This window comes from Apodemus sylvaticus, chromosome 22, assembly GCF_947179515.1.
Source record: "Apodemus sylvaticus chromosome 22, mApoSyl1.1, whole genome shotgun sequence".
NCBI classification, from domain to species: domain Eukaryota; kingdom Metazoa; phylum Chordata; class Mammalia; order Rodentia; family Muridae; genus Apodemus; species Apodemus sylvaticus.
The window spans coordinates 11,778,078-11,850,166 of NC_067493.1; the positions used below are offsets into that span (position 1 = coordinate 11,778,078).

Below are 72,089 nucleotides of genomic sequence, written 5' to 3' on the forward strand. Positions count from 1 at the left end.
GCTGGGCTCCAGCCTTGCTTTCATGGAACCCAAAGGGTCGACCCAGCTGCCTCCCTCTGTGCAGGCTGCTCCAGCCTTCTTGCCCCTCCCTTTCCTGAGAGAGCATGACACTGTTCCCAGGCTGGTCCTAGCTCTAGGAAAGGGGCTGTTAGATGAAAGGTGATATATAAATGTAAGGTGATGATTATTTATTTGACAGGGACAGCTGCCTGTGGTGAAAAATGTAATCTAGTAATCCTTGTGTGAAAATCGGATCTGTGCCTCAGTGAGCTGCCTGAAGCAGACAAGAAGGACCATTTTCTCTCTCTCTCCCCACTTCCTGACCCCGCCCCATCCCTGCCAGCTCTGCTCACTTCCAAAGTTCCCAAGCTCTTGTAGACTGGTAGCATGTCTGCAGATGCATGTTGTATACCTATGTATACATACATTATGCTTCCTGCTGCATGTGTCTTGCATACATGTGGCATATACTCCATGCATCTTGCTTCTTTTGATTGTAGTTAGTGAGCTATCATGGATTTTTAAGCTTTCCCACTTATAACCTCTTTCCATCAGGGAAGTTTTTACATGGTCCTGAGCATATAGTATATAAATCAACCATTTCCTAACAATGAATGATAAATTTGTTTAAAGATGATTTTTTAATATACATATTTTATCATTTATTAAAGACAGTAGCAAATTTGCATACTAATGGGGAGGAGGAGCTTGTAAGGTTTCACAGAAAGAATTAGGTCTTGGTGGAATATTTGATGCAGCAAGACACAGAGCGTCTTCAGTGTTTCTCAGAGTTGATCGATATTTTGATTTAATGATTGCCAACGCTGAGGCTGCTGCTTCACACAAACACATAACACAAAACCAGCAGAAGTCTGTTGAGGCCTATTCGAGAAACTGTTGGAAATTCTAACCCAAAATCCGCTTCACAATTTTTTATGACACCCAAGGCAGCAAGTCCAAGAATAATTTTTAAAAACCAAACATTCGTAATGTAACACAATCCAAAAGATACGCTGATTTGATTCTTAGGCACTGAGGAGTGACTGAAGGAAAACACACAAAGCTTTTGTTTTCTGTAATCATACCATTCTGTTTCTGTAAGCACACACAGTGCGCTATGCGCTCGAGAACACTGCTGTTCATAGCATGCAGGGTTTTCTGCTCACAGCAGAGATGCTGCAGGCTGCGTTCATTGGCGGTGAGTGGTGTGGAGGGTCACATCCCACGTCCCTCCATCAGAACCAAGGCTGCGGGGAAGTCACATGATGCAGCACAAGTGAGCTCCACCAGGATCAACTTGGGCTCACTACAGATTTCACTTTGAGTCAGTTTTCAGTCCTTGTGAATTTTGATAGAAACTTTTCCAGCCCCCCGTAATGTTCATTTACAGGTGGGATTTGGCCACAGCCTGCTGCTTAAGATGCCTGACTTTCTATGACTTTGAAAGCCAAGGAGTTAATGGTGCAATATTGCTAACCGACCTCAGCCTGATTTGAACAGACATCCTTTCTTGCTCAAGCTTGCGCATTGCACTTAGTTATTGGGTCTTCTTTGGTCCCAGCCTGCATCAGGTTTTCCTTGTCTCCATCACTATGGTAGGCTGAAAGGCCTGGTTAGCCCTCTAGACCCTGTCACTCTGAGTGTTTCCTTATGATGATATTAAAATAATACATTTTGGGCACATCCCCACAACACTGACACTGTCCTCTTTGGAACAGTGTTGGGACCATGGAGCCCGTGTGTGTAATTAACTGGTGATGTCACCCTTGATCACAAGGAGGAGGCAATGCCATTCAGTGCCATGCTGTAGAGCTATAATTTCTTCTCTGAAATTAATAAGTGTTTGGATTAGTGGATGCTTCTGACATTAGACAAATGCCCAGTTGTTCCTTGGACCTTCACCCACTAATTTTAGCTAATCTGTCAGCCATGCTGCCTGCTACAGCAATGTTTGCATAAGTGTGATTTTCTCTTTACCTTATTGTTCTGCCTTTTTTAATTGTAATTCTGGAAGGAACCGCCTTCTCCCACTTATTTCTTTATTCACTTAGTTATTTTTATCATTACAGGCTCATAAATACATAACACAATAAAAAGCACAGACAAATGATACGTAATAAAAATGACATTTATTCTGTGGATTCTGGCTGAATAGATGTTTACTTTGTTCCAGTCGTTCTTGCAAGAGTTATTGAGGCATCGTTCAGTTGGTGCCTATGACCTTTTGAACCAGCATGGCGCTTACCTATTTATTTTTACAGTATTGTTTATATTCAGGCATCACAGAAAACTCTAGATTCATGACCTGTCCCTGGAACCGGTCACTGCTGTAAGGATCCCCGTTTCTGCTAGAGACCAGGTTTTGGAACCCTGACTTAGTTGTTGCTCTAAAGAGCCCTGGCTCCCGTTAGAGAATTTTTAGAAAGCTGGATGCAGGCCCGAGCTTGCTTATTGATGCCAGGGTCGCACGGCATCCAGGGCTTCCCAGAATACAGACCTGGGAGACACATGGCTGCCAACAAGGCCACGCGCCTATCTATATTTATTTCTATTTATATTGTTAAAATTGTGAGTTTGTGCTGATTTTTAATTGCTTTTTATTTGGCAGCATTGCAGCTGGCAAGGACTTGGGAAATCAAATCCAAGCTGTCCCCTCTCAGAGGAGAGTGACTGAGGGGACCTAGGCAGGCGGTCAGAGGTAGGTCTGGGGCTTGGGCTTTGGTTTCTGGATACCTGACGTATTAGGTACATTTCTGTTTTTGTGATAAAACACTACAACCATGGCAACTCATAGAAGGAAGGGTTTATTTGGCTTATTGTTTCACGGGGATGAGAGTCCTTCACCATCGTGCCTCAGCAGGAATGGCCGAGAGCTCACATCTCATTCTAAGCAAAGAGAGAGAAAATTTGTCATGGTGCAAGGTTTTAAACTCTTAAAAACTAATCCCAGTGACATATTTCCTCTAGCAACCCCACATCTATACCTGACCAAGTAGGGCCACTATGTAGGGAGCAAAGTATTCAAATGGCTGAGAATATGGGTGACATGTTATTCATACTAACAGTACCGGACATCTTTTGACAGTAGAGGAATATGGTGTACTGAGCAGTGTCTGTCTGCATTGATATTTGCTTGGAGAGCCTGTGCTCTTCTAGTTTGGAATGAGGATCTTTACTGATATAATCAAGCTAAGGTGAGATCCTCTCGGGTTGGTCATATTGGGCTGGCTGATGAATGGTGTTCATCTAAGAGAGAAATTTGGACACTGAGACAAAGGGAGAATGCCATTTGATGATGGAGGCAGAGAGGACTGATTTGTCTGCTGAGGACTGACAGCTACACCCACATCCGAGAGAACAAGGAAGGAGGCTGTCCCAGCAGCCTCACAGAGGCCTGGCTCTATGGACGGACATCTTGGCTGTCTAGAACTCTGGGGCGTGAATTCTGTTGTTTCAGGTGTTAGGTGATGTTTCTATTGTTGTGATAAAACACCACAACCATGACAACTTATACACAGTGAAGCATCGGATGGGTATTGCTGTCCATCTTTTGCAGATGGGAATATTCACTTTCTGTCAAAAGATGGTGGGTGTGGTGCCCCATATTCTCGGGCAAATGAATTCTTAGATGGCTGCATCCCCAAGTGCTCTCAGTGACTGTCCTATGTGAAGTTTGTCACCCAGGGGTGCCCTGGATTGTGCTCTAAGAACAAGACGTTGTGAGTGTGTGGTTCTATGCCAGGGCACCCCTTCAGTGATATTTGCATTTGCGCAAGATGAGGACACAGAGGGCTTCGACTGTGAACGGTGCCTTCTGATGGTCGTCACGCCCTTCCCTCTTCCCCAGACCTTAGCGCTCTGAGGCTGACCTCCTGTAGCTTGGGTCCTGCCTTGCACAGCTCGAGAGCACCTTGTAGCGCTGCGCCTCACCTCACATATCCACTTCCTTCCTGAGGTTCTCTCTGTGCCCTTTCATGAGCACGGGCAGCCCGGGGCAGCCCGGAGCATCCTGTGCTGTGTGGTGTGTAGTCACTCTGGGCTCAGGGCCTCTGGTCACACTCTCCTCCAGGCTGCGCTTGGCTCCAGGCGCTCCTGTCATGACTACACTAACTCGTCCTTCCTCGATGCCACGATTCTGTCCAGCGTGGGTCACCTGACATTTTGCTTACTTGTCTGTGATTCCATCTTGTACTGAAGACCAGCAGAGACTTCCAGCCTCAGGAACTGAGAACTTCCAGATTCTTGGACTTTCCTTCCTATACAGCTGTTGTGGAATAAGGCAGACTGCATCCTGTAAGTCATTCTAATATGTCCCCTTTCAGGAAAGATAGAGTGATTGAGAGATCATTCTATGTGATCTTTTACTCTTTAAAGTAGGCTCCCTAAGTAGACTTGCTGTGCTGACCCATGAGCATTTTACCCTAGCCTTTCTCACCAATCGCCTATAAAGGTTAAGTCTTGACAATGGCATCCAGAGATATAGGATCTTAATTTAAGAAACTTTGCTCTGTTTTTTTTTTTTCCTGCTTCTTTTGTCTTTTGAGCCTAGGTCAGAGAACTAAATGGTGTTTTTTTAAAGATTTCAGGCAGTCTTAGGAAATCTGGTTCTCATGTGTGCTGGGCCATAAGATAACCACCACATAGGAAGCAACCCTGAGAACTTTGAGAAACCCCTCTGCTGTGTCAACATGGATGGCAGCTGTTCTGAGAGTATAGAGATTCAACACACCCCAGAGATACTTAGAAATGATAGCAAACAGAGAGGACCTGAAAAAATGAAATTGGGTCTGGATCACATTTCTTTTATACTGGCACATGGACAACGGGGGTTTCATTCAGAATTTCCTCCACAACTTCTGAAAATGGGTTTACAAAGGATCTCAGTACAGCCTCCCAGGCAAAGTCTGGTTCCATTTGAAGAGTAAAGCACATAGAAACAAAATCCACTATGTTGTTTGCAATCAAGGACTGATTTAGCCTCAGCCTGCCTGACAGCACAGCATCACGTCTCCTGCACACTCACACTTGGATACCAAGCATTTTGGTCAGTGTGTTGGTGCATGGGGTCCAGATCTTGGGTTTGCACAGAATCCCCCTGCAGCCTGCCTGGCAGGGTCTAATCTCACTGGCAAAACAATAGCAACTAGAATCAAACTCACCTGTGAGGTTTGAAATCATTATGGAATTTGAGCTTGGAGTTGTTGACAGCCTAGTGGAATTTAGCTAGGCTGCAAGTCTCATGTAGAAGTAGTCACTGGCATTCAGCTCACAGCCAAGAAACATTCAACCTTCTGGCCAGACTCATTTCCTGGCCAGGCTCCTTCTCTGTTGAGAAGAATAGAGACCACAGAGTGTATTTCTATGTGTAACCATGGCTGTTCTGAAAATCGCTTTTACTTAATTATATCACAAATTATGCAAAATCCAAAACTTAAGGATACAACTTCAAGGGATTTGTTGTTTAACATGTAGAAGCTAATCAGGTTCTTTGAAGTAGGAACACTCCAATTCAATGCAAGAAAGCCACATAACTGTGTAATTGTGATTGTTATTGTTGCTGTGAGCCAGGGTTTATATGCAATACCACTGACTGTATAGGTACACACTTTTTAGACCAGGCTACACACAGAGATCCACCTTCATGATTCACTCCCTTAGTGCTTGGATTAAAGGCATGAGTCACCACACTGAGCAGAAGACACTCACCTTTAATCCAGAGATTGAATCTGGAACACACACCTTTAATTGGGGCCACACCTTCATCTTGAGGCCTACATAAGAACAGAGGAAGCAAGTTTTCACATTGCCTGCTTTCTCTCTCCTAGCTAGCAAGTCTTATTACTTAGCTGGCATTAGAGCTTGCTTGTCTGTGGTTCCAGCTATTACTGAAGAGTAGCTGGGACATCCAGCCTCAAGGACTGAGAACTTCTGGATTCTTGGAGTTGGCTTCCTATCTAGCTGTTGTGTGATAAGGCTGACTGCATCCTGAAGTCATTCTAATATATCCCATTTCAGGAAAAGGAGCGTGAGTGAGAGGTCATTCTATTTGATCTTTTATTCTGTAAACCAGGCACCCCAGATTGCCTGTCTATTCACTTGCCTCTAATGTTTAATAATTCTAGACAATTGCATCCATAATGAAATTATTTTCACTCCTTTTTTGTTTGCTTGTTTTGTTTCTTGAGCCTAGGTTTTCCTGTGTAGCCCTAGCTGTCCTTAAACATGGTTTGACAACCAGTGTGTCCTTGAGATCAGAGATCCACCTTTCTCTGCCTCTGTTTCCAGATCCGCTCCATTCTCATAGGTTCTGGGACTAATGCTTTATACCACCAACCTGGGCAGAACCTTGCCTCCTTAGTCAAAGCCAATAGCTGCTAGGATAATGGGTTTAAAACCCAGATTCATGCTGTGTAATGGTTGGAAGGGTATAATTAATTTACTGGACTCTTCTCTGTATCGGAGGTCAGGTACTTGCACTCAGTGGTCCAGGGATAGAGCCAAGGCGATGAAGCGATTCTGTCTCAGTTTTCTCAAAAATACATCAGATTCTGAAGAGCGTCGACTACCAAGTACACGTGTCTTGCCAGCCCTGAGTACAGGATCTTGCACATCTGTGCCACTTTATGTCCGTGGAGAGGCAAACCTCTGCTCTGAGGACAGCTGGACTGTTGAATGGGATTCTTCCTCCTTTCCCTGTGTATTTCAGATATTGGACTACCTGAGATACTGCCACATAATGAATCATGACATGAGAAAAGCCACAGAGGTGAGAGTCAGAGGGAGCCACAAGTGTCCCCAGGAGATGTGGTCAATGACAAAGATAGGGAGGAGCCAGACCAACCCTCATCCTAGCCTGCTCAGGAAGAAAGGCCTGGAACTTGAGAACTGAAACAGAAACTCGGAATGGGACTTACGCATTACATTGTGACCAGGTTCTGCTCCTGCAGAAGAATGGTCCCTGCTGCCACATACGCTTGACCATTGGCCGACCTTAAAGCACAGTTCAGTCAACAACACTGCCTGGTCTGTTCCAAGGTGGGAATAGAATGCATCGCAGAACTCATGGCTCCGGCACGATCAGTCAGACGGCTCTCAGTCAAGTGCTGCTCTGCTGAGGCTGTGTTCCAAGGCCGTTGTCAACACCTCCAACACCACACACACACACGTGTTGAGAAGGCCTAGCAGAGCAGAGAGTGGCGGGAGACCAGTCCAAGCTGTCGTCATGGTGTTTCAGACATGGCTGTCACAGTGTACCTGAAAACATACGGATGAAAGAAGACGTTGAAAATGTTGCATGAGCCAGAGGAACAGGACAATATATACCCATTACCAATTCCTTCATGCCTTTTCAGTTTTCAAATAATACCTCTCCTACATTCTTTGTGATAAGATGTGCAAACACACATGCACACACACACACACACACACACACACACACACACAAACACACACACTTACTGATAAAAAGACACACCGTTATATCCAGACTCAAACCTGTCGAATTTCTTCAATCTTTAATTTGAAATGACGCCCCTGCCCCACATTTATCCTCAATTATTGTTAACAAAAACATATACTTGTGGGTTGGAGAAATTTTTATGTGTGCATACAGCCTTCATGTCTGTATCTAAATTGTAATATGAATAGGAGAACAGTGGACTGACAAGCATTATTTATGTTATAACATACATTTTCTCAGTATTTCTGCATTACATAAGGCCTATTTACATAAACATTTATTAGATTGGTTTGTCAGTTTTATTCTAAATGATTATTTTTAACATGCATATTCATTGAATTTCACTGTTAAAATTCTAAGAATGTAGTTTAAATGGCAATAATGAATAAATAATAAATATCCGTTTTTGAAAGTAAAATAACTAAGTTTATATGATAAACTTTTATTTATTTACTCATTTGTTAAATGCACCAAGATTCATGCCATCTTGCATATTATAATTAATGGTAAAACAAAAGGCATTGATAGAAATTTACCTGTGTGGTATGCTCGCTTAAGTTTACTTCCAGAGAAATCCACCAGAATTATTCCTATAAACAATAATCCTCATTTTTAGGTAATTAACACACATCTCTACTGACTGCCTTCATTTTATTATGAAGTGGTGTTGGATAGTTTCAAATAATTTCTTCATCTAATACATCCTTCTGTTGTTTACAATTAATAAACATCAACATCAAAGATAAATATTACCTCAGAATAAAACACTTGAAAAATTTTGACACAAATAGACCTAAGGAGCAAGCTGGTGGAACCATTCCAATTGGTAACAAAATAGACTTGAATAGAAAACAAATCATTAGTTATAAAGAAGAATACTACATATTCATCCAATTGCTTTGATTCTTATATTGCTTGCCACAAACATAAGGATACATGTTTTTGTCAAAGAAACACATATAAAACTTAAATCACACATTGACCTTCACACATTGATAGCAAGAAACCTCAATACTTTATTCTAAGCAATGGAATGGTTATTAAGAAAAAAGTAAGTGGAAAAATACTATAGGTACTGGATACCTTCAAACAAAATGATCAAACAAATATGTTAATAACATTACAAATAATCACAAAAGAATAAAATTTATTCTTGTCATGCATGGGTTATTCTCCCAAATTAACACATGCCCAGTCATAAAACCAATCCCTTTTTCTGCTCAAGCCTCAAAGTTTTCTGGTGGTCTCCAAATAAATAGGTGAGGGAAGACCCTTCTCCCAAAGGCCGGAAACAGGTCTGCAGAACTGGTTCTGCTTGCTCCGCTGGAGGCTGACATCAGGTGGAGGTTAGTGTCTTTCAGGAAGTGGCAGGTTCTTGGCGAACAATGGGCCTCACCTTGGTCTGAGGGCTTCACCCCAGGTGGGGGAGGCTTGTGGCTAACTGAGGTCTGAAAATCCTTGCTCAGAGAGCTGAGGGAGGAGGGCACAGCAGACAATTGATTTTTACAAAGATGCCAAAATAATTCCAAGAGTAAAGCAGTGCATATTCACCACCTGCTGATGGTCAAACTGAATGTCTGCATGTGGAAAAATGCAAATAGACTCACATTTGTCACCCTATGGAAAACTCAAGTCCAAGTGGATCAAAGACCTCAACTTTACATTTGAAATACCTCAGGCCTCATATCCCTAGGGGATAAAAGAACCATGTCATAGGGTTTCTGCTGATGGAGATGAATTAATTCTTGGATATACTCATTCATTCCAATAAGTCAGACAAATGCTTTAACTAAGCATCTCATAGGGACAGGTTAGAGGTGTGGTTGTATCCCTTCACCCCAGTGGCATTAGGTGCTGAGCAAGTCCTGGGAAGGGGATCAGACAAAACTTGTATTTTAACGGCCACAGACCGAGGGACAAGTGTGAGGTTACAAATAGATTCTGCTCTCCTGCAGACTGGGTTTCCAAACATTTATGAGCTGTTGTTCTATAGATGCCCTGATTGAAAGTTTTCCCAGGGGATGACAGTTTGTTTTATTATCAGAAAAACCTGAGTCATGACCCCTAGCACTATAGGACATGCCATCATTACACATTCCTAGAAATATCAGTCCTCTAACACACTCTAAAAACCAGGCTGGCCTTGGGCACATAACCTGCCTCTTTGCCTTCTTAGTCCTGGAATTAATGAAGTGACCATTTCACAGTGGAAAGTGGTTTTGGTATGAATGGCTTTATTTTCTTAATACAATTCTCACTTGGTATCCATTGGTTTTTCATGAAATATAATTGTGTCCTTGGTAGTATTTGAAAACAAAGTCCTAGAACACATGCATATATCAAATTTTGTTGGATATTTATCTTGTTTTGATTTTACGTTACAAGTATACATCAAAACAATTTAGCAATATTTTCTGCTTTGTGGAGGAATTCAAAGCATTTTTGGAAACCTAGGCAAGTCTTTAGAGCTAGAGAAGTCATGGATAATAGAAGAGAATCTGCTACTGCCACTTTACTAAACCAACATGATTCCTAACTGCATTGTAAATGTTTATCCCTATACCCACAATACACTGCATCTCTCGCCCCTCTTAAGAAAAATATGGATTGAAAAAGATAGGTCCCATTATGGGGAACCAAAGAGAACAAAACTCAGAGAATAAGAGATTGTGTGGTGTCTATCCCTATATTATTCATCTACAACACAATTGCATATAAAGCTTACAGATGAAAGTAGAAGTTTAAAATGTTGCATGAACTAGAGGAACAGGACATTTTCTTTGAGAATATTCTCCTATAAATGCTGGAGGGATGGCCTCCATGATGTCTTATAAATTTGGCATCCTAAAGTAAAATGGAAAATGTGTGACATTAATAGACATACTACCATGGATGTGTTGAATTTCATGAGGACTCAACCATATGAAGAAAACTACAGACTACCAATGAATACAGAAATTGGGAGAAACAATCTATGGAAGGGAAGAGATTTCTAGTAGGTAATCCAACACCAAGAATTCAGTTCTGAAATATTTTACACATAAGTTATGCTGTATTCTCTATGCAGGACCTATATCTAATCTAATCTAATCTAATCTAATCTAATCTAATCTAATCTATATCTACCTATCTATCTATCATTCATAAATGGAAACTGTGAATATGCGAGTATTGACGAAAATGATAGTTTTTGAGGAATATACACAGGAAGAATTGAAGGTTTGAATGAAACAGGGACATGATGTAATTATATTTAAATTTTAAAAGTAAAGATACTTCTTTTTTGAATTTTTATTAGATATTTTCTTTATTTACATTGTTACAAATGTTATCCTCTTTCCTGTTATCCAACCCAAAAAATCCCTATCCACTCCACCATCCCCCTGCTTCTATGTGAGTGTTCCCCCAACCTCCCACTCCCATTTCCCCATCCTGGCATTCCCCTATACTGGGTATTGAGGCTTCACAGTTCCCATGGCCTCTCCTCACACTGGTATCAGACAAGGCCATCCTCTACTAAATATATGATTGGAGCCATGGGTCCCTCCATGTGTACTCCTTGGTTGGGGTTTTAGTCCTTCAGAGCTCTGGTTGGCTCATATTGATGTTCTTCCTATGGTGTTGCAAATCCCTTCAGCTCCTAAGTTCTTTCTCGAGCTCCTCCAGTGTGGACCTCATGCTCAGTCTAATGGTTGGCTGTGAGCCTCTGCCTCTGTATTTGTCAGGCACTGGGAGAGCCTCTAATTGGACAGCTATATTAGGCACCTTTACAAAGCACTTCATGGAATCCAAAAGAGTGTGTGGGTTTGAGGATTGTAAATGGGATGGATCCCCAGGTGGGGCAATCAATGGATGGCCTTTCCTTCAGTCTCTGCTCCACACTTTGTCTCTGTATTTGCTCCTATGATTATTTTTCTTCCACTTTCTAAGAAGGACCAAGACACACTTTAGTCTTCCTTCTTCTTGAGTTTCATTGAACTGTGAATTGTATCTTGGACCACATGTATAATGTCATGCCATGTTTCTACATTAGTTTTATATTATATTAAACATATGCAAGCTGAGATATAAAATGCTAAATGCCTAAACACAGTCTCTAAAGCAAGAATCAAATTGTTGCCAGCTCACTTTGACTTTTTGATTCAGAAATAAACATGAGACAGTTGTCAAATACAGTTATACTTTATTCAACTGTAATTTATTGTCATTCTTTAAATTCAAGCAAGTTGGCCTGTATCTGAATGCCGTTTTTGCCTTTTCACGCAGCTAGCCATTTTCCATGGCTAACTATAGTGTGGACAAGATGGCTGAAACTCTCATGTCCATCTGACAAATGAGAAAATATTAAAGATTAAAATAAGATGGGGCAGAAATCAGATTCATTGGCAGAAAGCTCTCCTACCATCCAAATAAAGCAACTTTCTGCATTTTAATGTGTCCCATATTAGCACATTAGCTTATCATCTTTGAAACAACACTTATTACAAAAATCACATACCAACTATAAAATGTTAGAACAAACTTTGTTTTTTTTTTTTTTTCAGCTAGATTCTGTGCTTTTTCTGCCCTTCATTTTCCATGGCTAACTATAGTGTGGGCAAGATGGCTGAAACTCTCATGTCCATCTGACAAATGAGAAAATATTAAAGATTAAAATCAGATGGGGTAGATTAACAGTACCTAAGCTGTAAGTTCATGCTGTTTTTTAATGGATATAGCACTGACTGTGATAGTCGTTTATAAGTGTACTGTCCTTGAATCATTGCTACTCTTTTCCTTCATTTAGGACATACCCAATTTTTAACTGAATCTTTTGCCCTTTAAACATTTATTTCCTTGATTTCTTTTTACATTTTGTATGTTATGCCTATGATTGTTTGGTGTTAGTAAAATTGTTTTCCTCTTTCTTAGGGATTCAAGATATCCATTTTACTGTGTCTTTTGCCTTCTACAGGGTTTTTTGTCTCATGAAGTGTCAATTATTAATGGTTTATCTTAGTGCCAGCACTACTGATGTTCTGTTCAGAATGCTGTTTCTTTTGCTAGAATGTTCAAATCTCTGCCCATCATTCACTTCTGTCAGGTTCAGTGTGTTCCAGTGTTATTTTGAGGTCCCAAAATTTCTGGATATAAAATTAACTCAAAGAAATCAGGAGCCTTATTCTACTCAAAGAATTAACAGGATGAGAAAGAAATTAGGGAAATGACACCCTTCACAATAGTCACACATAATATAAAATACATTGGTGTGATTCTAACCAAGCAAGTAAAAGATCCGTATGATATGGATTTCAAATCAGTGAAGAAAGAAATAGAATAAAACCTCAGAAAATTCAAAGATCTCCCATGCTCATGGATTGGTAGGATTAATATTGTAAAAGTGGTCATTTTGCCGAAAGCAATCTACAGATTCAATGCAATTCCCATCAAAAGTCCAACTCATTTCTTCATAAAGTTAGAAAAAGCAATTTGCTAATTCATTCAGGGTAAAAAACAACCACAAAACAGATAGTGAAAACTATTCTCAAAAATAAAATTCTTGGTGAATCAACATCCCTGACCTCAAGCAGTACTACAGAGCAATAGTGATAAAAAGAAACTGTATGGTATTGTTATAGGTACAGGCTCCACTGTGTTCATAGCAGCAATATTTATAATAGCCAGAAGCTGGAAAGAACACACATCTCAGAAAATTTGTTACATCTGCACAATGTGTTACTACTCAGCTATTAAAAAACAATGACTTCTTGAAATTCTTAGGCAAATGGAAGTAGCTAGAAACTGTCATCCTGAGTGAGTGATCCAATAACAAAAGAACACACATGTTATGCAATTGCTGATAAGTTGGTATTAGCCCAAATGCTCTGAATACCAGAAATACAACTCACAGACCACATGAAGCTCAAGAAGAAGGAAGACCAATGTATGAATAATTTTATCCATTTTGAAAAATGGATCAAAATACTCATGGCTCACAGCCAACCAATAGAGTGGACATAGGGTGCCAGTGGAGCAGCTAAAGCAAGAACACAAGGAGCTGAAGAGATTTGCAGCCCTGCAGGAGGTACAATAATATGTACCAATCAGTACCCCCAGAGCTCCCTGGGGCTGTCACCAGCCAAAGAGTACACATGGAGGGACCTATTGCTCCAGCTACATATGTAGCAGAAGATGACCATTTTAGACATCAGTGAGAGGAGAGGCCATTGGTCCTGTGAAGGCTCATTTCCCCAGAACATAGGAATGCAAGTCAGGAAATTAGGGAGGAGGCGGTTGAGCAGGGGGAAAGGGGTGGGAAAGGGGTTTTCAAAGGAGTAACTTATTCTAAAAGTCGATACTATTCGACTTGTAAATAAAGCAAATATTTTTTTTTAAAGGTGGGAAAAAGAAAAAGAAAAATGTGAGGGCAAGGCTCATGGTGTTTACATAGCAGCCTTTTCTAGCACAGTGCTAGCTTGTGCTAGAAGCTCAGCAGACAAAGTTTTAATAGATGATAATGTCACCAAATTACTACTGGACTCACAAGCTCACAAACCCTCCTCTCACCTGCTGTCTGTGTGCAAAGTGTCTTTAATGTAACATAATTGCAACAGTGCAATTCTACTTAAGTAGCCACATATGCTATGTCAGTTTAATTGCTGTTAAGGAAAGAATTGTTTAAAAATCTGTGTCTGCGGGCACAATGCAATCATACGGCCTCATTCCAATCTTTGTGTTTTCTTCAGCTATATTGATCCACAGACTGCTCAGAGTTTTTATTCCATGTTATAGATATATGGCTTTAAGTTTTTGGATGTTTTTCCTAACATTTCAATGCTAGGAATATAAAGGCCCATATTTTAAATATATGTCATGAATTAATAGTTCAGAACTGCCTTTTATATAGAGAAGGTAGATGACTTCTTATAACTATGACTAGTTTTACCATCAACAACAGCTCTTCTTCCATATTTGTTGTGAAACAGACATGTGGTTTGCTGAACAAGGCTTTGCAAAAACACCCACGCCTTGGATCTTAAATGATGGAAGGCACTGCTGGGAGCTTTGAGATGAACAGGATTAAGTTCTATCTTCCATGTGACTGCATCTGCAGGAGGTGTTTGAGAGATACGGAGGGTAAAATAAAGGAAAAGGGGAAAAAGTCATGCCAAGGAAGAAAATAACCTATAGACCAATCAATGCACACCACTGAACAACGTAAACAACACAGAGGTTGCCAAAAGGATGCAGTGTCTATTTTGGTTCATTATCTGTGATAGTTGATTGGCTCTATTACAGAAATGCCTGAATCCTAGTGGTATCATTTTTTTAATTTGATATTTTATGTATTTACATTTCAAATGTTATCCCCTTTCCTAATTTCCCCTCAGAAACTCTGTATACCAGCACTGCTCCTCTTTAAATGAGGGTGTGTACCCCCACACACCCACTCCTGCCTTCTAGCCCTGGCATTCTCCTACACTGGGACATTGAGCTTTCATGGGACCAAGGGATGGTTCTCCCATTGATGCTTAAGGCCTTCCTCTGCTATATATAATGCCAGAGCCACCCTTAATGTGGTAAAGGTCTTGTGGGGGACATTTCTATTAGTAATGTTACTCATTTAATGAGACACTTTCATTTATTAATGAAATTGTGTCTTTTTTAAAAAAAATTTCAGAGCACAATCTGAAGCCCATTGAACTTTTCTTAAAATATTTCTTTCCTTTTAGGTTAATTGATATCCTTAAGAAATTTCTAGTATATTTTAAAGCTACTCCAAATTCTAGTGCTTCTATGGTATCATATGCAACACTGTCAATATACTTCACATTCTGCTAAAATTCCCTCTTGTTTCTCTTTTCAAATAAGTGCTTTTTATTGCATCAGAAATATCAGATATGCCAAATCCCAAGAGAGGCATTTTAATATTTAGGTGATATCTTTAATTTTGTTGCTCTAAAAAAAAGCACAAAACAAACAAACAAACAAAACCACACAATGATCAAGAGAAACATTTGAGAAAACTGTTTATTTTTTACATACCTTGGTTACAGAATATTGAATGTAGCCAAGGCATGTAATTGGATGTGAGCACTCCACAAAATCATGTGGAATAATGAGGTTTACTGGCTTCATGTCCATGTTGTCTGCAGTCCTCTTATAACTACAAGAATAACTCACCTATAGTGGGTACCATACACCATCACTATCATCACTTTATATTAATCATTTATTGAGTACATGGCTTATACCCAAAACCATAGATAAACATGATGGTAGCCATTCCTCAATTGAGATGCCTTATTCTCAATTTCTTCAGGATTATGTACTTATTTATAAACCCATTTTCCACCAAATTTTGTCCATTTGTATCACAATGAATAGTACTGTTCTATATGTAAGTTCTAATTTGTTTATCCCTTAAAATTTTTCTATGATCAAGTACTACATTTCTTAAGACAAAGAAAAATATGTTGAGTATCATCTAACATTTTTGTAATATGAAAGTTTCAATGAAGCAATTTGTCTTTGCCCTTCTGTACAAAATTTGAATCTGGTCTAACTAAAATAACATAACACTTTGGGACAAAGATACACCCTAGCAACCCTGCACTAGAAGCCAAGATGGAGAAGACCTCCACAGCCACCATGACCTTCCCCCTGGTGCTATGGTAGACAGGGAGGAAGGTGATCCAGACACTGCAGAACACCAGCATACTGAAAGTTAGGAACTCGGCTTCATTGAATCTGTCAGGAAGGTTCCTAGCCAGGAAAGCCACAGTGAAGCTCCCCAGAGCCAAGGAACCCAACAATCCCAGGACAACATGGAAGGCAATGACTGAGCCTTTGTTGCAAATAATGACAATCTTTCCATGTTCAGATTGTATATCTCTGTCAATAAAGGGAGGAGATATTACCAACCAGATGCCACAGAGAATAAGTTGGATTAGGGTACAAATGGGAATGACCAAGTTAGGCACCCCTGATGTCAGCATCCCTCTCATCCTTCTCCCTGGAGTAGTGAGCTTGAAAGCCATGACCACAGTTATTGTTTTGGCCAGCACTGTAGAAACAGACACTGTGAAAAATATTCCAAATGTGGTCTGCTGCAGGATGCAGGTGGCCTGGTTGGGATGTCCAATGAAGAGCAATGAGCAGAGAAAACAGAAGACTAGAGAGATGAGCAGGATGTAGCTGAGAATGCGGTTATTGGCCTTAACAACCGGAGTATCCTTGTACTTCACAAAAGTAATGAATACTAGAATTGTGATGACCGAGAAGGAGAGAGACATGAAGCCTAGAGCTATCCCCAGTGGTTCTTCATAACCCAGAAATGACAAAGCTCTTTGGAGGCAGTGGGTTTGCTCGAAGTTGGCATACTTATCATCTGGACACCTCACACACTGTTCCATATCTGCTGGCAAAAACAATAAAACCATATAAAATATTATAATTATGTAGTTAATAATTATGTATTTGTATTATTCAGAGAATATATCACTAAATATTTTGGTATTGAGCATCTAATCCATTCCTTGTTGTGGTAGGGACAACTGACTTAAGATTGCTCTCTATTTACCTATGTTTTGTAGTGAAACAAAGCACCATGATAAGAAATGGAATGGAAAAATTTATGAATTAAACAAAAAAGAAAGAAAATATGATAAATAATAATATAGATGATCTCAGATTTTTTTTTAAATTCTTCAAACCATAAAATCACTATTCATAGAAAAGGGTAGTGTGCATGCGTAGTTACTGATGTCTGTTGATGAAATGCATTATATACTTTGTTTGCTTTTTGGGTGGTGCCAATTGACAGTATTGCCTATAGAAATCAGAATATACAATTCCTCATGCAAATACTGTTTGCCTAAAGGAATATTTTCATTCTTGACACTCTCTATCTCATAAACATTTGCATATTCCTCTTATTTTGGTACAATTTCTTTATTCCCCACTATTCAGTCCAAGGTGGCATGAAGGTAATTGATATTCATATTCATCTCTCTTGACTTAGGTCGGTGGTGACTGATGATAAGCACTATGCCATCTCTTTTTTCTTGAAATCTTCACTCTTGAAATCTTCACTCTTGTTGTTACTGTTTGACAGGAAATGCTCAATCCTTTAAGCCATCTACCTTTTATTGTTTTGAATTGTTTTGCTTTTTTGAGACAGGGTTTCTCGGTACTGTCCTGGCTTTCCTGGAACTCACTCTGTAGACCAGGCTGGCCTTGTAATCCAGAAAATCCACCTGTCTTTTCGTTCAATGTCCTGGGATTAAAGGCCTGAGCCACCACTGCCTGGCATTCATCTTACATCTTAAAATATATTTCATAAAACAACTCTTACCCTGAGCATCTAGTCTTTGTCAGGAACTAAGATGGGTGATTGAGGGAAAGATTATGGACTGATCAACTAATCAAGTTTCTTTGTACAAAAAAATCAAAGAAAAATAAATATGTTCCTAGATTATGCTGAAAAATTCGTCCTTAACAATTGGTACACATGTTTGTCCTCCTAAATGTTTTCTGCATAATATAAAATCAGAAACGAGCATATTGTGAGAGAAATGTATTGTTTGTAGAAGAGTCTGCACATTATTTGCTGGGTTCAAAAGAAGCTGATATTATTTAACGGAGTAAGTTCTGAAATGGGAAGATTTTAGGATTTCAGTTTCCATTTAGGCCATATAACTTTTCTAGTTTGGAAGGAGAAGGTATTCAAATTCAGCAATTCTTTTCTACATGCATGCATGTACCTGTTTCATTGGAAACCTCATTTTCTGGGCACTGAACACAATCAAAGCAGCAGTCTGCTGTTTCTTTCTGATGAATTTTCCTAAATCCAGGAGTACATGGCACACTACAAAAGGAGGATGGAACCTGAGACAAAATATAAATATTATATAGTATGTGTATAAGAGTGAATGTGTGTATATGTACGTGTGTGTGTACGTGTCTCTGTGTGTGTGTGTGTGTGTGTGTACTTCATGTATATATCATATATATAAAGAACCATATATATATATATATGGGACATTAACAGATATGGCTGTAAATATTCCTCTGTGAACCAGTATTTCTTAACAATTTCAGACACATTATTATTTTGTATTTCCCTACAGTACATCAAATGCCATACAATATTTTCTACAGCATCCAATATTATATATGTAACTTTCAGGTTGTGGCAATTTCAAACTTTACTTCCTAAACTGATATATCCAAAAAGAATGCTTATGTGGCATCAGTTTTTTTCCTCATGATTTATAAATATAAGAATCAGAATACTGAGGTTTGTGGAGACACAATGTAGGGTAAATCAAAAAAAGTTATTTGATTGATATGAACAAAATATGTTTTATAAGACTGCCCTAAAATTAATGAAGTTTAAAACAATAACTTCAATCTCTTTCCCCTCTCCCCTTCCCCTGCTTTTATGAGACTCCTTTCTCATCATTCTAGCCTACCCCTATCCTGGGGCATTGAGCCTGCACAGGAACAAGGAGCTCACTTCCCACTGATGCCAGATAAGGCAATCCCCTACAGAAGAGGGGAGACCGGGAAGTAGAAAAATATGTGAAATATAAGTAAATAAAATAACCAATAACATATACATAAATAAAAAAGTAAACCTTGAATCCGGAAAAAGGTTTCTGTTAAAGAATACATTCTATATTTAATTAGGCTATATATATGTTGTTATAAAACTAAAAAAATTCCATGGTATACATATAGTTTCAAAATTTTCATTATATATATTAATTTCATAAATATATTCCTGTAGTGTGTGGAGAATAGACATTTGGAATACAGAGGCTTTTTATCTCTACGATAAGATTTACATGGAGTTGAGAGGTAACAGATATTGGTGCTTGTAACTGAGCATGGTCTTTTGCAAAAGTAGCAATTGGAATTTACCACAGAGATATTATTTCAATGCCTCATGTTTTAAAATGTAGATATCTTGAAAACAACTAAAATCTGTGGTATACATACTGAAGTTCCTCCTGTGGCCCAGTCCACATCTTCAGTTATGTGAAGTTGTTGCATCTGTGGAAAGCAAGGAAAATAGCTTCCTATTTTCACTTTTATTCCAAATCCTTTTGGAAAATTCCAAATGATGAAAATGTCTTCTGGGTATATGCCCAGGAGTGGTATAGCAGGATCTTCTGGAAGTGAGGTGCCCAGTTTTCGGAGGAACCGCCAGACTGCTTTCCAGAGTGGTTGTACCAATTTGCAACCCCACCAGCAGTGGAGGAGTGTTCCTCTTTCTCCACACCCTCTCCAACACCTGCTGTCTCCTGAATTTTTAATCTTAGCCATTCTGACTGGTGTAAGATGAAATCTTAGGGTTGTTTTGATTTGCATTTCCCTAATGACTAATGAAGTTGAGCATTTTTTAAGATGCTTCTCCGCCATCCGAAGTTCTTCAGGTGAGAATTCTTTGTTTAACTCTGTACCCCATTTTTTAATAGGGTTGTTTGGTTTTCTGGAGTCTAACTTCTTGAGTTCTTTATATATATTGGATATTAGCCCTCTATCTGATGTAGGATTGGTGAAGATCTTTTCCCAATTTGTTGGTTGCCGATTTGTCCTCTTGATGGTGTCCTTTGCCTTACAGAAACTTTGTAATTTTATGAGGTCCCATTTGTCAATTCTTGCTCTTAAAGCATACGCTATTGGTGTTCTGTTCAGAAACTTTCTCCCTGTACCGATGTCCTCAAGGGTCTTCCCCAGTTTCTTTTCTATTAGCTTCAGAGTGTCTGGCTTTATGTGGAGGTCCTTGATCCATTTGGATTTGAGCTTAGTACAAGGAGACAAGGATGGATCAATTCTCATTCTTCTGCATGCTGACCTCCAGTTGAACCAGCACCATTTGTTGAAAAGGCTATCTTTTTTCCATTGGATGTTTTCAGCCTCTTTGTCGAGGATCAAGTGGCCATAGGTGTGTGGGTTCATTTCTGGATCTTCAATCCTGTTCCATTGATCCTCCTGTCTGTCACTGTACCAATACCATGCAGTTTTTAACACTATTGCTCTGTAGTATTGCTTGAGGTCAGGGATACTGATTCCCCCAGATTTTCTTTTGTTGCTGAGAATAGTTTTAGCTATCCTGGGTTTTTTGTTGTTCCAGATGAATTTGATAATTGCTCTTTCTAACTCTGTGAAGAATTGAGTTGGGATTTTGATGGGTATTGCATTGAATCTGTATAGTGCTTTAGGCAGAATGGCCATTTTAACTATATTGATTCTACCGATCCATGAGCATGGATACTAAAGAAGAAATATATGATCATATCAACTTGCACAAAGACACTTGACAAAGCTTCACATCCATAAGTTTTGTTTTTTAAGTCTTAGCAAATTACAGAATGGAATGACCTCAATTTGATAAAGTCAATTTATACCAAAACTAAAATAGCATATACCTAACTATAACACTCTCTCCCTAAGCTTGGGACAGCTGTGGATAGATATGCATATTTGTATGAACATTTCTGGATTTATGGGCATACATGGATTCATAGACATACAAATAATTGTTGTTCTATCATCTGAACAGGTCTAAAATGACTAATACATAAGCAATGGTGAGCACAGAGAGAGCCCTTGTCTAGGATCCTTTAGAAGTAACTGCTTCTAGGAGGGGTCAAGGGATACATAGGGGAGCCAGGAAAACTTTCTAGTACTAAAAGCAAAGAAGGACTTTAAAAAATAATGGAATAGCAGCCAACTAGCATACAGCTTCTTCATGTCTGCTAGGCCCTCCGACGTGGCAGTTGTGAAATTCGTTTCTTATGCAGAGAAACATAACACACACACATTTACAACTAAGTGTCTGTTTTAAGACTATTGCTATCCAGAGATTCACATAATTATGTTTGCAATCCCTTTCCATTCAAACTATGTCATGCTCCCTGGATACTTTGAGAAAAATCTGGCCTCAAGCTTTACATCTAAGGTCTGAAAACTTTTGATCAAAACATTTCTGAAAACATGTTTTGGAGATCACATTCTCCATCCTCAGGTGCCATGATGTCATTCATAGTTCTGAAAACATGTTTTGAAAATCATGTTCTCCATCCTCAGTTTCCATGATTTCATTTGTATGCATGGCATAATTCCCAAGGACAATCTTCTCCTGGGCAGCTTGTCCCAGAATATGTGTCAATGGTCATATGGAAAAACACAATGGATTTCAACAGAAATTCCATAGACAAGAGTTTACAAGGTCATAAAAGTTTCTTATCGTTCATACTTTGAGAATAGTCATGGGACATTGTGTCTTCCACTGTCTAGTGTAGGGAAGCACAGTCTCACATGAAACATTGCACCAGGAGTTGAACATTCTCTCTGTTGTTCATATACGATTGTATGCTAGTCATGTTTACAATATCTTCAAACTTCCTGTGGTTCCTGTCATGTGGAGAACATGTCATTATGCAAAATCCAAAAATACCTGGATTTATGAAGATTCAACACCCATCCTGTCCAATATCAGTACCTGTGCAGACATTCACTGAGTTATTATGCTGATCTTTTCCCTCATAATCAGTCCCTGGCAGTCAGTGCCATTTGAGGAAACATTTCTTTGTTGTTATTTGTTCACACCTCATTAAGAAGTTTGAGAACAATTTCATATGTTTTTCCCAAAGAAATGAAAGAATTGACATGCCATTTCTGAGAGAGAATTGTATTGCTAATTTTTGTGTATACCTTATATTTTTCATCCATGTCTAGTTAGTGTTCGTTTTGAAACAGTCCTGTCTTGCAGCTACACATATGTATGTCTGTCATGCTAACTTATGTAACTTGGTTAGATTACAATGAGTGACACAGATGGAGCATTGAATTTGATTTATATATATTTTTTGAACTACATCATTTTTGGCCCATAATATACACACTGAATTAAATGGAATCTCTAACTCCATTTTTGGGATGGTTGTTATATCACTGGCTTATAATAAAATCTTGCTATGGAGTTTATTGTACCATCTCAGCTACTATAAATAAAAAGTTGTTTCATACTTTGGTTGAATTATGACTTGTCAATTTGAATAATTTTAGTACTTTTGCAGACCTGTAGATTGGGAAAACTGTGAGCCTTGACATTGTGATAGTCCATACTTGTTGCAGAGCGGGTAGTAATACCATGTCAAATAAAGAGGGAATGTGTGTGGAAGCTGACTCTTCACTCTACTCTGACTACTCTGTTTAATGCCATCCCGGGCTGTGGCATACCTTTTGGAAATCATTTGGTGCACATGACCATTGGACTTGGATCCATACCATACTCATTATAGTCAGACTACCGGTCAAACATAAAGGTCTTTCAAAAAATTTGAATTTGATTTTGCCAAGATTGATAGGTGAGACCCGATGTGGTTTTCTACAGAGAAATTCTCCCTGTCCTTGGAACACAAATAGTAGTTCTTGAAATTGCTTTTCTTTCTGCTTTAAGATCATGTTATTGACTTAGGATGTTGGAAAGAAGGCACACCACACACCACTATATCCTTCCTGAGTATCAAGGGAGTCTTTTTTTTGTTTGTTTTGTTTTGCTTTTGTTTTCATTTTCCTTTAAGTTATACGTTTGCATTGCAGTCTTAAGATATCCCCAAGAGTACTTTATGAGTATATAAAATAAAATGTTGTTCTATGTTACACAAATAATATTTCATAGCTCCTTTTCAGTTTGTTGTCCTTTTATTTCTTGTTGAAATCAGATGTCTGATTCATGTTGTGTTATGTGGAACATGAGATAGTCTCTATCTGTTTTCATTTCATACACCGTATTGTATAAAAGTTTATACCTGAAGGATTTATAGTATCTGAACTTATAAATAACAGGGTATGCCTCCAACTCCTAACGGTCTACCTGTCAAACAGGTGGACTCCCATATCTAGAAATATAGGTCAGACCTTTTTTTACCCCCACACCATTTTGTACCCCAACAGAGACCAGCAGATGTGGTATCTAGCTGGCTCTTCCTGAGCCACATTGTCCTTTCAGTCTGCATTTCCACCTCAAACTAGGGCAGAGCAATATGTCTGCCCCAGAACCCAAAGCCAACCTAGATTTCAGGAAGTGTCCCTTAATCAAAGACATGGGGACACATGAAGGTTGCACTAAGCACAGATACGGAAGGCCTGACCTAACCAGAGACAGCGCTGCCTGTCTCCAAAGTCGCCTGCTCCAGTCAGAGGGGCCCAGGGAAGTTAACAAGAGAAATGACCAGGAGGTGAAAGAAAAAGGCAAGAACATAACCAACAGAAGGCAATGTAATTTGGCAATATCAGAACCCAGTTCTTCTACCCTGGATACCCAAACACACAATTGCCAGAAGCCATCCTCACTTAAAACTCAATGCCAAGAACTCTCCATACCAGGAGCCATCCCCACCTGGCTCTCAATGCCAGGAAACCTTGATACCAGGAGTCATTCTCACTTAGATCTCCATGCCAGGAACTATTCCTAGGTAAATCTCAAAAGCCCCTCCTTTTGAAGTTCATCTGTTAATAGGTTACTATAGGAACCCCCTTTCCACTTCACCTCTTCATGACCACCTTTATCATGCAAAAATTCCAGCAGCAATAACTAGCTTTACCAGAAATCATGAGAAACTGTTTCTTAGAAATTATGTCAGCCCCCTGAGATTGTTCCCTCTTTACCCCTCCCAAACCTTCTATGCTTCCCTTTATATTGACTTGTGTAAAAAATAAAGTTTGACAGCTTGATCGGGATTAGAATTGCTTTTGGTCTCTCTTTTGTGCCTCTGACCCGTCACCTTTCTTCTAAGTAGCTCCGGGACCCTGTTGACTGTCCTGTGGGTGGGGGCACACAATAAGAACAAGAGTCTAACCTAAAATGTCACCTCATGAGGATGACAAATGTCTTTAGTGAGGATAAAAATGATCCCTTTAATGAAATACAGAAAGCCACAGACAAACACATAGAAGCCCTTAGAGAGGGAAAAGTAAATCAGTTGAAGAAATGGTAGCAAATACAATTTAAAAGGTGGTGGAATAGAACAAAAGAGACGAAGACTTAAAGTCAGAAGCAACGAAGGAATCACAAAATAATTAAAAGTGAATTATAAGCATTTCTGATAAAATTGAAGAAATATGTAGAAAAACGTTAAAATTGACGATTTTCATGAAATAATAAAGATAAATTGGCTGACTGGAAAAACATTTCTAATTTAACTGAAGGAGGAAGTATAAACATTTTCTAGTAAAACTGAAATGGAAAATATTACACAGATATTATCTCAGATACATTTGTAGAAATATATAAAAAACAGATCAAAACTGACAATTTCATGCAAAATTATAAGTAGAAAATTGTAGGCATAATAAATATTGTTAATAACTCAAAAAATGAAGTAGAACTCTTTTATGAAAAATAGAAGATTTGCATGGAAAGTATTTTTGATGAAATTGAAGAATTATGTAGAAAATAGTGCTAAAATTGACAAATTTAAAAATATTGACATGTTTCATGGATAATAATACAATTGGTTGACATAAAACTATTCTAATTAATGTGATAGTAGATGGCATACATTTTCTGAAAAAAAAATTGAAGATTTAAAGGGAACTATTTCATATAAATTGAAGAAATATATAAAAATGTCAAAATTGAAGATTACAATAGAAAATAATATGGATAAATGTGTTGACTTAAAATATATCTAAATTAATTGAAGAAGAAAGCATAAAAATTTTCTGATAAGATTGAAGATACATGAAAAATATATCTGATAAAATTGATGAAATATATCAACACATGTAACAGAAACACATGTTAAAATTGAAGATTATAATGGAAAATAACACAAATAAAATGGTAGGCTATAAAATATTTTTAAATTGATTTAAAGTTGAATTACATATATTTGCTAACACAGAAAATATTTCTCACAAAATTTAAGACATACATAGAAAGATACATTAAAATTAATTATTTTCATGGAAAATTATACAAATAAAATTCTAGACATAAAAATATTGCTAAAGTAATTGAAAAAGTAAGTAAAATATTTTCTGAAAAAAATTGAAGATACATGGATAATATTTCTAAAATACTGAGGAAATATCTGGAAATTCACATTAAAATTGAAAATTTTCTTTGAAAATTATACAGATAAAATATAGGCATAAAAATTCCTAAATTAATTCAGAAATGAAGTAGAAATATTTTGTGAAAAATAGAAGGTTTACCTGGAAAGTTTGTTTGGTAAAATGTAAGAAATATATAAAAATGTTAAATTTCACTATAGTCATCACTTATAAATGGTTTGACATCAAAAACATTTCAAAATTAATTGAAAGAGGAATTATAAACATTTTCTGATAAATTGAAGATTATAATGGAAAATATTATGGATAAATTGGTTGACTTGAAGAACACTTCTAAATTAATTGAAGGAGGATGTATATACATTATGATGATTTAAGTGGAAAATAAATCTGATAAAACTGAAGAAATATACAGGAAAACATGATAAAATTGACAATTTCCACTGCATATTATTCAGATAAAATAGTAGACATATATACATGGCTAAATTAATTGAAAAAGAAGGTAGAAGTATTTTATGATAAATTCAAAGAGTTACATGGAAATATTTATGAAAAATTGAAGAATTATATAGAAAAACAAGTTAAAATTGAAGATTATCATGGACAATTTTACATATAAAATGATAGACATAAAATATTTCTAAAATAATTGAAGTCAAGTTAAATAAACAAATAAATAAAATAAATAAATAAATAAATAAAATATTCTTACAATGTAAGAAAAAAGAATGGGATGAAATGAAACCAATTTTCCCATATGTTTCTTTGTAAAATGACCTAAAATTTATGAAATTTCAGTTATGTGTATGTTTGTTTTTTGAGTGTGTTTTTATGTGAACTTCTTCTGAGCTTAGGTCAATTCTGATTGCAGAATTGGAATGTCGTTCACCTGATTCTTTGGGAGTATTCTTTTCTTTTTTCTTTTATTTATTTATTTATTTATTTATTTATTTATTTATTTATTTATTTATTTTCTATATTCTTTGTTTACATTCCAAATGATTTTCCCTTTCCTGGTTTCCTCTCCCCCTGAGTCCCATAAGTCCTCTTCCCTATACCAGTTCTCCAATCAATCCCCTCCCCCTCCTCTGTCCTGCCGCAGCAAACCCTGTGGTGAAGAAGTATAAGGGCTGCAGCTCTGTAGGGGAACTAAGGACCTGAAAATGGAGACTTTAGCTTTCTTGCCAGGCCTCATTCCTTGGCTCTGGCTCTTGCATTGCCCTCAACCACCACAACCATCCAGCATGATAGTGGTTTCTTGGAGGGTCCAAGCTAATTCAAATAATATAAAATAATAAAATAACAACCCTACAATGAGTTACATCAGATTGGCTCCTACCTGTTATTTTGTAGATCACTAATATTTCCCTAGCACTACACTTCTCTTCTCACCTCGTTGGAACTCACTTTTTAGACCAGGCTACTCACAGAGATCCACCTGTATGATTCACTCCCATAGTGATTGGATTAAAGGTCTGAGTCGCCACACCCAGCAGAAGACACTCACCTTTAATCGAGAGATTGAATCTGGAACACACACCTCTAATTTGGGCCACACCTTCATCTTGAGGCCTATATAAGGACACAGAGGAAGTAAGTTTTCACATTGCCTGCTTGCTCTCTCCTAGATCGCAAGACTTAGAACTTCCCTGGCATTATTGATTACTTATCTGTGATTCCATCTTCTACTAAAGACCAGCTGAGACATCCAGCTTCGGGGATTGAGACCTTCTGGATTCTTGGACTTTGTTTCCCATCCAGCTGTTGTGGAATAAGGCAGCCTGCAGTCTGTAAGTCATTCTAATATATCCCCTTTCAGGAAAGATAGAGTTAGTGAGAGATCATTCTCTGTGATCTTTTACTCTTTAAAACAGGCACCCCAAGTAGATTTACTGACCCATGAGCATTTCCCCCATTGCCTGTTTCATCAGTCCACTATAATTTTAACTCTAGACAATTGCATCCAGAGTGATAGGATCTTAATTTGAGAAGCTTCACTCTTTTCTTGTTTGCTTGTTTGAATATTTTAGCCTATGTTTTAATCTGTAGCCCTAGCTGTCTTGAAACTAGGTCTGACTACTAGGTTGGCCTTGAGATCAGAGATGCAACTGCTTCTACTTAAATCCCCAATCTGCTTCTTTCCTATAGGTGTTGAGACTCAAGTATTGCATCACCAGACTGGGCAGAATTTTACCTCTATTAGGCAATGCAAATAAATGCTATTATTGTGGGTTTAACACCCAATTTTCCACAGTGTAATTCTTGGCAGGGTATAATTATCTAACTGGAGATTTCTCTGTATCAGAAGGTCAAGGACTTGCCCTCAGTTTTCCATGAATAACCTGAAGGTTCTGAGGGAGTACCGTCTCAGTTTTATCAAAAACACAGCAGATTCCGAAGAGCATGGATTGCCAAGTGCACATGACTTTCCAACCCTGAGTACAATATCTTCCATGTCTGAGCCATGTTGTTTCTGTGGAGAGTCAAGCCACTGCTCTGAGGATGGCTGGTTTAAAGATTGGGATCTATACTCCTTTTGTGTATTTGAGAGTGTGGATTACCTGAGATACTACCAAAGATTGAATTATGCCATGAAGAAGAGCACAGAGGTCTCCCTTATTGAAAGTCAGAGGGAGACATGTGTGGCTTCAGGAGATGTAAACAACAACAACCAAGGCAAAGATATAGAGGAGGTAGACCAACCTTCACCAAGCTTGCTGAGGGACCAAGGGCTAGAACTTGAGATCTATGATGGTGGAGACTGCCCTGACCTGCATCCTGCTTCTGACAGTCCCAGGAACCCAGGATGCTGGGCATGGCTTCAAAAGGCTTTTGGCCAAAAGAAGTGAATAAGGCACCCAAAACTCTCTTTGGAGTCCAGGATCCCTGATGCCTGCTAAGCCTTGCAATTAGGGGATTCTCTGTCAGCTCCTCTATTAAAGCAAATGCACACAGAAGGCAGTTGTGTCTTTGCAGCCATGTGGTGTTTATTTGCTTGTTTCTTTAAATCTGTCTGTTAGGAATATCTTTGCTGTGTAAATCTTCCATCTGCTTAATTGACTGGACTTGCAGTCTCCTGTCCCTATTTAATTTTCTTAAGCATAGCTTTGGGCCTAAATATAAAAGAGCATTTGCCACAGCTAAATTCATGCTGTCAATAAATATATTTTTAAGTAATATTTATTTGCATGTAGAGTGATTTCTCCCTGGAAGGCATATTAATTTTAAGACATCTGTATATTCAGCCTTTTACAAAAAATGTTTCCAAAAATTGTTATGTTGACTCAGTTCACCTTGCTGCCAGTATAATGCTCCTCAGGGAAATGACCTTGCTTTCCTCTTGATTAAACTTCCAAAATTCTTCAGTTAAAAGGCTGTACCACAGCAAAGTTTTAAAATTACCCATTGAAATCAAGTAGTGAACTGTCCATTGCAGCAACAGGAAAAGGATTTTAATGTGAAAGATGGTTTCTGCTTTCAGAGCAGGAAATGAGGAACAGGTTAGTGTGTACACTAAGTGAAACAGGATAGGCAATAGCTTCATCACAGATTTAAATTTAAAGGTGTCAGGTGTAGGTGAAACCATTATGAAGAAAGACCTGGTACAAGCAGGATGAGTGATTTTGTAACTTCCCAGCATGTATTAATTCATGGATGTGAATCAAAACACACTAGATTGTGGGGTTGTACAATTTGGGTAGGTTAGCTTGAGCCAGTGAATACTGAATTACAAATGAGGGGACTCTCCTGTTGAGATATGTTGAATGTTCACTGATATAATTAAGTCAGCCCAGAAATTTGAGAAACAAACCTTGAGCTGTGCTGTGTTTGTCAGCAGTAACATTGCAAATAGGCAAAAGGTCAAAAAGCTGTCTTATTAATGTCATTCCCTGATATCTGTTCTTTTTCAAAGTTAGTATACCTATGTTTTTTTTTAAATATATTTATTTTTTTGAAAAATTCAGTTGTTAGTATTACTTTTGTGTATTTTATTTTCTTTATTTTTCACTGCTCTAATCTCTTATTTGTTTGTATTATCCAAAGATTCTTCATCATTAAGAATTTCATTCCTTTTGCTCAGCGGCTTTGATATTTTAAATCCAGCGTCCCCAATGATGGTGTCACAGTGTCAGGCTGTGTCAGTGGGTCCAATGGTCAGCGCTTAGGCAGGGTGATGGGGTCAGGGGTTGCATGGTCAGAAGTCACAGGGTCAGGGATTTCAGAGGAATCACCTAATGAAATATGCATGTAATGACTAATATACATGAAATGATTCAAAGTCCTAAATAGACTTGTATAAAAGAAGCGACAAAACTATTTGTTTACACAGTGCACGGCTATTAGCCATTCCCTGAGGTGAAACTTTCTAATGACATTGCTCCGTGGGTACCTAGGAGGTAGTGGGGAGGGGGAAATACACAAAAGGTGGTCAGGATCAGGTGTGGGGAGAGATGAGAGACAGACAGAATGTCAGGAAATAATATAAATATGTTACACTGCAGGATGGGGAATGACCCAGTAGAGGGGGTAGCCTCTAGAAAGTTCCACATACCAGGCAAGTGAGTAGTTCCCAGGACACCAGGTTAATGGCCTCAGTCAAAATATCCAACAAAGGGAAGATATAATCCATAGAGACCACTTCCAATAGATAGGCCTAGGCACCATTTGAGAGGCAGTGCCACCCGTCCATATCAACACTTTAACCCAGAATTGTTCCTGTCTGACAAAAGGAAAAACCCCATCAGAAGAGTGAGGGGAAGGATTGAAGGAGCTGAAGGGGGTTGCAACCCCACAGGAAGAGCAATATCTACTAACCAGAACACACAGAGTACCCAGGGTCTGAATCACCAACCAAAGAATAATCATGGCTCCAGCTGCATATGTAGCAGAGGGTAGCCAAATCTGACACCAGTGGGAGGAGAGTCCTCGGTTCTGTGGAGGTTTTGTGATGCCCCAGTGTACGGTGGTGCTAGAGCAGTGAGGTGGGAGTGGGTGAGTGGGTAAATACAAAGAGGAGAGGGGGATGGGATGGGGAGTGTGTGGAGGGGTAACAGGGAAGGGGGTGATCATCTGAAATGTAAACAAATAAAATGATTACTAAAAAAGGAAATGTAATTGTCTCTATTATATAAAATTAATATATTTCTGATGACCACAACAGAACAGGAAGGCCAGGTTATGGTAATTGGGAGAAAATAGCAAAAAACAGTTGGGAATGACAAGGCAACTGTGGTAAATGCAACAGTGATGTAACATAATGCCAATGAAAATGGTAAATAAGATCTAATATGCTGCAGATTTAAAGAAAGTAAAAGATGGCAGTTGACAAAAATCACTCCCTGTGACAGCACTTTAATGATATGATGAGTTTTCATTCTCCCTAGCAAGTGCAATTTTAATGTCAGATTGATTTCTACTTAGAGGGAAGCTTTAGGAGTCTGTTAGGGAAAAATGTCACATATTTTGCTTGCTCGATTAAGCATGACTACATTCTCTGTGACAATTACTTTTCCTTTTAAAGGTGCTTTTGGTAATTCAACCATAAATACCAATTTGCAATGACAAAAGAGATTCTTGTAAGCCATACCTGAAAGCAGTTATGTTTAATCATTGATAATTTAGACAAGACCTTTAATGTCTCATATATTTTTCAGTAATCTGGTGTCCACTACATTCTAGGAAATGATTTCTACCTACAGGTATCCATCCTGGAGAACTTCATGAAGGGATTGATGCCAAGGTGTGGTGTCATCCTTAATGTCACAGAGCATTGCATTTTATTCAACACAGGAGCGCAGAGGTACAATGTACAATGATGGTCTTCTCTTTTATCTCTCATTTTTCTGTTATTGAACATAGATATTGTTCATACATTATATTCTGTTACCTTTCTCCTTACCCAACTCTTCCAGATTTTCCTACCTCATGCAACTCATTCAAATCCATACCAATTCATTCTTTTTCTTATTATAGACTAAACATCTAAACTATTATTATTAATAATAATATTAATTATAAAATACAAAAATATGTAATAGGACAAAATAAAAAATAAACAGAAGAAAACAAAATAAATAAAATGTCTAAGAAACCTAAACACACAAACTCAAATTCACAAAAAGAAATTACCAAAAAACCCCACAAAGTATAAGCCAGCATTTACTTCAAAAGAAATTTGAGGTAAAAAAAAAAATACAAAAAATGAACATAAAAACCAAACAAATATAAAAGTCCTGGAAAAGCATTATGAGACAAAGAACTGCCAACAATGCCTTTAAGGCTGTGTGTGTGTGTGTGTGTGTGTGTGTGTTTGCTATCTGATGCAGAGCAAAAGGTTTGCCCTTTAGAGTAGTTTTAATACCCTGTGACTGTCCCATTATTGAGCACATCTCCGGAAAAATAAATTCTTATAAATCATACATGAAAGCAAGTCTGTTACATCATTTTTAATATAGACAGGAACTTTAATGTCTCTTTTTACATTCATCTGGTGGCCATTATGTTTCTAGAAAATGATTTCTACCTGTAGGATATCATCCTCAACAACTTCATGGGATAAATGCCAAGGTACAGTGTCATCCTCTATTTCATAAAGTATTTTTATATAATATAAAACAATTAATATTGATTTTTAATTGGAATAGGGATGCAGTTCCATTCCCCGCTCAATATTGAGACCCCCACTTTGAACAGAACCATGCAGGCCCTGTGCATGCTGCCACAGTCTCTGTAATTTCTTATGTGCATCTATCTTTATTGTTTCATCTTATTTTATCATATTTTATTTTCTTCTTTTTTTCTTATTTCGTGTTTTAGAAGTCCTGTTTTCCATGACAGATGTTCTCAATCCCCTGTGGCATGGATATACTTCTACCTATACTTCTCCAGTGTTTCCTGAGTCCCGAGGAAAGGTGTTTTCCAAATTCTTTCACATTCTCCAAATTGACTGACTGAGGCTAATTGTATTTTTTCCTGTTACAAAAGAAAAGTTCTCTTATGGTGGCTGATCAAAACCCTTATGTTTAAGTATAGCAGAATGTCATTAAGAGTGATTTTACTGCTATTTTATTTATCAGAACATAAATAAATGCAATTTTACAAATTTTACACTGTTTCTCTCTCATATATATATATGTATATGTATATGTATATGTATGTGTATATGTATATGTATATGTATATGTATATGTATATGTATATGTATATATATGTGTGTGTGTGTGTGTCTACATTCAGTGAAAATTAATGAAGTAAAAGGACATGTGCAATTTAGGCGTGCAAGGAGTGGTACAAAGGATGATTTGGAGACAAGAAACATAAACAAAATGCAATTATTACAAAGTCAAAAATAAGCAACCAAATAATATTTAAAAAATAAAGCTGCAAATAATACTTTGAGAGAAAAATGACACTGATCTTCAACACCTGATGTAATTAAATATTAATGCATATGTGTTTATATGTGCATGATTGTTGTGTAGTATTATATGGAAGTAATCTTTAGTACTCATATTTTTATAAAATATATGATTAGACCCTTTATCTAGTCTGATTTATATGTTCATTACATTCACTGATCTTTCTGTGGTAAAGGCTTTGTATGGGGGCATTTCATTAGTGATTTTTCTCACTTAATGAAACACTTTCATTTCTGAATGAAATTGTGTTGTTTCACATGAATTTGCAAAGAATAATACTGCAGGCACTATCTGAAATACATTGTACTTTTCATAAAATGTTCCTGTCATTGTAGTTATTTAATATTCTTAATATCTTCTGAGTTCATTGTGAAGCTTTTCCAAAGTCTAGTGCTTCTATAGTCTCACATGAAATACTGTCACTCTGTTTCACACTCTGCTAAATTTCACTTTTGTTTCTCTTTTCAAATAAGTGCCTTTTATTGCATTAGGAATCTATGATATTCCAAATCCCAACAGAGCCAATTTACCATTTAAGTGATATCTTAGATGCTGTTGCTGTAAAAACACCATGATCAAAAAGAAACATATGAGAAAAGTGTTTATTTTCTTATGTAACTTGGTCACAGGATATTGAATATAGCCTATACATGAAATTGAATGAAAGCACTCCACGAAATCATGGGAAATAATGTGGTTCCTGGCTTCATGTACATGTTGTTTGCAGTCCTCTTTCTTATAACTTCAAGATCAACTCACCTAGATCAGGTGGGTACTGCCCACAGTCAAAACTGTCACCTAATATTAATCGTTTATTAAGTATATTGCATACAGCCAAAACCACAGGTCAAAGTGATGGTAACCATTCCTCAATTGAGATTACTTCTTCTTTATATATTCAGGATTCTGTACATATTTATTAAAACATTTTCCACCAATTTTTTAAATTAGTATCACAATGAAGAGTGCTGTCCTATTTGAAAGTTCCATTTTGTTTACTCCTTAAAATTTTTATATCGTTAATTACTAATTTGTTTAAAACAAAGAAAGCATATTTTGAGAATCATCTAACATTTTCATACTATGAAAGTTTCAATAAAGCAATTTGTTTTTGTGCTTCTGTATGAAATTGATTTTGATCTAACTAAAATAATAAAGCACTTTGAACAAAGATAAAGCCTAGTTGGGGCTGGAGAGATGGCTCAGCGGTTAAGAGCACTCACCGACTGCTCTTCCGAAGGTCCTGAGTTCAAATCCCAGCAACCACATGGTGGCTCACAACCATCCGTCATGGGATCTGACTCCCTCCTCTGGAGTATCTGAAGACAGCTACGGTGTACTTACATATAAAAATAAATCTTTAAAAAAAAAGAAAATTTAAATAAAAAAAAAAAGATAAAGCCTAGCAACCCTGTACTAGAAGCCAAGATGGAGAAGACCTCCACAACCACCATGATCTTACCCCTGGTGCTATGATAGACAGGGAGGAAGGTAATCCAGACACTGCAGAACACCAGCATGCTGAAAGTTAGGAACTTGGCTTCATTGAATCTGTTACGAAGGTTCCTAGCCAGGAAAGCCACAGTGAAGCTTCCCAGTGCCAATGAACCCAAGTATCCAAGGACAACATGAAAGTCAATGACAGAGCCTTTGTTGCAAATAATGACAGTCTTCCCATGTTCAGATTGTGTATCTCTGTCAATAAAGGGTGGAGATGTTACCAACCAGATACCACAGAGTACAACTTGGAAAAGGGTACAAATGGGAATGACCAAGTTTGGTGCCCCTGATGTCAGCATCCCTGTCATTCTTCTTCCAGGAGTAGTGAGCTTGAAATCCATACCTATAGTTATTGTTTTGTCCAACACTGTAGAAATAGCCACTGTGAAAAATATTCCAAATGTGGTCTGCTGCAGGATGCAGGTGGCCTGGTTGGGATGTCCAATGAAGAGCAATGAGCAGAGAAAACACAAGATGAGAGAGATTAGCATGATGTAACTTAGAATGAGCTTATTGGCCTTCACAATAGGAGCATCCTTGTACTTCACAAAAGTGACTAGTACTAGAATTGTGATGGCCAAGAAAGACAGGGCAATGGAGCCTAGAGCTATTCCCAATGGATCTTTATATTCCAGAAATGTTACAGTTCTTTGGAGGCAGTGGGTTTGCTCTAAGTTGGCATACTGATCATCTGGACACCTCACACACTGTTCCATATCTGCAGGTGAAAAACAATAAAACCTAATAAGATATAATTATTTATTTAATAATCATGTATTTGTATTATTCAGAGGATATATCAATAAATAATTTGTTATTGAGCATCTCACCCATTTCTTGTTGCAAGGACCACTGACTTAAGATTGATCTCAGATTAATAATTAAGATTAATAATCTGTGTCTTGTGTTGAAATAAAACACCATGACAAAGAATGGAATGAAAAAATATGCATTAAAAAAGAACAAAAGTATGATAAATAATAATATGTATGATCTTACATTTTTCATTCTTCAAACCATAAATTCACTATTCACAGACAAGGGTAGTGTGACTATAGAATTATTTATCTCAGTTTTTGAAATGCATTATGTACTTTGTTTGCTTTTGGGATGTGCCAATTTTCTGTAGCTCCTATAGAAACCAGAACATACAATTCCTCATGCAAGTACTGTTTGCCTAAAGTAATATTTTAATTGTTGATGCTCTATGCCTCATAGTTTGTCTTTAAAAACTGGTACACATGTATATCCTCCTAAATGTATTGTTCATGGTATAAAATCAGAAAGCAGCATATTGTGAGAAAAATGTATTATTTGTAAAATATACTAAAAGTTATTTGCTAAGTCCAAAAGAAGTTGACATTATTTAACTGAATAAGTTCTGAGAGATGGAGATTTTAGAACTTCACTTTCCCTGTAGGCCATATCATAGTTCTAATTTGGAAAGAGAAGGATTCAAGTTCAGCATTTCTTTCTATATGCAAGCATGTACCTGTTTCATTGGAAACCTCATTTTCTGGGCACTGAACACAATCAAAGCAGCAGTCTGCTGTTTTTTTCTGATGAATTTTCCTAAATCCAGCAGTACATGGAACACTACACCAGGAGGAGGGAACCTGAGACAATATATAAATATTAAACAATAAGTGTGTGTGTGTGTGTGTGTGTGAGTGTGTGTGTGTGTGTGTGTGTGTAGTTCATGTAAACATAATACATATCATGACAAATAGATTGACATATATGGCTATAAACATTCCACTGTTTACCAGTATTTTTTTAACAATTTCAGGAATATTATTTTACATTTTCATGCAGTACACTGAATGTCACACATTATTTTCTATTCATGTAATATTATATATGCAACTTTAAGGTTGTAGCAATTTAAAACTTTTACTTCCTAAACTGATTAATGCAAAAGGAAGTTTTATGTAGCATCAGTATTTTTCTTATGATTTATAAATAAAACAATCAGAATACTGAAGTATATGAGGAAAAAGGGGTATTTCAAAAGAGAGTTTTTTTGATGAATAAGAACAAAATATGTTATATAAGACTGTCCTAAAATTAATGAAGTTTAAAACAAAATCTTGAATCTCCTATCCCTTCCTCCTTTCCCCTGCCTTTTGGAGGCTCCTGCCTCATCACTCTAGTATTCCCCTATACTGGTCCTCAAGCCTCCACAGGGCCTAGGGGAACCCCCCTACTGATGCCAGAAAAGGCAATCCCCCACAGCAGGGGGGAAACCTGGAAGACGTATAACGTGTTAATGTAAATAAATAAAATGAACAATAAAAATATATATAAATAAAAAGGAAACCTTGAATCTGGAGAAAGATTTCTGTTAATGAAAATATTTTATACTTGATTAGGCTCTAAATATGTTCTCCCAGAGTAAGAAAATTACATATATATTCCTGTACTGTGTGATAAATTGGCATTTAGATGCAAACATGGAATCCAGAGGCCTTTGATACCTGACACCAAATTTACAGGAATTTGAAAGTTATCACATTTTGATGCTTATAACAGATAATGGCCTTTTGCAAGAGTAGAAATTGGTCTTAACCACAGAGATATTACTTGTTTGCCTCATATTTAAAAAATATAGATATCTTGAAAGAAACTAAAAATTGTAGTATACCAACCAAAGTTCCTCCTGTGGCCCACATGTTCAGATATATGAAGTTGTTGCATCTGTGGGATGCAAGGAAAATAACTTCCTATTTTCACTTTTAATCCAAAGCCTTGTGGAACATTCCAAATGATGAAAATGTCATATTCTGTACACTGATTTTTCCCTATGGTTCATTTTAACCAATTCTCCAACAGGGTTAACAAATACCCTGGTCTTCAGCAAGGAAGACACCTAAATGAGATCCATCATTAGTTGTTTTCATATGCATATCAATAAGGAAGAGCCAAATTGAGAATCCCCCCTAATTTCTTAATGACTTTCACAAAAACAGCTGCATTGAAGTAATCCCGTGTAGTAAAATATAACCCATTTATATCTGAAAATTTATATACTTCATATTAATGATCAATGGTTAAATGGGCTAGAAAATGATTACCATATAACAAGTAACATGGTGTGAGTGAATGTATGTGAGTGCATGCGTGTGTTCATGCTAGTCAAAAATACATTTTTTAAAAAATGTAACCATGAATGAGCAAATGAAGAGGAATTCTGAATTTGTGTGAAAATAAAGAATGTCTGTTAACCTTTCATGTATAGTCAATAAACATATATGAGATAAAAATTAACTTAATAAAGTATACAGTCTTAATAATTTGTGGTTTTGCAAATCATTCTTAATTTAAATGAGTAACTATTAGTTACAGCACATGTACTGATTCTTGAAAAATTATTCTTTAGAAAAATATTTTAGTCTAGTCATCATTTAAGGCTTTTATTATAAAACCCTTGGGTCCTATTTTACATTTTGAATCATTTGGCGAAATGTTGAGACATGTTTTCACAAAACTCACTGATATCAGGAAAAAATATGGTATCCTATTAAATTATTTCCTTGTACATGGTTTCCATAGATGTGAAATATTAATTAGGGAATTTCACAGTGTAGAAATCTTTCCACTGAGAGAATAATCTCTAACTAATGTACTTGTGTTTCTCTGGGTCCATTTCAAAGATCATATGTATATATATATTGAAATATATATATATGATGAAATTTATGAAACATAACCTCCTGACAGTCAGTAAATATTCCTTTGTATTCTTCTGGTATCTGAGACTCTACTTGTTGAAGAATGGGTTCATGGTAGGTGTGGGACACAGCATAAACAGCATTATACAAATTGTAAACTTCTTCACTCCGGGCCATGTCATATTTCTGCTGTCCATTCCAATGTGTTGTTGAGTTTAAAATGTTCCATTTTGTTGGTGTTCTTAGAGATTGAACAATTAAAATAATTTCATAGTTTTGCATAAAATTCCTAAATTTAGTCATCTCACTTCCTTGGTGTGCAAAAGTGACAGTCCCATGGAAGAAATCAAGGTTGAATTGCTTTTTATTTGTGATAACATCCCATTGTGAAGTTGCGATCCAGATTCTCTGAACACCTAAACATTCCCGTCTTCTAAAGCTGACTTCTAAAGTAGAGTTCATCTCACCATAAATGATAACAAACTTTGCTGAAGATGTCATAATTTGTTTATCATATATCATAGCATTATCATGTATATCTGCAATGTTTCTGGGATCACATTCACAAATGCTAAACAGATTCCATGCCTTTGCATTTCTTCTCTTAGATCTGAGAGAAACTGAATGCCCAGGTCATCATCTGAGATGACCAATCCTATCCAAGTCCATCTAAAATGAAGCAGCAAGACCATGCCATGGGACAAATGTGTGTACTTGGTGGCTACGTGATGGACATAGGGCAACCGGTCATGGTCACTTAGGTTAGGATTAAATGGTCCAAAGAAAACCTAAAGGATGCAGATGAGAGGATGAAACATCCACATGAGGAATATGATTATTAGAATGTTTGGAATTATACACAAATAATGTTGCTCACCTTTCCAGACTCCTCTCAAAGATAGTATGAATATACACTAAATATCATGTATTATTACTTTTAGCTTCTAGACTATTTCATTGTTTTCTAGAACACAGTGCTTGTTTTTCCAGTACATGTATGATCAATCTGATTATGTAATATATAAAGAAATGTATATACATTGATATATATATATATATAGTACTATATATATATATATATATATAGTGTCTGTAGCAGGACAATCATAAATGCATGCTGTCAATGTTTTCTTGCTATCACATTTAAATAGAATTTTATGTTGTTGACTCATTCAGTGCCATACATTCTTACCCTTGGTGTCCTAGAATTACTTTCCACTTTTAAGGATGTTTTCCATGATGGTCCTGTAAGATCTACATTGCAGATTTCATATTTAAAACAGCTATAATTAATAAAATACAGGGTATTGTTTTGTTGTGAATTTAATATATCCAGAACTCCCAATGTATCTTGGCACAAACCAACAATGACCGAGAACATCAAAGACATATTGGGTAAAAGATAAGGATTCTCGTTGATCTCATCAGTAGCAAAAAAAAAAAAAAAAAAAAAAAAAAAAAAAAAAAAAAAAAACTCGTATTTTCTTGCTGGTATTCTAAAAAAAATGCATAGTAATGAGTAAGGGAGATGTTTGAAACATAAAATTTCAATTGCAATGAAGTTTGTACAATGAGACATGCTAAATTTCTAACTAAATGTCTGGAAAGAAGCCTCATAAATGAGGGATATGATTTAAGAATTCCCAGACGTAGGGTACTAATATAATATTTGATAAATTTTGTATTCATGTAAATTGATAAGGAGTTTGTTCTATCCTTGAACTAGACTGTGCAAATAAACAGTGTTCAATGTTTATATTTGTATATTTCCATATCCTGAAAAATCATTAATTTATATTTAATAAAATCCATAGCTGAGGATGCTTCATCTAATGTTGAGAATTAAATTATTTCAAAAAATACATGATATTATTTTGGAATTAATCATAGGAAAAAAACATAAATATTTAAAAAATGAACTAATAAGAAATGTATTGTTACCTTCTCAAAAATTGACCACATAGTTGGACAAACTTCAATAGATACATTGATACTGAATTAATCCCCTGTACTCTATGGGACTATCACAGACTAAGGTTGATATTCAATAACAACAAAAAGAACAGAAATCTCTCCTACATGTGGAAGCTTCACAAACTCTCTTCTCAATAATTCCTTGATTAGAGAAAAAATAAAGAATGAAATTAAAGATTTTTTTTAGTATTCAATGAAAAGAAATGCACAGCCTATCCAAATTATGGATCACTATTAAAGAAATTCTCAAAGAAAATCTCATAGCATTGAGTGCCTCCATAAAGAAAGTAGAGAGATCATACTATCAGTTTAACAGCTCATCTGAAAGCTCTAGATCCAAAAGAAGCAAATATACACAAAAGGAGAAGACAGAAAGAAATAATCAAGCTCAGGGATGAAATCAACCAAGAAGAAACAAAAAGAACTATACAAAGAATCAACAAAACTAAATTCTGGTTCTCTGAGAAATTCAACAAGATAGATAAACACTTAACCAGACTAACCACAGGGCACTGAGACAATAGTATCTAAATTAACAAAATCAGGAATGAAAAATGAGATATAACAACAGAAACTGAAGAAATTTAAAAAATAATCAGATCCTACGACAAATGTTTTTCTAGTATTTAACAAAACTAGAAAAAGTGGATTAAATTAATTTTCTAGAAAGATATCATGCATCACAGTAAAATCAGCTTCAGATAAACCACGTAAAGAGTCCCAAAGTCCCCAAGGAAATACAAGCACTCATTAGGAGTCTCCCAATCACAAAAATTCAAGGGCCAGATGGTTTTAGCTCAGAATTCTCTCAGCCCTTCAAAGATCTAATATCACAACTTTTCACACCATTCCATAAAATAGAGTCAGAAGGACCACTACCCAATACTTTCTATGAAGCCATAGTTACATTGATACCTAAACCACAAAATGATGTAACAAGTAAAGAAATCTACTGACCAATTTCCCGTATGAATATCCATGCAAAATTATGCAATAAAATTCTCACAACACAATTCCAATAACATATCAAAATGATTATCCAACAAAAACAAGTAGGCTTAATTACAGGGATGCAGGGATGGTTCAATATGGGTATCCATCAATGTAATTCACAATATAAACAGACAAAAGGAACCTAACAAACATGATCATCTTATTAGATGCTCAGAAAGCATTTTACAAAATTCAATACCCCTTCATGGTAAAATTATTGGAAAAATGAGAAATTCAATGCCCATACACAAACATAGTAAAAGCAATACACAGCATATAAGTAGTCAACATCAAACTAAATGGAAACTAGAAGTACCCCCACTAAATTCAGGGTCTAAACAAGGCTGCCCAATCTCTCCATCTATTCAATATAGCACTTGAATTTCTAGCTAGAATAATTAGACAACCAAAGGAGGTGAAAGGGATACAAATTAAGAAGGAAGAAGCCAAACTATCACTATTTGTAGATGATATGATAATATATTTAAGTGTCCCCCAAAAAAATTCCACCACACAACTCCTATAGCTGATAAAAAACATCAACAAAGTGTCTGTATATAAAATTAACTCAAATCATTAGTTTTACTCTACACAAAGTATAAACAGACTGACAAAGAAATTAGGGAAACAACACCCTTCACAATAGTCAAAATACCTTGGTGTGACTCTAAACAAGCAGGTGAACAATCTTTATGACAAGAACTTCAAGTCTCTGAAAAAGAAATCAACGAACACCTCAAAAGTTGGAAAGGTCTCCCATCCTCATGAATTGGCAGTATTAATATAGAAAACATGGCCAAACTGCTGAAAGCAATCTACAGATTTAATGTAATTCCCATCAAAATTCCAACTCAATTCACCATAGGATTAGAAAGAGCAATTTGCAAATTCATCTCGAATAACAAAAAACCAAGGCTAGTAAAAACTATTCTTAACAAAGAACATCTGAGGGAATCACCATCTCTGATTTCATGCTGTATTATACATAAAAAAAACTGTATGTTATTGGTAAAGGGAAAGGCAGTTAGATTAATGGAAGTGGATATATGTCCCATAAATGAACACATACACATATGGTCACATGATTTTTGTAAAAGGAGCTAAAATTATCCAGAGGAAAAAAGACAGCATTTTCAAGATATGGTGCTTCTTCAGTTGGCGCTCAGTGTATAGAAGAATGTATGTAGATTTATTAGCTCCTTGCACTATGCCCAAGTCCAAGTGGATCAAGAATCTACATATTAAACCAGATACACTGAATCTAATGGAAGAGAAATTGGGGAAGAGGCTCAAATACTGAGGCACAGGGGAAATTTTCTTAACAGATAATCAAAGAATTATCCTCTAAGATCACTAATAGAAAATGGGCCCTCATAAACCGCAAAGTTTCTGTAAGGCAATGGGAACTGTTAATAGAATGAAACAGCAGACAACAGATTTGGAAACGATCTTTACCAATCCTATATCTTATAGAGGGCTAATATCAAATGTATACAAAGAACTTTAGAAGATAAACTCCAGAGAACCAACAAACCCTATTAAAATTGGGTGCAGAGCTAAATTAATAATTCTCAATGAAGAAATATTGAATGGCCAAGAAGCATCCAAAATTTTTTCAACATCCTTACTCATCAGTGACATTCAAATGAAAACTTCCATCAGATTCCAACTCACACCAGTCAGAATGGTTAAGATAAAAAACTGAGGTGACAGCAGATGCTGTGGAAGAATTGGAGAAAGAGGAACACTCCTCCATTGCTGGTGGGATTGCAAGCTGGTACAAGAATTCTAGAAATCAGTCTGGTGGTTCCTCTGAAACTTGGACATAGTACTACCTGAGAACACAGGTATACCAATTCTGGCTGTACACCTAAAAGATTCTTCAACATATAACAAGGACACATGCTCCACTAAGGTTATAGCAGCTTCATAATAGCCAATGCTGGAGAGAATCCAGATGTCCTTAACAGAGGAATGGATACAGAAAACGATTTACATTTTCACAGTGGGGCACTACACATGTATGAAAAACAATGACTTCATGAAATTTACAGGCAAATTGTTGGAACTAGAAAATATCATCCTTAGTGAGGTAACCCAATCACAAAAGTATATACATGGTATTCACTCACTGATAAGTGGATATTAGCCCAGAAGCTCACAATACCCAAGATACAATTCACAGACCAAATAAAGCTCCAGGAGACGGAAGACCACAGTGTGGATGCTTCAATCCTTTCTGGAAGGGGGGACACAATACCCACGAGAGAAAACGTGTAAAGCAGAGAGTGTAGGAAATGCCATCCAGAAATTCCAAACCTGGGGATCGAACCCATATAGAGTCCTCAAACCCAGACACTATGGTGGATGTCTAAAAGTGACTGCTGACAGGAGTCTGATATAACTGTCTCATGAGAGGCTCTGCTACACGCTGACAAACACAGAGATGAATGTTCATAGACAATCATTGGATACAGCATGCGTTCCCCAATGGAGGATCTAGAGAAAGGACTGATGGAGGTGAAGAAGTTATGCAAAGCTACAGAAAGTAAAACAATATCAACGAAAAAGAAGCCCCAGAATTCTCAGGGACTAAACAACCAAACAAAGAGTACATATGGAGGGACGCAAGACTCCAACGGATATGAAACAGAGGATGTCCTTGTAGAGCATCAATAGGAGGAGAGGCCCTTGGTCCTGTGAAGGATTGATATTCAAGTTTAATTCTAGGGTGGTGAGTTTGCTGTGGGTGGTTCTGGGCAGGATATCCTCAAAAAAAGGGGGAAGAAGGAATGAGATAGGGAGATTCTGGAGGGGAAAGAGAAAAAGTGATAACATTTGAAATGCAAATAAAGAAAATATGCAATAATATATACAATAATACACACACACATAAATACATATATCTTATGTGATAACACCTGGCAATGTGTGAGTATTTTTAAAATGTATTTTAAACCTGTGTATATTGTCTAACAATTATACTTGAAAACCATTACCTATGTTACAAGGAAAGACATTATTTCATCAGTAAGAATATGTTAAATTCTTTTAAATAGAATAAGCATGTTTTAAGATAAGCATTAAGAGAATGGTAAGTTCATGCACAGTGAGAAACACTATCAATAATATTTCCATGAAGTTTGTAGATTTTTTTTTAAATTTTAAAATGTTAACATTCATAAAACATAATGATTATTTTTAAATATATTTCATTTAAATTATTTATCCATTTAAAAGTACACAGAATGATATACAACATAACCATATTTTTATTCTTTGGGCTCTTTTATGCACCAATTTAATACTTTTAGTGTGCTGTTACTATGTCAATGTCTTAAAAACCTATCAGATTTATCTTAACACCTCAATCTTCCCTTATCTTTAAGATCTTTAATGATGTCTGAGTACAGAGATCTTCTCTCCATAAGAAATTTGTTCATCTGCCCCAGCACAGTTAGAAGTTCATCTATTATTTTTACCCATTACCTCTCATCAGGAGTAAATATACCAAACATGCTCTTTTGATGAAATTCACATTTTCAAATGACTGTTTACAGCTAATCATTTCTTTCTAACCCTGAAAAGTGTATTGACACAGTTATTTTATTTGTAATGTTAAACCATATTATGACTTATAAAATTATTACCAATGAAAAGTTCCACTATTTTACAATGAGGTGTGGAAAAATACAGAAAACTTCAGAAATGATTTTTATACTAACCTAACACAGAAGAATAATAAGGTGAAGCAACCATCAATATCAAAGTGTTCAGTGTATTGTTGCTACAAATTGGAATATATGGTTTTTAAATCCCAAAGACAAGAAAATTGAATAAGAGATGCAATCAGCATCAGAGACAGAAAAGCACAGGAAATCTTGGTACATGAAAGAAAGAAGTCCCAATAACATTAACTAGTGAAAATGTGAGTTATTTCAACACACTTTCCCTCATTATCTGCAGGCACAAATGGGAACATCTCATTCCTAGGATCTCAGACACTGAGGACAGCTTTATCTCAAAAAGAAGTATATTTATTCTTCCAGATTTCTCTAATGTTATATTTATTCAATAGTTAATAGTAATGATGATCATTTATCTCTTCCTGATAATATGATTAATCTGTATCTGGGTATTTGTGTAATTGGACCAAAATATTATTATGGTAATAGACTATGAAGTCTGGAAGTCTTTTCCCACATTCAGTGTTAAATCCAGAATTTCAGGAGGGGCTTAATTAAGGACTATTTTATAAAGCAAAGTATTTGTGTATTCAGAAGTATATATATATATATGTGTGTGTGTGTGTGTGTGTGTGTGTGTGTGTGCGTGTGTGTGTGTGTGTAATGCTATGCTTATAATCATGTATAGTAGACCAACATGTAAACAAATATTTCAGTGAATGTATATATGCCCAACTGTTGGAGACCCAAATTAGATAACCGGTTTATTAAGTCATTTAGATAAACGAACAAAAAGGAATCCTTGGCAGATAATTGAATATAGGCATTGATGCAGTCTCTTCATATTGAACTGTTGATAATGGTGGGAATTATGAAGTCATGGCAGATGAAGAGACATCTTTCCATACATGATATCGACTAATTCTCAACAGAGAGTATCAAGGCTCATTTTCCAGCACTGAGAAGTGAGCCCAATGTACTAAATCTAAACTAAACTTTGAAATATTTGAAACTATTAAAATAGTGATTGGTGTAATAATTAATTTTCCATGGTTTCTAACGTTAATGTGGAGCAGGACAAAATCCCAATGTTTGTATACACAGCTAAATATTTCTAATTTATGACTTTGATGCAGAAAATAAAGTTAATGACGTACCTAAAATCAATAATTTTATTATACAAATTGTCTTCAATGGGTCCCTCATTTGTCCAAAGGGAAAAAACACAGTCACTTCTCAAATCTTCATCATTATCTTCATTATTCTTTATCCTCCAAAAGCAAATTGGTTCTGTCAAACGGCACAAGATGAGAGAAAACTTCAGGAGCAAATATGAAATCGTGAAAGCACGCAGCTTCTTCATTCTGCTAGGCTCTCTGATGGAACACTTGTGAATTCTGTTTCTTTTGCTGACAAATGTCACACAGATATTTACAACAAAATGTCTGCTTTAAGGCTACTGCTCTCTGGAGACCCACTTACTTATATTCACTGTTCCTTTATATTCATCCTATGTCATGCTCCCTGGATACGTTGAGAAAAATCTGACGTCAAGCTCTACATCTGAGGTCTGAAAACATCAAAACATTCATGAAAACTTGTTTTGGAGATCGTGTACTCCATGCTCACGTGCTATGACTTCATTCATATTTCTGAAAACATGTTTTCGAGATCATTTTCTCCATCCTCAGTTGCCATGATTTCATTCATATGCATGCCATAATTCCCAAGGATTCCCTATCTTTTCCTGAGCAGCTTGGGCCAGAATATATGTCAACAGCCATATGTACGAACACAATGGATTTCAACAGAAATTCCACAGACAAGAGTTTAGAAGATCATAAATGCTTGATATCATTCACACTTTGAGAAGAATCATGGGACATTATGTCTTCCATTGTCTAGTATAGGGAAGCACAGTCTCATAGGACACACTGAGCCAGGAGTTAAACATTCTCTCTGTTGTTCATATACTATCATACGCTAGTCACGTTTAAAAAGATATCTTCAAACTTCCTTTGACTCCTGTCATCTGGAGAACATGTCATTATGCAAATCCAAAAATGCCTGGATTATAAAGATTCAACACCCATCCTGTCCAATATCAATACTTGTGCAGACATTCACTGAGTTATTATGCTGATCTCTTGCATGATAATCAGTCCCTGGCAGTCAGTGTCAGTTGATGAAACATTTCTGTGTTGATGTTAATTCACTCCTCATTAAGAAGTATCAGAACAATTTTATACATTTTTCTCAAATAAATGAAAGAATTCACATGTCATTTCTGAAAGAGATTTGTGCTGCTAATGTTAGTTTATACCTTATATTTTTCGTCTATGTCTATTTTGTGTTTGTTTTGAAACAGTCCTGTCATGGATTACATTGCAACAACACAATGACTGTTATGCCAAATTTTATAACTTGGTTAGATTACAATGAGTGAAACAGATGGAGCTTTGAACTTGTCTAAAATTTGTTTCAACTACATTATTTTTGGCCCATAATATACACACCAAATTAAGTGGATTCATTAACTTCATTTTTGGAATGGTTGATATGTTGCTGGCCTATAATAAAATATTGCTATGGAGTTTATTGTTCTATCTCAGTTACTATGAATACACAATTGTTTCATACTTTGGTTGAATTATGACTTTATCAACTTGAATATTTTTCAGTACTTTTCAAACCTGTAAATAGGGAAAATTGTGAGCCTTGATATTGTGATATTCCATACTTGTTGTATACTGGGTGGTAATACCATGTCAAATGAATGGGGAATGTGCCAGGAAGCTGATTCTTCACTCTACTGAGACTACCATGGGAATGCCATCCTGGGCTCTGGCATTCTTTTGGAAATCATTTGTTGCACATGAGTATTGCACTTGGATCCATACCATATTCATTATAGTCAGACTACAGGTCAAACACTAAGGTCTTTCAAAAATTTGAATTTGATTTTGCCAAGATTGATAGGTGAGACTCCATGTGGTTTTCTACAGAGAAATTCTCCATGACCTTTGCACACAAATAGTATTTCTTGAAATTGCTTTTCTTTCAGCTTTAAGCTCATGTTATTGACTTGACATGGTGGAAAGAAGGCACACCACACACCACTGTATCCTTCCTGCATATCAAGGCAGTCTTTTATTGTTTTTTTTTTGTTTGTTTGTTTGTTTTCATTTTTCCTTAAGTTATACATTTGGATTGAAGTCTTAAGATATTCCCTACAGTACTTTATGAGTATATAAGAGAAAATGTTCTTCTATGTCTCACAAATAAAATTTCATAGCTTCTTTTCAGTTTGTTGTCCTTTTATTTCTTGTTGAAATCAGATATCTGATTCCATATTGTGCTATGTGGAACATGAGATAGACTCTATCTGTTTTCATTTCATAGACAGTATTGTATATAGTATTTATACCTGAAGGATTTGTACTGTCTGAACTTATGAAAAACAAGTGTGCCTGCAACTCCTAACAGTCTACCTGTCAAAAAGGTTGCCTTCCATATATAGAAATATAGGTCAGAACTCTTTTTACCCCCACACCATTTTGTACCCCCACAGAGACCAGCAGGTGTGGTATCTGGCAGTCTCTACCTGAGCCGCATTGTCCTTTCAGTCTGCATTTCCACCTGGAACTAGGACAGATCAATATGTCTGCCCCAGAACCCAAAGCCAACCTGGCTTTCAGGAGGTCTTCTTTAATTAGAGACATGGGGACACATGAAGGTTGCACTAAGCATGGACACGGAAAGCCTGACTTAACCAGAGGCAGCATGGCCTGACTCCAAAATCACTTGCTCCAGTCAGAGGGGCCCAGGCAAGTTAACAAGAGAAATGACTAGGTGGTGAAAGAAAAAGGGAAGAACATAACGAACAGAAGCCAATGTAATTTGGCATTATCAGAACCCTGTTCTGCTACCCTGGATACCCAAACACACAATAAGAACAATAGTCTAGCCTAAAATGTCACCTCATGAGGATGACAAATGTCTTTAATGAGGATAAAAATGATCCCTTTAATGAAATACAGAAACCCACAGACAAACAGGTAGAAGCACTTAGAGAGGGAAAAATAAATCACTTGAAGAAATGGAAGAAAATACAATTTAAAATGGAATGAAACAAAAGAGACTAAGACTTAAAATCAGAAGCAATAAAGAAATCACAAAATAATAAAAGTGAATTATAAGCATTTCTGCTAAATTTAAGAAATATATAGAAAAACATTAAAATTGACAATTTTCATGGAATAGTACACAGATAAATTGACTGACTTGAAAACCATTTCTAATTTAATTGAAGGAGGAAGTATAAACATTTTCTGGTAAAATTGAAATGGAAAATATTACATGGATATTATTTCAGATAAATTTGTAGAAATATATAGATAAATACATCAAAATTGACCATTTTCATGCAAAATTATACATAGAAAATTGCAGGCATAATAAATATTGCTAAATAATTTGAAAAATGAAATAGAACTATTTTATGAAAAATTGAAGATTTACCTGGAAAGTATTTTTGAAGAAATTGAAGAATTATGCAGAAAATAGTGCTAAAATTGACACCTTTAAAAATATTGACAAGTTTCATGGATAATAATACACCAACTGGCTGACATAAAAACTATTCTAATTTAAGTGATAGTAGATGGTAAATATTTTCTGATAAAATTGAAGACTTAAAGGGAAATATTTCATATATATTGAAGAAATATATAAAAAATATCCAAATTGAAGATTATAATAGAAAATAATATGGATAAATGTGTTGATTTATAATATATCTAAATTAGTTGAAAAATAAAGTATAAATATTTTCTGACAAAATTGAAGATACATGAAAAATATTTCTGATAAAATTGATGAAATATAACAACACATGTAACAGAAATACGTTAAAACTGAAGATTATAATGGAAAATTACACAGATAAGACAGTAGGCTTAAAAATATTTTTAAATTGATTTAAAGTTGAATTGCATATATTTACTGACACAGAAAATATTTCTCACAAAATTTAAGACATATATAGAAAGATAAATTAAATTAATAATTTTCATGGATAATTATACAAATAAAATGATAGACATAAAAACATTGCTAAAGTAATTGAAAAAGGAAGTAAAATATTTTCTGATAAAATTGAAAATACATGAATAATATTTCTAAAGTACTGAAGAATTATATGGAAATTCACATTAAAATTGACAATTTTCTTTGAAAATTATACTGATAAAAAGGTAGGCATAAAAACATTTCCAAATTAATTCAGAAATGAAGTAGAATATTTTGTGAAAAAATAGGTTTACCTAGAATGTTTGCTTGTAATAATTGAAGAAATATATAAAAATATTAAATTTCATGATTTTCATTGATAATAACATAAATAGTTTGACATCAAAAACATTTCAAAATTAATTGAAAGTGGAATTATAAACATTTTCTGATAAATTGAAAATTATAATGGAAAATAATATGGATAAATTGGCTGCCTTGAAGAACATTTCTAAATTAATTGAAGGAATATGTATACACATTTTGTGATAAAATTGATGATTTAAGTGGAAAATAAATGTAATAAAACTGAAGAAATATATAAAAATATGTTAAAATTGACTATTTTCATGGCACATTATTCAGATAAAATAGTAGGCATCTGTACATGGCTAAATTAATTGAAAAAGAAGTTAGAAGTTTTTTATGAAAAAAATCAAAGAGTTACGTGGGAATATTTATGAAAAAAATGAAGATTATAGAAAAACAAGTTAAAATTGAAGATTATCATGGACGATTTTACATATAAAATGATAGACATAAAATATTACTAAATTAATTGAAAGTCAAGTTAAACAAACCAACCAACCAACAAACAAACAAATAAATAAATAAATAATAAGTAAATAAATTATTATTCTTACAATGTAAGAAAAAAAGAATGGGACAAAATGAAACCAATTATCCCAAATGTTTCTTTTTTTTTATTCGATATAATTTTTTATTTACATTTCAAATGATTTCCCCTTTTCTAGCCCCCCACTCCCCGAAAGTCCCATAAGCCCCTTTCTCTTCCCCTGTCATCCCACCCACCCCTTTCCCACTTCCCTGTTCTGGTTTTGCTGAATACTGCTTCACTGAGTCTTTCCAGAACAAGGGGCCACTCCTCCTTTCTTCTTGTACCTCATTTGATGTGTGGATTATGTTTTGGGTATTCCAGTTTTTGGGTATTCTAGGTTAATATCCACTTATTAGTGAGTGCATACCATGATTGATCTTTTGAGACTGGGTTACCTCACTTAGTATGATGTTCTCTAGCTCCATCCATTTGCCTAAGAATTTCATGAATTCATTGTTTCTAATGGCTGAATAGTATTCCATTGTGTAGATATACCACATTTTTTGCATCCACTCTTCTGTTGAGGGATACCTGGGTTCTTTCCAGCATCTGGCAATTATAAAGAGGGCTGCTATGAACATAGTAGAGCATGTATCCTTATTACATGGTGGGGAATCCTCTGGGTATATGCCCAGGAGTGGTATACCAGGATCTTCTGGAAGTGAGGTGCCCAGTTTTCGGAGGAACCGCCAGACTGCTTTCCAGAGTTGTTGTACCAATTTGCAACCCCACCAGCAGTGGAGGAGTGTTCCTCTTTCTCCACACCCTCTCCAACACCTGCTGTCTCCTGAATTTTTAATCTTAGCCATTCTGACTGCTGTAAGGTGAAATCTCAGGGTTGTTTTGATTTGCATTTCCCTAATGACTAATGAAGTTGAGCATTTTTTAAGATGCTTCTCCGCCATCCGAAATTCTTCAGGTGAGAATTCTTTGTTTAACTCTGTACCCCATTTTTTAATAGGGTTGTTTGGTTTTCTGGAGTCTAACTTCTTGATTTCTTTATATATATTGGATATTATCCCTCTATCTGATGTAGGATTGGTGAAGATCTTTTCCCAATTTGTTGGTTGCCGATTTGTCTTCTTGATGGTGTCCTTTGCCTTACAGAAACTTTGTAATTTTATGAGGTCCCATTTGTCAATTCTTGATCTTAGAGCATATGCTATTGGTGTTCTGTTCAGAAACTTATTCCCTGTACCGATGTCCTCAAGGGTCTTCCCCAGTTTCTTTTCTATTAGCTTCAGAGTGTCTGGCTTTATGTGGAGGTCCTTGATCCATTTGGATTTAAGCTTAGTATAAGGAGACAAGGATGGATCAATTTGCATTCTTCTGCATGCTGACCTCCATTTGAACCAGCACCATTTGTTGAAAAGGCTTTCTCTTTTCCATTGGATGTTTTCAGCCTCTTTGTCGAGGATCAAGTGGCCATAGGTGTGTGGGTTCATTTCTGGATCTTCAATCCTGTTCCATTGATCCTCCTGCCTGTCACTGTACCAATACCAGGCAGTTTTTAACACTATTGCTCTGTAGTATTGCTTGAGGTCAGGGATACTGATTCCCCCAGACTTTCTTTTGTTGCTGAGAATAGTTGTAGCTTTCCTGGGTTTTTTGTTGTTCCAGATGAATTTGATAATTGCTCTTTCTAACTCTGTGAAGAATTGTGTTGGGATTTTGATGGGTATTGCATTGAATCTGTATATTGCTTTTGGCAAAATGGCCATTTTAACTATATTGATTCTACCGATCCATGAGCATGGGAGGTTTCACCATTTTTTGAGGTCTTCTTCCATTTCCTTCTTCAGAGTCTTGAAGTTCTTGTCATACAGATCTTTCACATGTTTGGTAAGAGTCACCCCAAGATACTTTATACTGTTTGTGGCTATTGTGAAGGGGGTCATTTCCCTAATTTCTTTCTCAGCCTGCTTATCCTTTGAGTATAGGAAGGCCACTGATTTGCTTGAGTTGATTTTATAACCTGCCACTTTGCTGAAGTTGTTTATCAGCTGTAGGAGTTCTCTGGTGGAGTTTTTGGGGTCACTTAGGTAGACTATCATGTCATCTGCAAATAATGATAGTTTGACTTCTTCCTTTCCAATTAGTATCCCTTTGACCTCCTTATGTTGTCGAATTGCCTGAGCTAGTACCTCAAGTACAATATTGAAAAGATAAGGAGAAAGGGGGCAGCCCTGTCTAGTCCCTGATTTTAGTGGGATTGCTTCAAGTTTCTCTCAATTTAGTTTGATGCTGGCTACCGGTTTGCTGCATATTGCTTTTACTATGTTTAGGTATGGGCCTTGATTTCCTGTTCTTTCCAAGTCTTTAAGCATGAAAGGATGCTGAATTTTGTCAAATGCTTTTTCAGCATACAATGAAATGACCACGTGGTTTTTTTTCTTTGAGTTTGTTTATGTAGTGGATTGCATTGATGGATTTCTGTATATTGAACCAACCCTGCATTCCCGGAATAAAGCCTACTTGATCATGGTGGATGATCGTTTTGATGTGTTCTTGGATTCGGTTGGCAAGAATTTTAGTATTTTTGCATCGATCGTTCTTAAAGGAAATCGGTCTGAAGTTCTCTTTCTTTGTTGGATCTTTGTGTGGTTTTGGTATCAGCGTAATTGTGGCTTCGTAGAAGGAATTGGGTAGTGTTTCTTCTGTTTCTATCTTGTGGAAAAGTTTGAAGAGTATTGGTGTTAACTCTTCTTTGAAGGTCTGATAGAATTCTGCACTGAAACCATCTGGTCCTGTGCTTTTTTTGGTTGGAAGACTTTCTATAACTCCTTCTATTTCTTTAGGCATTATGGGACTGTTTAAATGGTCTAGTTGGTCCTGATTTAATTTTGGTATTTGGTATCTGTCGAGGAAATTGTCCATTTCCTCCAGATTCTCCAGTTGTGTTGAGTACAGGCTCTTGTAGTAGGATCTGATGATTTTTTGGATTTCCTCAGTTTCCGTTGTTACATCTCCCTTTTCATTTCTAAATTTGTTGATTTGGATACTTTCTCTGTGCCCTTTGGTCAGTCAGGATAAGGGTTTATCTATCTTGTTGATTTTCTCAAAGAACCAGCACCTGGTTTTGTTGATTTTTTGTATGGTTCTCTTTGTTTCTACTTGATTGATTTTGGCCCTGAGTTTGATGATTTCCTGCCTTCTACTCCTCCTGGGTGAAATAGCTTCTTTTTGTTCCAGGGCTTTCAGGTGTGTCATTAAGCTGGTAATGTATGCTCTCTCCATTTTCTTTTTGGAGGCACTCAGGGCTATGAGTTTTCCTCTTAGCACTGCTTTCATTGTGTCCCATAGATTTGGGTATGTTGTGTCTTCATTTTCATTGTCTTCTAAAAAGTCTTTAATTTCTTTCCTTATCTCTTCCTTGACCAAGGTATCATTGAGTAGAATATTGCTCAGTTTCCATGTGTATGTGGGTTTTCTGTTGTTTTTGTTGCTATTGAAGACCACTTTTACTCCATAGTGATCTGATAGGAGGCATGGGATTAGTTCGATCTTCTTATATTTGTTGAGGTCTGTCTTGTGACCAATTATATGGTTGATTTTGGAGAAGGTACCATGAGGTGCTGAGAAAAAGGTATATTATTTTGCTTTAGGATAGAATGTTCTATATATATCTGTTAAATCTAATTGGTCCAAAGCTTCAATTAGTTTCATTGTGTCCCTGTTTAGTTTCTGTTTTCCTGATTGGTCCATTGAGGAAAGTGCAGTGTTGAAGTCACCCACAATTAATGTGTTAGGTGCAATGTGTGCTTTGAGTTTCAATAAAGTTTCTTTCACGAAAGAGGGTTCCCTTGCATTTGGAGCATAGATGTTCAGGATTGAGAGTTCTTCTTGTTGTATTTTTCCTTTCACCAGCAAGAAGTGTCCCTCAGAGTCTCTTTTGATGACTTTGGGTTGAAAGTCAATTTTATCTGATATTAAAATGGCTACTCCAGCTTGTTTCCTGAGACCATTTGCTTGTAAAATTGTCTTCCAGCCTTTTACTCTAAGGTAGTGTTTGTCTTTGACCCTGAGGTGTGTTTCCTGTAAGCAGCAAAATGTAGGGTCCTGTTTACGTATCCAGTCAGTTAGTCTGTGTCTTTTTATTGGGGCATTAAGTCCATTGATGTTAAGAGATATTAAGGAATAGTGATTGTTACTTCCGATCATTTTTGACGTTATTTTTTAAATTTGATTGGTTAACTTCTTTTGGGTTTGATGAAAGGTTACTATCTTGTTTTTTCCAGGGTGAAGTTTCCCTCCTTGTATTGGTGTTGTCCTCCTATTATCCTTTTTAGGGCTGGGTTTGTGGATAGATATTGGGTGAACTTGGTTTTGTCGTGAAATATCTTAGTTTCTCCATCTATGGTCATTGAGAGTTTTGCTGGATATAGTAGTTTTGGTTGGCATTTGTGTTCTCTTAGAGTCTGCATGAGATCTGCCCAGGACCTTCTAGCCTTCATAGTCTCAGGTGAAAAGTCTGCTGTGATTCTGATAGGTCTTCCTTTATATGTTACTTGGCCTTTTTCTCTTACTGCCTTTAATATTCTTTCTTTGTTTAGAACATTTGGTGTTTTGATTATTATGTGACGGGAGGTATTTCTGTTCTGGTCCAGTCTGTTTGGAGTTCTGTAGGCTTCTTGTATATTCATGGGCATCTCTCTCACTCACAATTGCCAAACATTTGAAAAGTGTAAAGAAGACATACACACCCACTGAAAACAGAATGTCATCACATTATGTGGTCTTCTTCTATAAGTGGATCATAATGCTCATCTGGACATGGCTCCTTTATGCTCAAGTTTGTTTAATAAAATTAATTAATTTTATTACTGGGTCTTCTGTAGATGGCTTTCTTGATATTAAAATGTTTAATTTTTAGATTTTAATTAGGATTTTAATCAAAGGCAAAATTGTCTTTTCCATGAGAATATTAAATTTATAAATATATGACCATGTAGGGCTTCACAGCTATATCCTTCACATACAAGAAAGGACTCTAGAGACTAGGCTAGACATCACTGTCCATGCTCAGGCTTGGTGGTCATTATCTGTCTCCAGAAAAAAACTCATCTCCTGGATAATAGGAGCTGTGATCTGCATAGAGTAATGGGGTATTGTTAGATTTGAGACATTTAGATCACACTTGGAGGCAGTCAGGTGGGGTATACTGTGGGTAATTCTGTTATAGAATAGGTTGGAAGTGGCTGAGGGGCAGAAGAGAGCTGTTTGGAAAATGGAGAATTTGGGCTGTTGTTGACAAATTTGGATACACATCTGTTGCTGAGTGACTGTGGATATGGGTCTCCCACAGCCTGACCTACACAGCATAGAATAAAGAGAATATACTATACCCTTTGTTTTCATCCCTTGGTCAGAGTGTCAGATCTGAGTAATCTTTTTTTCCTGATCTCTCTCCGCAGGCATAATCTCCAAGCAAGACCATCCTGAAAACGTCCCTCCTGTCCTGAATCTCCACATGCTGAAGGTGTCCCTGGAACTGAATTCTAACAAGTTCATGTGGCCAAAGCATAGGAAGAAAGTGGACATCTCAAGTCTTCAGCTACCAACTTGATGGTCTGGCTCTTCTCTCCATCCTGTCCCAGTTCTCCACAGTTAACACATTTGGAAATAAAGCACACCATTTTCCCATTGTTCTGACACTGACAAATCTCAGTAACTGAGACCTCTGGCTTTTGAAAGGGAAATGATCAACATTTGTGTCCCAGGAGAGTCTCCTGGGATAGGCTCCTCAGCTTCTGTTCAGTAGAGGGAGAGCATTAACAGGAAGGCAAAGCCTTTTCCCCATGATATAAACTATCTCTTGTCTGAACATTCTAGTGAATCCTGGAGAGCTCTAGGCATCCCCTGTGATGTCAGCAGTGATGTCACAAGACCCATTGCTCTCAGGGCTTTCAATTAGTCCCTAGAGGGTACAGCCTAGTCTTTTGTTCTAGGTGGCAGCACCTCCAGGTTGTCACTATGCCCAATCTCATATCCATAAATGCTTCTCCAAGAAGTATGTACCTTAGTACAAGTTGGAAACTCTTAGCTGTTTATAGAGTTGTCTTGTTCTTGGTGTAAATCCCCATAATAATGTGCAATTTCTAACGGAGATTGCTACTGAGAACATAATGGGATAGATTGCATTCCCAATCCTGCTGAGTTACTTTGTGCAACCCAGGAATCTTCCACTAGGATACATATCATTTGTCTGCCTAGTATCAGAATAACATTTTTTATAATCACCATAATTTGATGGTACACAGGATCTAGGATTTCACACCACATGGTATGTGTTCTTTGAGGAGCACCCTGCATTGATGTGATGTTTCATGCCAGTGTTCTTGTGAGTCTACACTCCTAGGGACATGTCCTACCACAGGGCATATTCTTTCTATGAGTAGCTGAAGTTCTGTCATGAACAGGTAATATCACACCTGCAGAGATTAGAGAATGAGGACAATGAAGCCTCGGAGAACCACAAAAAGCTCAACAAGAAGTAATGCTTCTACTGATAAGTGACTCTCAGAGGGCCCACCAGTTGTGGAATGGTTGTTTCTGCTTTTGTTTTTGACTGCAGATTCTCTAGCCATTATTTTATCCTTTCTGCTTCTTCCCCATCAGATAAACTTGTGGGATTTCATCTAAGTTTTACCTAATGTGAAAGAGACTGTTATCCCTTGCAGCACGGTCTTGTCAGCATCATTATCCTTGAGAATTACAAAAGATATATGGAATCTCTGTGCTCAGGCAGGGTTTACAAATCTGATTGTTATGAAACAGGTATACAGAGTATCCTCCATTGGGTCCTTGTAACATCTTGAGAATATTTATCCTCTATACAACTTTTGTTGTTGTACAATTATCTTTGCCAATATGGGACAGCTGGAGATCCCTCTTTCTTTTAGAGAGCTGAGTAAACCTGTTGTTTATAGTCTACAGATATGATCTCTTGGCTTGTTTTACTCTTTTCTAGGATTTCATGGGTTCCTGTGGCCTGGCTGTGTTGTTACAACTGAACCATACCTTTACCGGATCATTTTATTCAAGGAAATTTACAAGCTCTTAATCTATATTTATGTTATTTGTAAAAAATATATCTATGTATTAATCTACATATATATTCATTATAAATATGTGTGTATGTATGGATGTATTTATGTATGTATGCATGTATGTATGGATGTATAAATCCTGTGTGGAGGCTGGAGTTTAGAGTGAATTAATGTCTCTAAGGAGAAACTCCTTTTCTTGAAGCCTACACCTCACATGTAAATTGGGCTGTTTATTATCCTTTGCTTGAAGGCTCTTGGGATAGGATTGATCCTAGGCCATTGTGCATGTCATCCTAATATTCTACCAATGATTTGCAGGTCTAGAATCCCATTCATCATATACAAAATTAAAAGGTATATTGAATAAATGCATTTACCTTGGAATTTGACCATTCAAATATTGGCTAACATGGAGAATGCCTGAAAGAATGCTCTCAAGATTGGCAATATTTAGCTACCTGATAGACTCCACAGTGTGTAATCAGGATATTTCAGTCTGGGAAAGTCTGATATGATCCTGTTCTATACTTGCACATGTGCCAATAGGAGATGCCAGGTTAATCTATTCAGCTAGTAACATTATTTAAAGCAACCACACATTATGCTGAGGATTCACAGGGGAATAAGTCGCAGGCCGGCCCAGGCTCCTTCCAGGCACTAGTATGGACACAGAGACCTACTCAACAAACTAGTTCTTTAGTAGTGTATATTAAACTTAGTTTCACAAAGTTGCTAGTGTGTCCTTTCTCTGTCAGGGTCAGCTCAAAAAGACAAGATGACTTAAGGAAGAGGGTTATAAATCTTCTGCCAAGATTCTTTGGATGTTGATCTTTGAAAAGCCCTGGTTAATCAGGAAATGTCTGGGAATCCATTAGATCACTTTCTCCACATTTTACTCTCTGATTTACATCAAGTCCCAGTATGTCAGTGACACTACCTATATCAAGAATAAGTTTTCAAGGAACAGACTTAGGTTGGAGAGAGATTCTAAGGAAGAGGTGTCAAATAGTAGAAAAACAAATGACTAGAATTGTGAGTGCAAGCTGGTGGCCTATGTTCTGCTGAGGAAGCTTTACCACCTTCTTTCTCTTTCTTCTTTTCCCTTTCTCCATGATCAGTTTTCTCTGAAGATCTCCTGGAAGATCTTACATCATTCTATGTGCTGCCTGTGTCAGTTCTTCATGCAGTTCTCTCTGCTATTCCAAAACATTATCTTGATAGATATGCTATTTCAGCTCATAGGCCCAGTCACTCATTTTACATATAAAGGCAGTTAATTCCTCCTGCTCTCTTTTTGATTATCCTACAAATCAGAATCCTGTGAAACTAGCTCCTTGCTACTTAGGAGACAACAATTACATATTTTCCTTTAACTTTGCAAAATAATTTAGAGACCCGCTTGCCTCTGTTAAGCACAAAGTATAAGCAAGCTGTGGGTACCCTTTCTAGAAATTACAACTTCTACAACACTTGGGCCTAAACTTGCTCTGTGCCAGGCTGATCTTGAGCTCAGAAATCTGCCTGTCTTTTAAAGAAAATAATTACCTAAATATCTTTATTTATTTTCTCAATATGATTCAGATAAGTTGGAACACATTTCAGCTGCTTTTGTTACTTTAATTTTATGAAGCCCCTTATACAATTTGCATTGCATTCTTATATTTTCACATAGTTGAGAAATTATCTATTTTGCACATCATATTTTTAAAGAATTTTGCATAACATAAATGGCTGTCCAGAAGGTCCCAGCCTTTACTATCTGCTGAGAAATTAGCCATGCCTTGCTTCTGGACTGCTGCTAACTCAGATTATTGGGGATTCCTTAACATTTACAAGAAGGACATTTCTCAAAAGAGGAATGTAAAATATGTCATTATTATATAAAATAGATTTATACCCACATCAAGTATCAACACTCCTGGAGGTCCATGCCTGCTGGTTCTATTCCAAAGGCAGAAAGCATATCATTCTGTCTCTAATAAGCCCTGCCAATCATCGCCCTATAGCCTTCCTTGTAAGTAGTCGGTTGTCAGCTAGAAGATATACTTCCTCAATATACATTAAGACCTTCCTTGTCAAAAGGGCCTCTATGAATGTCTCTCTAATTTCCCAGGCTTGGACAGACATGCTTTCCTGCAAATACCTGTAGTCTGGAATGTAGATCCTTACCCTGTGGCTACACTGGAACTTCCTTCCAAAATATTTTAGATAAATATTCTTTTCTTCCAGCCTCAAGGAGGATTATATCAATTCTGTACTTTATAGATTTACTTAACCTACATTGCCATCCTAGAATACACGGGGGGCGATCTCCTCCAAAACTGATGCTAAAGTAAGTGATGATGGTTCATGGTTTTGAACCCACAGAGATCATTGGGGACAATAGAGCCCTGGATAAAAGTGTAGTATATATAATTAGCATGCATACCTCACTTCCCTGTACCTTCACATCTGAAGAGGTATCTCCATTTGTGTGAGAATGATATAGTTCAATTAGAGCAGCACAAGTGCTGGAAGACAAATGCTTAGTGCAGAATTTGGAGTAATAGCTATTTAGAGCATTTGTTATTCTCTGGGATGTGTGTAGAGAATGATATAGTTCAATTAGAGCAGCACAAGTGCTGGAAGACAAATGCTTAGTGCAGAATTTGGAGTAATAGCTATTTAGAGCATTTGTTATTCTCTGGGATGTGTGTAGAGAATGATATAGTTCAATTAGAGCAGCACAAGTGCTGGAAGACAAATGCTTAGTGCAGAATTTGGAGTAATAGCTATTTAGAGCATTTGTTATTCTCTGGGATGGTGTACCTCATAATAGACAATCTGATAACCCCCTTTGGCAGCTAAGAGAACTGATTGAAAGATTGCCATAGCCAAATCATAGGGATAAAAAATTAAACAAAAAAGAACCACTCTTTCATATAAAATAAATATAAAACATACATGAACAACAACACAAATAGCAAAAGAATCGCATCAAGGCCGCCATCTATAAAAATTTCTTTCCTTATGTGACTTGGAAATCATTATCTCTGTTGTGGGGTTATCACTGACGCTATATTATAAGAAAAATTTAGCAAAATGATGTGCGTTTCTGGATTTCTTTTATACTGTCTTGTGAATATTTTTATTTTGTTGGTATCTGTAGAGTAATGTGACTCTATTTCTAATAGATGAATCCACAGTGTCAATAATGAATGTGGGTTATAGAATATATGTTTTAGGGGTAACAATAAACGTCTCAGTATGACTATAGTTCGATATGGATTGCATCATAAAGTGTGTATCCATGGAGTAAGCCATGTCATCCACACAATAGACACAGCCCTCTGAGTAGCTAGAAACTATTATCCTGAATGAGATAACCGAATCACAAAAGAACATACATGGTATGCCATTGCTGATTTAGTGGGTATTAGCACAAAACCTTGGAATACCCAAGATACAACTCACAGGCCACATGAAGCTTAAGAAGGAAGACCAAAGTGTCAATACATTTATTCTTATTGAAAAGTGGATCAAAATACCCTTGCATTATAGCCAACCAATAGAATGAACATAGGTTCCCCAATTGAGCAGCTGGAAAAACGACCCAAGGAGCTGAAGAGGTTGGCAGCCCTGCAGGAGGATCAATAATATGTACCAACCAGTCCCTCCAGAGCTTCCAGAGGCTAAATCACCAGCCGAAGAGAGACCCATGGCTCCAGCTACATATGTAGTAGATATCAATAAGAGAAAGGGCCATTGGTCCTGTGAAGGTTCAATTCCCCAGAATAGGAGAATGCAAGTCAGGAAATTGGGGCGGGGGAGTGGGTTGAGTAGGGAAATGGAGATGGGATAGGGGGTTTTCAGAGGGGTAACTTACTTGGAAAGGGGATACTATTTGACATGTGAATAAAATGTTAAAAAAAAAAAAGGAAAAGGAAAAGAAAAAAAAATGAGGCAAGGTCCCAAGGTGGTTACCCAGCAGCATTTTCTTGCACAGTGCTGGTTTGTGCTACAAGCTCAGCAGGCATTGTTTGAATAGATGAAAATTTCATTTAAGTACTACTGGACTCAGAAATCCTCCACTCAGCTGTTCTCGGTCTGCAAGGTGTCTTTAATGTAACATAATCACAACAGTGCAATTCATAAGTAGCCACATATGCTAGTTCAATTTAATTGCTGTTAAGGTGAGACTTGTTTAAAAGTCTGTGTGTGCGGGGAAAATGCAATCATACTGCCTCATTCCAATCTTATTTTATGATTTCATCAGCTCTATTGATCTGCAGACTGCTCAGAGTTTGCATTCTATGTTACACACGGATGACTTTAAGTTTTGTTTTGTCCTAATATTTCAGTGAAATAGAAAGGCCCAGATTTTAAAAATGTGTCATTAATTAACAATGTGGTGCTGTCTTTTATACAGAGAAGCTGTCTAATAACTCTGACTCATTTTAGCATGGACAACATCAACAAGAGCCCTGCTCTCACTATTTGATGTGTAACAAGGATGTGGTTTTCTGAGCAGGCCTGTGCAAAGAGGCCAAAGCACATTTTTCCTTTCATGAGTGAGTCACACCCCTCTCTCATGAACAACTCAATCTTAAATAATGGAAGATACTTCTGGAAGCTTTGAGATGAATAGGATTAAGTTCCAGCTGCCATGTGACTGCATCTGCAGCAGGGGTTTGAGAGGTAGGTAGGCTAAAATAAAGGAAACGAGGAAAAAGTCATGCAGAGAAAGAATATGGCCTATGGACAAATCAATTTACACCACTGAATAACGTAAACAACACAGAGGTTGCCAAAAGGATGCAGTGTCTATTTTGGTTCATTATCTGTGATTATTGATTGGCTCTATTAGAAAAATGCCAGAGTTCTTGTGGTATCTTTTTTTTGATTGGATGATTTATGTATTTACATTTCAAATGTTATCCCCTTCCTAATTTCCCACCAGAAACTCTGTATCACACCCCTGGTCCTCCTTCTATGAGGGTGTTTGCCCTCACACACCCACTCCTGCCTCCTTGCCCTGGCATTCTCCTACACTGGGGCTTTGAGCTTTCATGGGACCAAGGGTCTCTTCTCCCATTGATGACCAAGGACTTCCTCTGCTACATATAATGCCAGAGCCACCCTTAATGTGGTAAAGGTCTTGTTGGGGACATTTCCATTAGTGACATTACTCACTTAATGAAACACTTTCATTTCATAATGAAATTGAGTCTTTTATATAAAATTTCAGAGCACAATCTGAACCCCATTGAAGTTTTCTTAAAATATTCCTTTCCATTTAGGTTAATTGATATTCTTAAGATATTTCTAGTACATCTTAAAGCTACTCCAAATTCCAGTACTTCTCTGCTTTTATATGCAACACTGTCCCTGTTCTTCCCACTCTGCTAAAATTCCCTCGTTTCTCTTTTCAAATAAGTGCCTTTTATTGCATCAGAAATCTATGATATCCCAAATCCCAACAGAGGCATTTTAACATTTAGGTGATATCTTTGATTCTGTTGCTCAAAAATGAAGTAAAAACACCATGATCAAGAAAAAATATTTGAGAAAAGTGTTTATTTCTTATGTGCCTTGGTCACAGAATATTGAATGTAGCCAAGGCATGAAATTGGATGCAAGCACTCCACAAAATCATGTGGAATAATGTGGTTTACTGGCTTCATGTCCATGTTGTCTGCAGTCCACTTTCTTGTAACTCCAAGAAAAACTCACCGAGAGTGGGTACCATACACTATCACTATCATCACATTATATTAATCATTTATTAAGTACATGGCTTACACAAAAAACACAGGTCAACATGATGAGAGCCAGTCCTCATTTGAGATTCCTCAGTCTCAATTTCTTCAGGATTGTGTATTTATTTATGAACCCATTTTCCACCAAACTTTGTTCATTGGTATCATGATGAATAGTATTGTCCTATAAGTAAGTTGTAATTTGTTTATTCCTTAACATCTTTCTATGATCAAGTACTACATTTGCTAAGACAAAAAAATATGTTGAGTATCATATAATATTTTCCTACTACGAAAGTTTCAATGAATCAATTTGTCTTTGCACTTCTGTACAAAATTTGAATCTGGTCTAACTAAAATAACATAACACTTTGGGACAAAGATACACCCTAGCAACCCTGCACTAGAAGCCAAGATAGAGAAGACCTCCACAACCACCATGATCTTCCCCCTGGTGCTATGGTAGACAGGGAGGAATGTGATCCAGACACTGCAGAACACCAGCATGCTGAAAGTTAGGAACTTGGCTTCATTGAACCTGTCAGGGAGGTTTCTAGCAAGGAAAGCCACAGTGAAGCTCGCCAGAGCCAAGGAACCCAAATATCCCAGGACAACATGGAAGGAAATGACTGAGCCTTTGTTACAAATTATGACAGTTTTTCCTTGTTCAGATTGTATATCTCTGACAATAAATGGAGGAGATGTGAGCAACCAGATCCCACAGAGAACAAGTTGGATCAGGGTACAAATGGGAATGACCAAGTTAGGTGTCCCCGATGTCAGCATCCCTCTCATCCTTTTCCCTGGAGTAGTGAGCTTGAAAGCCATGACTACAGTAATTGTTTTGGCCAACACTGTAGAAATCGCCACTGTGAAAAATATTCCAAATGTGATCTGCTGCAGGATGCAGGTGGCCTGGTTGGGATGTCCAATGAAGAGCAGTGAGCAGAGAAAACAGAGCACTAGAGAGATGAGCAGGATGTAGCTGAGAATGCGGTTATTGGCCTTCACAATAGGAGCATCCTTGTACTTCACAAATGTGACTAGTACTAGAATTGTGATGGCTGAGAAGGACAGGGCCATGGAGCCTAGAGCTATTCCCAATGGATCTTCATAAGCCAGAAATGACACAGCTCTTTGGAGGCAGTGGGTTTGCTCTAAGTTGGCATACTTATCATCTGAACACCTCACACACTGTTCCATATCTGCTGGTGAAAAACAATAAGCCGTTATAAGGTATCATAGTTATGTAGTTAATAATTGTTGTCCATTAAACTATGCTTTGTGATGGAACAAAACACCATCTTTGGGAATGGAATAGCTAAAAGTATTTATTAAACAAAAAGGAAAGAATAATATGATGAAAAATTTTATTCAAAATCTCAGATTATATAATTCCTCAAACCTTAATTTCACTACTCACTGACAAGGGTAATGTGCAGTCTTGTTGCATTCTTGAAATCTTCACTCTTGTCCTAATTGTTTGATAGCAAACATTTAATCCCTCAAACCATCTAAGTTCTTAAAATATTCATTAAACAGCCTTTACCCTGAGCATCTGGCCTTTTCCAAGGACTAAGCTGTGATGGAGGGAAAGATTGTGCACTGGTCATGTAATCAACTTTCTCTGTACAAAGTATCAAAGTAGAGTAAGAATATGCATAGATTATGCCTACAGTTTTTGTTTAAAGTTGTTACACAGGTTTGTCTTCCTAAACATTTTCTACATAATATAAAATCAGTAACAATCACATTTTGAGAGATTCATTATTTGTTGAGGATATTTTTGCTGGATACAAAATAAGCTGATACTATATAATTGATAAACTTCTGAAACACAGAGATTTTAGAACTTCAGTTTCATTTAGGTCATATCATATTTCTAGTTTGGAGAGAGAATGTCTTCAAATTCATCAAGTTTTCCTTAGCATCCAAGCATGTACCTGTTTCATTGGAAACCTCATTTTCTGAGCACTGAACACAATCAAAGCAGCATTCTGCTGTTCCTTCCCGATGAATTTTCCTGAATCCTGCAGTACATGGCACACTACAAATGGACGAGGGAACCTGAGACAACAAATAATATTAAAAAGTATGAGTGTGTATGTGTGTGTGTGTGTCTATTTCATGTATACATCATATGTATAATGACCCATAAATAGATATTTGGGACATTAATAGATATGGTTATAAATTTTCCTATGATAACCAGCATTAGTTACCAATTTCAGGCACCTTATTATTTTGAATTACACTGAAATGCAATGAATGCCACACAACATTTACTATATCATGTAATATTATATATGTAACACTCAAGCTGTACAAATTCAAAACTTCCTTCCTAAACTGATTATTCTAAAAGGAATCTTTATGTGGCATCGGTTTCTCTTTAATCATTTATAAATAAACAATTAGAACATTGAGTTTTATAGAGATAGAACGTAGTATAAATCAACAAAGAGTTGTTTTATGAATATAGAAAACTATGTTCTATAAGACACTTATTAAACTAACGAATTTTCCTAAGTTTAAATAAAAATCTTGGTTCTACTATGCCCCCCATTTCTCCTGCATTTGTGAGGAATCTCCCACACACACCCATAAACCCCAGCCACACCACCCTAGCTTTGTTCAATGCAGTGGCATAAATTCTCCACAGGACCAAGGTCATGCCCTCCCACTAATACCAGCTAAGGCAGAGGAGAGGAAACTAGAAAGAGGAATAACATTTGAAATGTAATCACTTACAATAACCAATATAAGTATATAAATTGCCTGATCCTGTGCATCTCCTCCAAGAGATGATCTACAGCTCCTGTGCTACAGTTATCCATACCGAAATAGCTACAGGAGAGATCTGGACTCCCAAAAGTGCTGACATGACTGGGAGCATAGGGAAGACCAACACATCTGCTCCCAGGGAACTATCCAGGACCCAGATTTAACAGGAATTGTGGAGAAGCCTGGGAAAAGATACTTCTGTGTTTCTCTTTGCACTCAGAGCTGACCCTAAGCCACAGCTCTCCATACCCAAATTCCTCCTGGAAAGATCATTTCTCCAAGGAGTGCTGATACAAATGCTTAAAGGAGGGGCAAGCCACAGTCAATATAGCAAGACCAGCTAACATCAGAGATTACCAAATGGCAAGAGACAAATGCCAAAATATAAGCCTCAGAAACCAAGGCTGCTTTTCATCATCAGAATGCAATTCTCCCACTACAGTGAGGCCTGAATAATCCAAGACACCAGAAAAACTAAAATGATTTAAAAGCATATCTCATGATGATGACAGAGGACTTTAAGAAAGGCATGATTCCATTAAAGAAAATCAGGACAACACAGATAAACAGGTAGAAAGAGGAAGCAAAAATCCATTAAAGAATTACACAAAAACACAAAGAAAACAGTAAAATAATTGAACAAAGCCATCCAGGATGGAAAAAATGGAAAAAGGAAACAATAAAGAAATCACAAATGGAGACAATTGTAGAGATAGAAAACATGGGAAATAGATAAGAAATCATAAATGAAAGAATCACCAACAGAATACAAGAGATAGTAGAAAGCATCTCAGATGAAGAAGATACTTTAGAAAATACTGACACAACAATCAAAGAAAATGCAAAATTCAAAATTATCCTAACCCAGAATATCCAGGACACAATGAGAAGACCAAACCTAAGGATAATAAGTATATAAGATAGTGAAGATTCCCAATGTACAAGGTCATTAATATCTTCAACAAAAGTGTAGAAGTAAACTTCCCTAACCTAAAGAAAGAGCTGACCATCAGCATACAAGAAGCCGACAGAATTCTAAATAGACTGGACCAGAAAGATAATTCCTCCTATCAATAATATTCAAGACACCAAATGCAACGAACTAAGAAGGAATAGTAAAGCAGTAAGAAAAATGTCAAGTAATATATAATATCAGACCTATCAGAATTACACCAGTCTTTTCACCAGAGACTATGAAAGATCCTTGGCAGATACCATACAGACTCTAGGAGAACACAAATGCCAACTAAGGATACTATACCCAGCAAAACTCTTAAATATGATAGAAGGAGAAGCCAAGATACCCCATGACAAAAAACAGACTCACACAATATTTTCCACCAATCCATCCATACAAAGAATAAAAAATAGGAAAGTCCAACAAAAAGGGGAAACTTCTCCATAGAAAAAGCAAGAAAGCAATCCTTTAACAAACTCAAAATCCATGGAAACATAATTCCACCTCTAACAACAACAACCGCAGCCATAGCCACAAAACAATAACAATAACAACAAAAACAGGAAGCAAGAATAAATTTTCCTTATTATGTCTTCATGAAAATAAATTCAGTTTCCCAACAAAAAAGACACAGACTAACAGACTGGGTATATAAACAGAAAACAACATTTTGCTTCTTATATGAAACACACCTCAATGAAAAAGACAGTCAATTCCTCAGAGTAAAGGGCTGAAAAACAATTTTGTGTGCTAGTAGACACAACCCCCTCAAAAAAAGCTTAAATAACCATACTAATAAAAAATAAAAATCAACTTTCATCCAAAAGTTATTAAAAAGAATACATTATGAAGATTTCTTCTTCATAAAAGGAAAATGCTTCCAAGAAAACTCTTAATTCTGAACATCTATGATCCACATGCAAGGACAGCCACATTCATAAAAGAAACTTTACTAATCCTCAAAGCACACATTGCTCCCACAGGTAGAACACTGGAGTAAAATTGAGGACGAAGAATTTAACCCATACATTTATGGTCACTTAATATTTGAAAAAGGAGCTAAAGACTTCTGGAGGGAAAAGACAGAATTTATACAAATTTTTCTGTTTCAACCGGTGTTCAGCATGTAGAAGAGTGCAATTTGATCCTTTCGTTTCTCCTTGTACAAAGATAAAGTTCAAATGAATCAAGGACTTCCACATAAAACCAGACACACTGAAACTAATAGAAAATAAAGCGGGGAAGAGCCTCAAGCACGTGGGCACAGGGGAATTTCCTTAACAAAACACCAATAGCTTATGCTCTAAGAACAATGATTGACAAATGGGACCTCATAAAATTGCAAAGCTTTTCAAAGGCAAAGAACACTCTTGATAGGACAAAATGGCTATTAATAGTTTGGCAAATGATCTTTACCAAACCTACGTCTGGTAGAGCGCTAATATCCAATACATATAAAGAACCTATAAGTTAGACTCCAAAGAACAAAACAATCCTAATAAATAGTGGAGTGCAGACCTAAACAGATCATTCTCAATATTAAATAACTGAGAAACACCAAAAGAAATATGCAACATCCTTAGTGATCAATGAAATGCAAATCAAAACAACCCTGAGATTTCACTTCAAACCAGTCAGAATAGCTAAGATCAAAAACTCAGGTGACTATCCTGGATTTCTTGTTATCCGAGATGAATTTGAGAATTGCTCTTTCTAACTCTATGAAGAATTGAGTTGGGATTTTGATGGGAATTGTATTGAATCTGTGTATTGCTTTTGGCAAAATGGCCATTTTAACTATATTAATCCTGCCAATCCATGAGCATGGGATTTTTTCCATTTTTTGAGGGCTTCCATTTCGTTCTTCAGAGTCTTGAAGTTCTTGTCATACAGATCTTTCACATGTTTGGTAAGAGTCACCCCAAGGTACTTTGTACTGTTTGTGGCTATTGTGAAGGGTGTCATTTCCCTAATTTCTTTCTCAGCCTGCTTATCCTTTGAGTATAGGAAGGCTACTGATTTGCTTGAGTTGATTTTATTACTTTGCTGAAGTTGTTGATCAGCTGTAGGAGTTCTCTAGTTGAGTTTTTTGGGTCACTTAGGTAGACTATCATATCATCTGCAAATAATGATAGTTTGACTTCTTCCTTTCCAATTTGTATCCTTTTGATCTTCTTATGTTGTCTAATTGCCCAAGCTAGTAACTCAAGTACAATATTGAAAAGATAAGGAGAAACAGGGCAGCCCTGTCTAGTCCCTGATTTTAGTGGGATTGCTTCACGTTTCTCTCCATTTAGTTTGATGCTGGCTACAGGTTTGTTGTATATTGCTTTTACTATGTTTAGGTATGTGCCTTGAATTCTTGTTTTTTTCCAAGACTTTAAGCATGAAAGGATGCTGAATTTTGTCAAATGCTTTTTCAGCATCCAATGAAATGACCATGTGTTTTTTTTCTTTGAGTTTGTTTATGTAGTGGATTGCATTGATGGATTTCCGTATATTGAACCAACCCTGCATCCCTGGAATAAAGCCTACTGGATCATGGTGAATGATTGTTTTTATGTGTTCTTGGATTCAGGTGGCATGAATTTTGTTGAGTATTTTTGCACCGATGTTCATAAGGGAAATTGGTTTGAAGCTCTCTTTCTTTGTTCGATAGCTAAAACTATTTTCAACAACAAAAGAAATTCTGGGGGAATCAGTATCCCTGACCTCATGCAATACTACAGAGCAATAATGTTAAAAACTGCGTGGTATTGGTACAGTGACAGGCAGGCAAATCAATGGAACAGGATTGAAGATCCAGAAATGAAACCACACACCTATGGCCACTTGATCCTCAACAAAGGTGCTGAAAACATCCAATGGAAAAAAGATGGCCTTTTCAATAAATGGTGCTGGTTCAACTGGAGGTCAGCATGCAGAAGAATGAGAATTGATCCATCCTGTCTCCTTGTACTAAGATCAACTCCAAATGGATCAAAGACCTCCACATAAAGCCAGACACTCTGAAGCTAATAGAAAAGAAACTGGGGAAGACCCTTGAGGACATCGGTACAGGGGGAAAGTTTCTGAACAGAACACCAATAGCATATGCTCTAAGAACAAAAATTGACAAATGGTACCTCATAAAATTACAAAGTTTCTGTAAGGCAAAGGACACCGTCAAAAGGACAAATTGGCAACCAACAAATTGGGAAAAGATCTTCACCAACCCTACATCAGATAGAGGGCTATTATCCAATATATGCAAAGAATTCAAGAAGTTAGACCCTAGAAAACCAAATAACCCTATTTAAAAATTGGGTACAGAGTTAAACAAAGAATTTTCACCTGACAACTTCAGATGGCAGAGAAACATCTTTAAAAATGCTCAAATTCTTTAGTTATCAGGGAAATGCAAATCAAAACAACACTGAGATTTCACCTTACACCAGTCAGAATGACTAAGATTAAAAATTCAGGAGACAGCAGGTGTTGGAGAGGATGTGGATAAAGGGGAACACTCCTCCACTGCTGGTGGGGTTGTAACTTGGTATAGCCACTCTGGAAATCAGTCTGGTGCTTCTTCAGAAAACTGGGCACGTCACTTCCGAAAGATCCCGCTATACCACTCCTGGGCATATACCCAGAGGATTCCCCAGCATGTAATAAGGATATATGCTCCACTATGTTCATAGCAACCCTATTTATAATAGCAAGAAGCTGGAAAGAACCCAGGTATCCCTCAACAGAAGAATGGATGCAAAAAAGATGTGGTATATATACACAATGTAGTACTATTCAGCCATTAGAAACAATGAATTCATGAAATTATTAGGTAAATGAATGGAGCTGGAGAACATCATACTGAGTGAGGTAACCCAGTCTCAAAAGATCAATCATGGTATGCACTCACTAATAAGTGGATATTAGCCTAGAAAACTGGAATACCCAAAACATAATCCATATATCAAATGAGGTACAAGAAGAAGGGAAGAGTGCCCCTGGTTCTGGAAAGACTCAGTGTAACAGTATAAGGCAAAACCAGAACAGGGAAGTGGGAAGGGGGGTGGGAGAACAGAGGGAGGGAAGGGGGCTTATAGGACTTTCGGGGAGTGGGGGGCCAGAAAAGGGGAAATCATTTGAAATGTAAATAAAAATATATTGAATAAAAAATGAAAAAAAAACCTCAGGTGATAGGAGATATTGGTGAAGATATGGAGAAAGAGGAACTTTCCTCAATTGCTTGTTGAGATTGCAAGCTGGTACAATCACTCTGGAAATAAGTCTTGTGATTCCTCAGAAAATTGGATCCACTTATACCACTCCTGGGCATGTACCCAGAATGTGCTTTAACATGTGATGAGGACATATACTACACTATGTTCATATCAGCCTTATATATAATAGCCAGAAGCTGAAAAACAAAACAAAACAAAAAACAGATGTCCTGTAAAACAGGAATGGAAACAGAAAATGTGGTGAATTTACACAGTGGGTTTCTACTCAGCTATTAAAAATAAATACTTCATGAAATTCTTAGGTAAAAGGATGGAACTAGGATATATCACCCTTTGTGACGTAACACAATCGCAAAAGAACACACATGGAATATCCTCACTGATAAGTGAATATTAGCCCAGAATCTCTGACTACCCAAGCAAGATACAATTCACAGACCATATGAAGCTGAAGAATAGGGAAGACCAATTTGTGGATGCTTCATTCCTTCTTAGAAGGGGGAGCAAAATATATACAGGAAGCATTGTGGAGACAATGTGTCATGCAGAGTCTGAAAAAAAAGACCATAAATAGACTGCCCCATATGGGGATCCATCCCATATACAATCCTAAAACGAGGATGCTATTGTGGATGCAGGGAAGTGCTTTC

General features: G+C 36.7%; 2 protein-coding genes across 3 annotated transcripts in view; both read right to left on the bottom strand.

Moving 5' to 3' along the window:
- Window positions 1-15,951: 15,951 nt before the first annotated feature.
- Window positions 15,952-38,303, bottom strand: LOC127673294 (vomeronasal type-2 receptor 116-like). The gene is made up of 2 exons (XM_052168861.1): window positions 38,174-38,303; window positions 15,952-16,505 (listed from the first exon to the last, which is right to left on the bottom strand). The coding sequence occupies exons 1-2, from the start codon at window positions 38,301-38,303 to the stop codon at window positions 15,952-15,954; spliced, it is 684 nt and encodes a 227-aa protein (XP_052024821.1).
- Window positions 38,304-63,774: 25,471 nt separating this feature from the next.
- LOC127672715 (vomeronasal type-2 receptor 116-like) overlaps window positions 63,775-72,089 on the bottom strand; it is a 14,233-nt gene continuing 5,918 nt past the window's right edge. Inside the window, exons 5-6 of one of the 2 annotated variants that reach the window (XM_052168032.1) lie at window positions 65,418-65,541; window positions 63,775-64,679 (exon numbers count right to left, since the gene is read on the bottom strand). In XM_052168032.1, coding sequence (XP_052023992.1) covers window positions 63,775-64,679; window positions 65,418-65,541 — 1,029 coding nt within the window. Of the gene's footprint in view, window positions 64,683-65,417; window positions 65,542-72,089 lie in introns of both variants that reach the window. The other variant, XM_052168031.1, reaches the window with a different exon arrangement.

Coding starts and splice junctions, on each gene's coding strand:
- LOC127673294 (XM_052168861.1), bottom strand. CDS start 38,303: ATGGCCCGGAGTGAAGAAGTTTACAATTTGTATAATGCTGTTTATGCT. Junction 16,506..38,173: donor CAAAGGAATATTTACTGACT/GTCAGGAGGTTA, acceptor CTGTTTCTACAG/TGCTGGCCAAAACAATAACT.